General features: G+C 47.6%; 1 protein-coding gene and 1 long non-coding RNA gene across 5 annotated transcripts; both read right to left on the bottom strand.

The window, feature by feature from the left end:
* Positions 1-4,553: 4,553 nt before the first annotated feature.
* Positions 4,554-14,528, bottom strand: LOC143956873 (uncharacterized). The gene is made up of 2 exons (XR_013269984.1): positions 5,242-14,528; positions 4,554-5,200 (listed from the first exon to the last, which is right to left on the bottom strand). It is a non-coding gene; the product is annotated as an uncharacterized LOC143956873 (long non-coding RNA).
* Positions 14,529-14,549: 21 nt separating this feature from the next.
* Positions 14,550-53,643, bottom strand: MYORG (myogenesis regulating glycosidase). 4 transcript variants are annotated; one of them, XM_077467036.1, is made up of 2 exons: positions 53,566-53,643; positions 14,550-19,369 (listed from the first exon to the last, which is right to left on the bottom strand). In XM_077467036.1, the coding sequence occupies exon 2, from the start codon at positions 19,288-19,290 to the stop codon at positions 17,266-17,268; it is 2,025 nt and encodes a 674-aa protein (XP_077323162.1). In that variant the 5' UTR covers positions 19,291-19,369; positions 53,566-53,643; the 3' UTR covers positions 14,550-17,265. The 4 variants fall into 4 exon arrangements, with proteins under 4 accessions (XP_077323162.1, XP_077323164.1, XP_077323161.1 ...); XM_077467038.1 differs by lacking the exon at positions 53,566-53,643 and adding an exon at positions 42,796-42,812; XM_077467035.1 differs by lacking the exon at positions 53,566-53,643 and adding an exon at positions 32,559-32,713.
* Between the last annotated feature and the right edge of the window lie 7,305 nt (positions 53,644-60,948).

The raw sequence follows: 60,948 nt of genomic DNA, 5'->3' as shown, positions 1-60,948 counted from the left end.
CTCATGAACACTAGAACTCAGGAGGCACACAGGACGACACTGGGTACAGAGAGATTCTGATGAACACAAGAATACAGTAGGCACACAGGAGGACACTGGGGACATGGGGATACTCATGAACACTAGAACTCAGGAGGCACACAGGAGGACACTGGGGACATGGGGATACTCATGAACACTAGAACTCAGGAGGCACACAGGACGACACTGGGTACAGAGGGATTCTGATGAACACAAGAATACAGTAGGCACACAGGAGGACACTGGGGACATGGGGATACTCATGAACACTAGAACTCAGGAGGCACACAGGAGGACACTGGGTACACAGGGATACTCATGAACACTAGAATACAGTAGGCACATAGGAGGACACTGGGGACATGGAGATACTCATGAACACTAGAACTCAGGAGGCACACAGGAGGACACTGGGGACATGGGGATACTCATGAACACTAGAACTCAGGAGGCACACAGGAGGACACTGGGGACATGGGGATACTCATGAACACTAGAACTCAGGAGGCACACAGGACGACACTGGGTACAGAGGGATTCTGATGAACACAAGAATACAGTAGGCACACAGGAGGACACTGGGGACATGGGGATACTCATGAACACTAGAACTCAGGAGGCACACAGGACGACACTGGGTACACAGGGATTCTGATGAACACAAGAATACAGTAGGCACACAGGAGGACACTGGGGACATGGGGATACTCATGAACACTAGAACTCAGGAGGCACACAGGAGGACACTGGGTACAGAGGGATTCTGATGAACACAAGAATACAGTAGGCACACAGGAGGACACTGGGGACATGGGGATACTCATGAACACTAGAACTCAGGAGGCACACAGGAGGACACTGGGGACATGGGGATACTCATGAACACTAGAACTCAGGAGGCACACAGGACGACACTGGGTACAGAGGGATTCTGATGAACACAAGAATACAGTAGGCACACAGGAGGACACTGGGGACATGGGGATACTCATGAACACTAGAACTCAGGAGGCACACAGGAGGACACTGGGTACACAGGGATACTCATGAACACTAGAATACAGTAGGCACATAGGAGGACACTGGGGACATGGAGATACTCATGAACACTAGAACTCAGGAGGCACACAGGAGGACACTGGGGACATGGGGATACTCATGAACACTAGAACTCAGGAGGCACACAGGAGGACACTGGGGACATGGGGATACTCATGAACACTAGAACTCAGGAGGCACACAGGACGACACTGGGTACAGAGGGATTCTGATGAACACAAGAATACAGTAGGCACACAGGAGGACACTGGGGACATGGGGATACTCATGAACACTAGAACTCAGGAGGCACACAGGAGGACACTGGGTACACAGGGATACTCATGAACACTAGAATACAGTAGGCACATAGGAGGACACTGGGGACATGGAGATACTCATGAACACTAGAACTCAGGAGGCACACAGGAGGACACTGGGGACATGGGGATACTCATGAACACTAGAACTCAGGAGGCACACAGGAGGACACTGGGGACATGGGGATACTCATGAACACTAGAACTCAGGAGGCACACAGGACGACACTGGGTACAGAGGGATTCTGATGAACACAAGAATACAGTAGGCACACAGGAGGACACTGGGGACATGGGGATACTCATGAACACTAGAACTCAGGAGGCACACAGGACGACACTGGGTACACAGGGATTCTGATGAACACAAGAATACAGTAGGCACACAGGAGGACACTGGGGACATGGGGATACTCATGAACACTAGAACTCAGGAGGCACACAGGAGGACACTGGGTACAGAGGGATTCTGATGAACACAAGAATACAGTAGGCACACAGGAGGACACTGGGGACATGGGGATACTCATGAACACTAGAACTCAGGAGGCACACAGGAGGACACTGGGGACATGGGGATACTCATGAACACTAGAACTCAGGAGGCACACAGGACGACACTGGGTACAGAGGGATTCTGATGAACACAAGAATACAGTAGGCACACAGGAGGACACTGGGGACATGGGGATACTCATGAACACTAGAACTCAGGAGGCACACAGGAGGACACTGGGTACACAGGGATACTCATGAACACTAGAATACAGTAGGCACATAGGAGGACACTGGGGACATGGAGATACTCATGAACACTAGAACTCAGGAGGCACACAGGAGGACACTGGGGACATGGGGATACTCATGAACACTAGAACTCAGGAGGCACACAGGAGGACACTGGGGACATGGGGATACTCATGAACACTAGAACTCAGGAGGCACACAGGACGACACTGGGTACAGAGGGATTCTGATGAACACAAGAATACAGTAGGCACACAGGAGGACACTGGGGACATGGGGATACTCATGAACACTAGAACTCAGGAGGCACACAGGAGGACACTGGGTACACAGGGATACTCATGAACACTAGAATACAGTAGGCACATAGGAGGACACTGGGGACATGGAGATACTCATGAACACTAGAACTCAGGAGGCACACAGGAGGACACTGGGGACATGGGGATACTCATGAACACTAGAACTCAGGAGGCACACAGGAGGACACTGGGGACATGGGGATACTCATGAACACTAGAACTCAGGAGGCACACAGGACGACACTGGGTACAGAGGGATTCTGATGAACACAAGAATACAGTAGGCACACAGGAGGACACTGGGGACATGGGGATACTCATGAACACTAGAACTCAGGAGGCACACAGGACGACACTGGGTACACAGGGATTCTGATGAACACAAGAATACAGTAGGCACACAGGAGGACACTGGGGACATGGGGATACTCATGAACACTAGAACTCAGGAGGCACACAGGAGGACACTGGGTACAGAGGGATTCTGATGAACACAAGAATACAGTAGGCACACAGGAGGACACTGGGGACATGGGGATACTCATGAACACTAGAACTCAGGAGGCACACAGGAGGACACTGGGGACATGGGGATACTCATGAACACTAGAACTCAGGAGGCACACAGGAGGACACTGGGTACAGAGGGATTCTGATGAACACAAGAATACAGTAGGCACACAGGAGGACACTGGGGACATGGGGATACTCATGAACACTAGAACTCAGGAGGCACACAGGAGGACACTGGGGACATGGGGATACTCATGAACACTAGAACTCAGGAGGCACACAGGAGGACACTGGGGACATGGGGATACTCATGAACACTAGAACTCAGGAGGCACACAGGACGACACTGGGTACAGAGGGATTCTGATGAACACAAGAATACAGTAGGCACACAGGAGGACACTGGGGACATGGGGATACTCATGAACACTAGAACTCAGGAGGCACACAGGAGGACACTGGGGACATGGGGATACTCATGAACACTAGAACTCAGGAGGCACACAGGAGGACACTGGGGACATGGGGATACTCATGAACACTAGAACTCAGGAGGCACACAGGACGACACTGGGTACAGAGGGATTCTGATGAACACAAGAATACAGTAGGCACACAGGAGGACACTGGGGACATGGGGATACTCATGAACACTAGAACTCAGGAGGCACACAGGACGACACTGGGTACAGAGGGATTCTGATGAACACAAGAATACAGTAGGCACACAGGAGGACACTGGGGACATAGGGATACTCATGAACACTAGAACTCAGGAGGCACACAGGACGACACTGGGGACAGAGGGATTCTGATGAACACAAGAATACAGTAGGCACACAGGAGGACACTGGGGACATGGAGATTCTGGTGACCACTAGAACTCAGGAAGCACACAGGAAAGACAGAGATTCCGTTGAACACTAGAACTCAGGAGGCACACAGGAGGACACTGGGGACATGGGGATACTCATGAACACTAGAACTCAGGAGGCACACAGGACGACACTGGGTACAGAGGGATTCTGATGAACACAAGAATACAGTAGGCACATAGGAGGACACTGGGGACATGGAGATACTCATGAACACTAGAACTCAGGAGGCACACAGGACGACACTGGGGACAGAGGGATTCTGATGAACACAAGAATACAGTAGGCACATAGGAGGACACTGGGGACATGGAGATTCTGGTGACCACTAGAACTCAGGAAGCACACAGGAAAGACAGAGATTCCGTTGAACACTAGAACTCAGGAGGCACACAGGGAGACTAGGGGGTTTCTGGGACTTGGGAGGCATGAAGGAAATGTAAAGTGCAACAAGGATTTTTTTGTACCATACTTCATAGGGCTTTTTTTGCCTTCTTCTGCATCGACTGTGGGTAGAGTATTGTGTATATATTGAGGTTTTCTATTTTTTTTCTATTGCTTGAACGAGATAGACTTGGCATGTAGTGAAAGTGTAAATGCTTTATTAAAATATTTAATTAACTGAAGATGGGGGGGGGATGGTGTGGATCAGGGATGGCAAACTATAAGCAAATTAAACCTCGGCTTTAACTATAGACAAACTCATCCGTACACAAAAAGTTCACCCAAACACCACATTTAGAAATACACGTCTTTTATTTTGTATTCCAACATTCTCAATGACATGGATATACAGTTAAAGGCACATCACACAGACACATTGTAATGATAAATTCCCTTTTAAAAACAAAAATCAGACACATTAATACTTTGTTCGCTTTAATGCCTAGAGTTTTCCTTTGTGTGTCAGATCCTACGTCTTTATTTTAGTTTCCTCTATGGATAAACATTTGTAAACACGCCTTCTATTACACGCATCGCTCTAGATGTAGAAAATGGACAGGACAGAATTAGATGCGGTTATTTTCATCCCTCTTTCCAAAAATAATCTAAGCTATACCCATAATATCTGTATTAAAAATATATAAATCAGTAGAAAACATGTTTTTAGCTTATTATGTTCAACAAAATGAGATTTTTACTTTGGTTGTTCACATTCAAATGATGATTAGATGATGTGTCTTTTTTTTAACGTGGGGTGGGAACAGCAGCATCTGGATACGGCTCAACTACAATCACCATCATCATCAGTTTGTGTCGCCCACACAAGACCCCTATACAATTGTTTTCTGCTGGTGTCACCCATACAAGAGCCTTGTACCACTGTTGTCTGCTGGTGTCACCCATACAAGAGCCTTGTACCATCGTTGTCTGCTGGTGTCGCCTATGCAAGAGCCTTGTACCATCGTTGTCCGCTGGTGTCACCTATGCAAGAGCCCCGTACAATCATATCCTTATCAGGTAATTATGGGACCATAACCTGGGCTGGAGCTGCCAACATTATATTTATGTCAGGGTCAGTTCATCCAAAATGGACCTTTCAGTCATAGGGGTCTAGTCTACCGGGCTGGGCCTCCTGTCCATTTATATGTCTTAGGGGGCTTCAGCAGTGGGATCTCTATAGTTTCAGCTCACCTTAAAGTCTATCACAGCTCCAAGGTGATCCTCCTTGTTGTACTGGATTTTCCATAAATACATCATGACCACAGCTGACCTGGCAACTCAACATAGAGATCTCACCAATGGAGTTCCCAAGAGATAGAATCTGTAAAGTAGATTTCCCCAGCATCTGCCATACAATCAATTTCAGGTGGACCCTTTAAAAGGCAATCTCCAGGAAATATCTAAGGACAAGTGTAAGGTGTTGATTAATTCCATGTTGTCCTTTCCCAGATACAGCTCTCTAAAAACTCTAGAGAAGCCATTTTCAAACAAGGGTTCCGTAAAACCCTAGTGAGGTTTCCTAAAACCCTTCAGAGGTTGCCAGGGGATTCCCTGAGCTTAGCTGTAGACTGACCTATTATTTGATGGTGTCTTCACAGTTCTGGGGCCAATGCCACTTAGCAGAGTCATATGCATAACACCACTGATCTTGTTAACTACCTGTAAGCCCTTGTACACACGGTCGGAGATTCTGACAACCAAATCCGTCGGATTTTGTCCAACGAATCTTATCCGTCGGATCTTGTCCAAAACTGTTGCATACACACGGTTGGACAAAGTTGTCGAAAAATCCGATCTTTCAGAACGTGATGACATAATTTTGTTACAATGGGACTACGTTCAGGCTAGTAGCCAATAGCTTTGATGTAGGAATTTGATCTGAGCATGCGTGGCACTTTGTCCGATCGGAATTCTCTACACATGATCGGAGTATGTCCTATCGGACCAGTTTTTTTATCAGAAAATATTTCCAGCAAGTTGGAAAATTTGGTCCGACGGATATTCCGATGGAAACAGTCCGATGCAGACCACACACAGTCAGATTATCCGACAACACGGTCCGATAGGACACATTCCGACGGATTCTCCGACCGTGTGTACAAGGGCTAAGGGTGGCATTCCAACCACCACTCTTCCCACTGTCCACAGATGCAAGGGGAATTTTCCTAATTACCCCAGCTGTACTAATCTCAACTAGGGTCCCCCAAAAGCTAAAACAATTCAAGAGTTCCTCCGATTAAAATAGTTGAGAAAGGCTGCTCTAGAGCATGTAGGGCACAGTGATATCATTAGCTCAACGTTCCTTGTCTGTGTGCTCTTTACCTCCCGTTAATGCTATTTTGTGAACAGAAATGGCCATTGCAGGGACAGTTTGCAAATTGGCCTCGAATAAGGCAAGGAAAAGCTCCTCCAGCTCCTTCCTCTGAACACTGATTGTGTATGTTGAGATCAGGAACTAACACCTTCTGCTGGAACGAAGGCCTTGAGCAAAAGTAAGAAAAGTTGGATGGAGGCAGTCTGTATAAGTGCCTATTTACTGCCAACGTATTGCAACATTTGCCCATCTAATGCCAAAGTCAACTTCGGGGGGGGTTGGAGTAGAGAGTGCTCATTCAGGAAACACTGAGCCAATTGTACCAATAAGCTCTATAGGATGTCTTCAAAGAGCTGTATCTGGGAAAGGAAAGCACTGTCCTTTCTACAGATAAATCCTAAGGCATGTAGGTCCATACACTGCACAATATACTAAAGAGAAGCTTGAGCGGAGAGCAGATCGTTTATATATATCAGTTATTCCTATTTTCTGTACAATCAAAGCTAATCCCGCCCTAGTGCAAAAAACATAAAAATAGAATTCTAGAAAACACAACTACTGATTCAAAACATAAAAGGACACTGGGTAGACATCATGTATATTGGCCACTGTCAACCTCCAATACATGGAAGTTCTAAGCCTCGGGCCTCCACGTGTTCTAGAAACTTACTTCAGAATATTTAACAAAAAACAAAAAAAACGAATTAGGTTTGTTAATGGTTTTGTTTGTGTGGACATAGTTCCTCTTTGTCTGATCTATGATGGGTGGTCATTCACAGCCAGACGAATGCAAGTTATACAACAGATATGAGAATCACTCAAGGTAACGTGTAGTGTGTGACAAGTGAATCTGCACACGGAATAGCTTGGTATTGGATGTAGCGATAACATGCTGGAAGCGTTCAGTAAACACCAATTGTTCTCCATATTAAAAGAGAACTAACACTTCACTAAGAATGCTCCAGATGAAGTATGGTAAAGCTCTGTTCATCTACTGGTGGGTACAAAGACTAGAAGAGGCCACCCATCTGTTCTGGGGAGACACTGGCCCAATGGTGAAGGACAGCCAATGGAGACATTCTGCAGTCACATGTGCCCTGTCATTGGTCAGCCTTCACTGGAAAATGACAGCTGATATCCGATTACTCTTCCCCCCCCCCCCAAACTCATTATGAAAAAGTCAACATTTTCTACAATGGGAAATAATACAATGGGTTTTTATGCCACCTCTGTGCATTTTCTTTAGCTTCCATTTGACAGACCAGAAATCCTCTTCTATTTCTAGGGCATACAACTGAAAAAATATATCAGACACAGAAATAAATATTGTATCTAGTGGTGAAGGATGGTTTTTGCCATTTATATTATGCTAAATATGGCCAGTGGCAAGTGGGGCATCAATGACATCATGGAAAGAAGACTAAAGCCAGTCATAGCTGAAGCTTGATTCCCCTATCAAGACAGTCAGTGTTGATGGGCGAATCCCTCCCACAGAGCCATTGTGTTCTCCCAGAGAGGGGGGGTGGGGACCCATCCCCACTGGGAGAACACAGTGATTATTCCTAGCCGCTATAATAGCCACTGGCAATAATCACATGTAAAATCCGACAGGTTGGCTGTACCCAAGTTGATCAATCAACTTGGGTACATTTAGCCTGTCTATACATGGTTCCAATCTTGGCCAGTCCCTGCTAAACTGGCCTAGATTTGAACCATCTATAGGCCAGCTTTAGGGGATATTACTGGTTCAAAAAGGCAAGATAGCATTCCTGGATTAGGAGGATCTGGTGACCTCCTCCAGGGAGAATACGGCAAAATATAAACTGTTTGGCACAAATATTAATCACCTAATTAACACAATCCTCTGTGGTGTTACCCAGATGGTTCCTGGTGTGTTACTCTGAGAATTACTATGGGGCAAGTGCAATGTCTAGAGAGCAAAATCTCTTAAATTTAGGCTCTATTCGGTAAGGGACATCCTGAGGGACAATGCTGAAATTGCTCTCTAAGGGTATATTACTGAAGATCTAGGGGATAGTCTTCAGCAACATTCTAACACTGAAAATCCTTTAAAATATTCAAAATTGTATTGGTCACATAACATCAGAGTGGACCAAAACACTTCAGACTGGTCCTCGTTGTGTGATGCTGTGTGAAGGTTGTTTGTTGTGGAGACTAGCTATGACCAAGGACTGGTTCTGGTACAAAACAGTACAGACTGGTCCTCTTTGTGCTGCTCTTGTGTGAAGGTAGTTTGTTGTGAAGAACGACTATGACTTGGTCCAAAACCCTTTAGACGGTTCCTCTTTTTTCTGATCCCGTGAGAAGGTTGCTTGTTATGGGACCCAGCTACAACTAAGGACTTGTTCTGGTACAAAAAAACAGTACAGATGCGTTCTCCTAGTGCTGATCCTATGTATAGGATGTTTGTTGTGGGGACCAGCTATGACTGGGGGAACAGTCTGGCAAAGAACCTTCTCTGTGATCATCATATGTGAAGGTTGTTTGCTATAGCTGAGGACCTGCTCGGATACAAAACACTACAGACTGGTTCTTTTTGTGCTGATCCTACCTGAAGGTTGTTTGTTGGGGGACCAGCTACAACAAAGAACTTTATCTGGTACAAAACCCTTCAGACTGGTCTGCTCTGTGAAGATCCCAAGTGACAGTTGTTTGTTGGGGGACCAGCTATGACTAAAGGACTTTATCTGATAAAAACTCCTTTAGACTGGCCTTCCCTATGTGAAGGTTGTTTGCTGTGGGGACCAGCTACGACTAAGGACTTTATCTGTTAGAAAACCCTTGAGGCTGCTCTTCTCTACGATGATCCTATGTGAAGGTTGTTGGGGGACCAGCTACTGCAAAGGACTTTATCTGATACAAAACCCTTCAGACTGGTCTCCTCTGTGATGATCCTATGTGAAGGTTGTTGGGGGACCAGCTACTACGAAGGACTTTATCTGATACAAAACCCTTCAGACTGGTCTCCTCTGTGATGATCCTATGTGAAGGTTGTTTGCTGTGGGGACCAGCTACAACTAAGGACTTTATCTGTTAGAAAACCCTTGAGACTGCTCTTCTCTATGACGATCCTATGTGAAGGTTGTTGGGGGACCAGCTACTACTAAGGACTTTATCTGATACAAAACCCTTCAGACTGGTCTCCTCTGTGATGATCCTATGTGAAGGTTGTTTGTTGTGGTGGGACCAGCTATGACTAGGGACTTTAGCAGGTACACAATCCTTCAGACTGGACCTAAGCGACGGTTGTTTTTTGGGGGACCAGCTACGACTAAGGGCTTTATCTGGTACAAAACCCTTTAGACTGGTCTTCTGATGATCCTATGTAAAGTTTGCAAGACTCCCATATTAGTTGATGATGGTTCCTTCAACTTGTGACAGGCTCACTGAAGATGATTGTGTACTCAAAAGGTGAACCAAGTCATTTCATCGTTAAACCGGGCCTAGTTTTCCCCAATCTATAAAAGTCTGGCATCAAAAAGTGCAACAATTAAGTTAAATAAAGAGTCCCGTATATACAGTCCTGTATCTTGGCCCGCTGTCCTGCCAATGCAGTGTCCTGGGCCATGTTCTTAGATCCCAGCATCAACCTTATCTGAGATACTGCAATTGTGCAATAACTGCCCCTGACATCACCAAAGGGTTTACACATAATTATTTGCTTGTAATGCTACAAAAACAGCCAGAGACTGGAAACTTGCTACAGTAGATACTCATAGACAGGCGGCACATTACAGGAGATGGTTAGAGACTATGGACATACCACAGGCATGAATTTTGCAGAAGGTACTCAGAAACTGGGAATATGTTACAATAGACCAGTGGTCTCCAAACTATGGCCCTTTGCTTGCTTTTATCTGGACCTTGGGGCATTACCCCCCCCCCCCCACTATAATCAACAGTGGGGCATAGTTCCTGCCTCTCTATTCCTCCTACTGACACCAATGCTGTGGCACTAGTCCTCTCACCGACACCAAGGATGGGACACCATTCCTCCCAATGACACCAAGGATGGGGCATTATTCCTCCCACTGATACCATCGATGGGACACTATTCCTTCCACTGACACCGATAACTCCTGACTCCCGAATACACCAACCATGAGGCACTATTCCTCTCATTGACATGAAAAATGGGCAATTATTCCTCCTAATTACACCAATGATGGGGCACTATTCTTCCCACTGATACCATCGATGGGACACTATTCCTCATGGGACACCAATAACTCCTGATTCCCGAATACACCAATCATGGGGCACTATTCCTCTTACTGACATGAATGATGGGCCATTATCCCTCCTAATTACACCATTGACGGTGCACTATTCCTCCCACTGACACGACTGATGGGCCATTATTCCTCCCAGTTACACCAACAATGGCCCATTATTCCTCCCACCGACACCAATGATGGAACACTATTCCTCACACTGACACCAATAATGGGGCACCAAGCCTCCCCCTATTACCAAAGACGGGGCACTGTTTACTCCCACTGACACCAAGACATTTTCTACTCCTACTGGCCACAGTCCTGTCCTCCTAAAGTTTGAGGGACCATAAACTGGACCTTTAGAAAGTTTGGAGACCCCAGCAATAGATTGTTCTGCCACTGCCATTACAGTCCTTTTACAAGACTCACACCCTATAGCCTACTTAAAAATATATATATATTTTTCTCATCAAGATTCATTATAAAAATAAAAAAGGATTTTACCTTATTGGCCCTGCATAAGCACCTTGACAAGGAATACCCTGCTGGGGCCACACAATCTGTGCCAGTTGGGCGCTAGGGCCCTAGAACACCATGGACAGAAATATAACCTCCATTAAACCCCTGAGGACAATGAATATCTTTATTTTCCCCTTTATTGCATTTGTCAGGGAAAGGATCTGTCGGGTTCACTTATAAAAGGTTTGTGCAAACTGAACAAAGTTTTACTGTATGCTTTCCAATAGATTAACTCCTGTATCATCGGCTACATCTAGTGGCCAAGCTGCAGTATAGTTTCTCATTACAATATTTTCAGAAAACAACACCGCATTTTGACCACTAGATGGAGCTGATAAAACAGGATTTAAAGCGGAGGTCCACCCTAAAGTGGACCTTCCGCTCATCGGAACCCTCCCCCCCTCCGGCGCCACAATTGGCACCTTTCAGGGGGGAGGGGGGTGCAGATACCTGTACAGTACAGGTATCTGCACCCACTTCCGGGATAGCTCCCTGCGGAAAGGGGCGTAGATTACGCCCCTTTCTGCAAGTGCCCGCCCCTTTCCGCAAGTGCCCCGCTGCCTGCTGGGAAACACACAGATCCCAGAGGCAGCGGGGACTGTCCTTATTGCACAGCGCGGCTCGCGCATGCGCAGTAGGGAACCGGGAAATTAAGCCGAAAGGCTCCACTTCCTGATTCCCATACCCAAGATGGCGGCGGCAGCACTCGAAAGACGATCTAGAGATCGGCTTTGGGTGCCGACATCGCGGGCGCGCTGGACAGGTAAGTGTCACTATTTTAAAAGTCAGCAGCTGCAGTATTTGTAGCTGCTGGCTTTAAAAAAAAAAAAAAACAAAAAAAAACGCGGAGTCCCGGTGGACTCCCGCTTTAATCTATTCAAAAACATAATGGTGAACTTTTGTTCAGCCTGCACAAATGTTTCCGACATTCGTGCAGCGAATGGTTTAAGAATAGACCCCCTTTGTGTTCGGAAATTTAAGATGACGTATATGAACCATTAGAACGTTTATGTAAGAGGACTTGGCCATACACGTGGTGATTTGATAGCTACATTTTCTGTTGGACTGCTGAGTAACCAAACACTTCTTAAATTGTGGTTTGGACCACAAGGAGATGGATTGAGACTTGTTAGCAAATTGAAAAATTAGCCCTTGCTTACACAGAACAATGACTTTCTACCACCCCGCTGACCAATCAGACCTCAGCAATACATCCATAGTGCAAGGACAGCCCTGTGCTCTGTATTTTTTGGTGCTTGTCATGAACATTGCCACCTATGGAGTAACAAGGGACATACATGGCCTAGAGGCTTTGAAGCGTTAGAATGGGCCTCACCAGGGCTTTTTTTGTTTGTTTTTTCCAGCGGGAACATGGGGGGAATGCAGTACCAACACCTCCAGCACTGGATGTATGTAATGGCAAGGGGGTGCTGGGGTGTGCTGCAGGGTCTATTGATACTAGCTGCCAGGGGATCTATTGTTGCTGGAGGGGGATATATTTTGCAGGGGGAGGTCTATTGTTGCTGGAAGGGGGTCTAATGTTGCTGCCTGCAGAGGATTCTATCTTACCGCTTTCCTTGTTATCATTGACAAATTACTTAGCACCTAAAATGTTACTTGGTTCTGTATTCTCTAAAAGGGGCGGTACTGAGAGGTGGGTAGTTAGGTGGGTAGGGGGGGGTCGGAAACTAAGGGACGGTGCTCAAAAGTGGGTAGGGGAGCAGAAACGAGGGGTAACTCTGAAAAGGGTGGGGGGGGGGGATTCCTGCACTTACTCTCTGAGAAAAAAAAAAAGCCCTGGGCCTCACACTCATCGCCCTTTCTCACCAACAATTTCACAACAGTAGTAGGCACCTACACCGAGGATGTCCATCCCCGTACTCCTATCAAAAGATAGGAAAGAATTGCATTCCCGTAATCTATCAAAAGAAAAAAAACTTCCATGTGAGGTCATAGCTTATTTGACACCTAACTGACCTTGACCTCCAGACAACCATGCAAAAAAAAAAAAAAAAAAAATAATAATAATAATAATAACCTGTTCACGTCTTATACATGTGCGTTAATCTGTAAAACCCAACTTTCATTTTAAAATTAGCTAAAGACATTCCAGGGGCATCAAATCAAAGTTCATTCGTTCATTTGTTTTAAGACAGCAGACACGGCCTGAGTAGAAAATCCGATCCCCTGCCAGTATGGTGCAGAGAACCCTTGTGTAGAAGCAGTGGTCTCTCTGTAGAGGTCCATCACATTCCTGCTCAGTCAGAGCAAGAGCTCAGCAATTACTAAAACTCCTGCTTCCTCATTATCTATAGGTCTGACTCAATAGGGCGGGCGGAGATTTGGACCTCTGCAGAGATCCAGAAAAAGTGGTGGAGATTGGTTTGGGACTTTAACGAAGCCATGGCCTGGTAACAGCATGCATTTCCATCCCAGGGGACTTTAAATGAAACCATGGCCTGGTAAGGTCATGTGTTCAAAAGAAGGGGAGCAAGGGGGATGGGACTATACATGAAGCACCCCCAGGTAAATCACAGCTTGGCAATCAGAAACCCCTGCTCCCTTCTATTTATAGGTCGGATTTAAAAGGGGGGGGGGGGATTTTGGACCTCTGATCCAAGTGGTCTCTCTGCAGAAGTCCAACACACTCCCTGCTAAGTCAGAGCTAGAGCTCGACAATCACTAAAACGCCTGCTCTTTTCTGATTGAATATCTATAGGTTTGACTCAATGGGGGGGGGGGGGGATTTGTACCTCTGGTCCCAGTGGTCTCTCTGCAGAGGTCCAACACACTCCAATCTGAATCAGAGCTAGAGCTTGGCAATCAACAAAACTCCTGCTTCCTTCTATTCTATATTTCTTTAGGCCTGACTCAATTGCAGTCTCCAAAACTCCTGCTCCCTTCTACTTGAATATGTATAGGTCTGACTCAACGGGGGGGGGGGGGGGATTTTGGGCCTCTGGTCCAAATGATCTCTCTGCAGAAATCCAACACACCCTGTGCTGAGTCGCAGCTAGAGCTCGGCAATCACAAACGCTTGCTCCCTTCTATTTAATATGTATAAAGGAGGGAGGGATTTTTGGCCTCTGGTCCAAATGGTCTCTCTGCAGAGGTCCAATAGATACCCTGCCGAATCAGCTAAAACTCAACAATCACAAAGACTCCAGACTGATGAAAAAAAATTATATATATATATATATATATATATATATATATATATATATATATATATATATATATATATATATATATCTCAATAGAAGGGGTTTGGACCTTTGCAGGGAGACCACCGCTTCCACACAGAGAACAAGGTCCTTCCACGCAGTATGCTGGCAGGGGACAGGCTTTTCTACTCAGGGTCGGGCTGCTTTCTAACGGAAGCAAACTGATCGAATTTAAAGGTATATTTTTCACTCAAAATTCACACAACTTAAGACCCAGTAGAAAATTGTGAGAATCTTGGGTGTAATCATTGATGAAATAAAACCTTTTCTGCGGGTGCATCTATAAGGTCATTTGCTGATTTAAAATGAAAGTTAAATTGGGTTTTAAACCACTTTAATAAAAAAAAAAAAAAATATATATATATATATATATATATATATATATATATATATAATAAGGCACCCGCCTCCTGACACCTTTATATGGCAATGACTAAAATAATAAAATAAAAAAAAGGGGGGGTGGGGAATAGAACATTTCTTTTGTTCCCCTCCCTGGGTCTACAAATTTACTGATTATATCATCAGTCTTCAGGCAATGTCCTGGGATCATTAATTGCTTAAAAGTCTTTTTTTTTTTTTTTTTTGCGATAAAATAAAGCACAATAGCAAAACCTTCCATCTGCACCACTATCAAAAATACGCAACAAGACAATTTCTTCTTAATAAAGTTGTCTATGTCAGTTTAGGAAACAATTATGTTCATTATGAGCCAACTCCTATACTAAATGAAAAGTCTGATGCCACGTACACAGGATCGGAAATGCCACCAGCAAAAGACCGATGTACGCTTTTGGTCGGAAAATGCGACCGTGTATATGCTCCATCGAACTTTTGCTGGTGGCATTTCCGCCAGCAAAAGATTTTAGAGAAAGTTCTCAATTTTTCGGTCATAAAAAAAAGTTCCCGATCGTCTGTACCAATTTCCGAAGAGCAAAATTCCTACGCATGCTCAGAAACAATTTGACGCATGCTCAGAAACATTGAACTTAATCTTCTCGGCTCGTCGTAGTGTTCTACGTCACCGCTTTCTTGACGGTCGAAAGTTCCGAGAACTTTTGTTTTGTGTGACCGTGTGTATGCAAAGCCAAGCTTGAAGGGTATTCCGTCGGAAAAACCACCCAAGTTTTTTCTGACGGAAAATTCCGCTCGTGTGTACGGGGCATAACGCTCTAAACATAATCTTCCAAAATTGGAGCTACAACCAACCTTTAAGGTCTACCACCAACTAGGGACGGCTACTCAAAACATGACCTCTTCCGTAGTGTTCTGATACACCTCTGAACGACTGGAGAGCAAAACCAAAAATTTGCAACAGAAATTTTTTTACAATTCCCAAGTTTGAGGAGATGAATCGTAGCAAAAGGCAACGTTTCCTGTATAATCATAGGTTCTCTTGGCTGCCCAGGCCAACAACCTTGCCAGCGTGGCAGATGGATTATCGTGGAGCAGTACGGCACCTCCTCGGAAAGTGGCGCCTGGTGAGCACCAACATTAATAATAAAACAAAAAAAGAAAACAGCGTATATATAAAAAAATAGATTCCCTTTTTCACATCAAGGATTTTCTGAACTTGGCAGGACAGATAAAGTGCATCATAATTACTGTCCTCTTAAATCAATCTAAGGCAAGCAAAATAACACTGGACTTTAACCCTTTATCAATGTGCCCAGCAGACCAGACTGGTTAAAAAAAAATGAGAACAATGCTTGTATTCCATGTAGTTTAGTTTCCGAAGTCTGAAGGAGATTGTAACCTTTTCTATGATTAGAGTTTTCTTTCCTTGGCCATGAACACAATTTGTGAAGACAAAGATATGGTGACACCAGGGCCCAGTAGTGTTAGTTGACGGAAAGTATTTCAATATTACTAGGATTAGAGTCTTCCTTCCCTGGCCACAAACCCAATTTGTGAAGGCAAAGATATGGTGACACTGGGGCCCAGTAGTGTTAGTTGACGGAAAGTCTTTCAATATTACTAGGATTAGATTCTTCCTTCCCTGGCCACAAACCCAATTTGTGAAGGCAAAGATATGGTTACACCAGGGCCCAGTAGTGTTAGTTGACGGAAAGTATTTCAATATTACTAGGATTAGAGTCTTCCTTCCCTGGCCACAAACCCAATTTGTGAAGGCAAAGATATGGTGACACTGGGGCCCAGTAGTGTTAGTTGACGGAAAGTCTTTCAATATTACTAGGATTAGATTCTTCCTTCCCTGGCCATAAACACAATTTGCGAAGGCAAAGATATGGTGACACCATGGCCCAGTAGTGTTAGTTGATGGAAAGTCTTGCAATATTACTAGGATTAGAGTCTTCCTTTCCTGGCCACAGATGCAATTTGTGAAGACAAAGATATGGTGACACCATGGCCCAGTAGTGTTAGTTGACGGAAAGTCTTTCAATATTACTAGGATTAGAGTCTTCCTTCCCTGGCCATAAACGCAATTTGTAAAGGCAAAGATATGGTGACACCATGGCCCAGTAGTGTTACATGATGGAAAGTCTTGCAATATTACTAGGATTAGAGTCTTCCTTCCCTGGCTATAAATGCAATTTTAGAAGAGATATAGTGACACCATGGCCCAATGGCGTTAGTTGCGGAAAGGCTTTCAATATCACATTAGTAGCCATTTGCTTGTACAATGATATGCTGGTGCTATGGCTAAGTGAGATGCTGAATTTTCTTTTACTATTACCTCCGATTATATTTAAGACACCCAAGTGAAATAGGCCACTTCGTCCAAGTCTACAGGATAATCCGTCAGAAGTATGGGTGTCCTTTGATAGAGCTCTCCCTTGTAACTACGCCACTTGCCGATGGGAAGGTAGACGTCGCGCTCCTGCTTTCCCGGCTCCAGAACAGGAGCCACCATTAAGGTGTCTCCAATCAGAAACTGGGAATCGATTTTGTGGGCTCTTTCGTCATTTGGAGCAATCCACCAGATGGGTCGTATGATGGGGTCGCCAGTGTCGGTCACTTCCCCAGCAAGCTCTAGCAAAAGGGGGGCCACCAGAGATTCGTGGATTCTGGTGAACTTCTGGGCAATTTCAATCACTTCCTTATCAAAGAACCAAGGAGGCACGGAGAACTGCATTGAGGGCATGAAAGCAGATAACTCCAACCACCGGATATAAAGCTCTTTCATATCTTTAGAAAAATTGCCGTAGACATTTCCACCAATCATATCCGGAAGGATGAAAGGATATCCAAGCATGCTTATGGTAAGGACAGTAGGTATGAGAGATTTTAACCCAAGCTCGTAACCCCAAACAGAATCTCGATCGATGATCCTGAAGAAACACGATATGTTTTGAGACTGGTACCCAACCCTGAGCTCAGCAAGGTCATAAAACTGGTCAGCCATCTCAGTGTACCGCCTGCTGAACATGTTGGGATCCGCCAAAGGTTGAAAGGTGCTGAACTGTTTTGGGAGATAGCTGGTTTCCCCAGCATCAAACTTGAATGATGAAATTCCGTACTTTGTTCTCAGTTGTCTGAGGTTGTTCTGAAACCATTCCTTTGTGCTGGGGTTTGTGAAATCAAGTATAGCTCCAATCCCATTCCACCACTTAACCATGGCGGGCAACTGACCTGTAGGCTCCTTCACAAACAGTCCCCTCTCTATGGCAACTCCAAAGTTGGAGGAGTTATAGTTGATGAAAGGATGAATCCAAAGGGTCACTTTGAACCCATCTTCCTTTAACTTCTTAAACATAGCCGTTGCATTTGGAAACTTCACCGGATCGAAATCAAAATCACCGTAATACTTGGAGTACATATCGTCTATCTCTATGTGGCTATAATTAAAGTTGTATTTCTTTATGTTCTCAGTGAAGTTAAGCAGCTTCTCCTGATCGATGCTGGTTTTATACAGTGCCCATGTTGACCATATCGGATACTTGAAGGCACTTTCTGAAGGTATCCGACTGGGCTTATTGAAGTACCTCCTCACCATGTACTTGTGGATGGAGGTCACGTCTGACCCCACGCAAACTCGGTAGCTGAGTTCAGGGAATGGCGGTTTATCTGGAGGGGGTTTGTAAGGGGAATTGGTATACCTCGCTTCAAAAAAGAAAACCTTCTCTGTGCTATTCCACCCAAGGTGGAAAGGGACGGAGGCATTAATTTTAATGGCCGTCGCATTGGACGACAGCCAGTAACTTTCCAAGATTCCGCCAAAGCTATCTTTAAAGCTATAAACATCACCAGTAATAAACGGTTTGGGTTCTTGGTATCCGGATAATTTAATTGGCCAGTTTTGTGTACGCATCTCAGCACCTCCGTACCAGTAGGCATCATCCCAATACATGGTGTGCTGGACTGTCGTATCGGCAACAAACTCCTCCCAGCGCACCCGGTAACACATGACAGTGTCTTTATCCTTGTGGACCGTCTGAACAAAGAATTTTAAGGGTCCCTTTTCTGACCTGGAACAGGACAATATCGCCCCCTCTTTTGTGCAAGAATCTAAATCCAGAACTCCAGACTGAAAAGCCATTCTGAACACCACCCTTCCCTGGTGGTTTTGTATGATGAACCCATCCTTTTTTAGATACAGCAGCTCCGTCTTCAGCCGATCAGCTTTCCGGAGAGAGATGGAGTAATAGCACCAAGACACTATTGCACAGATGACCAGGACGATACCCAGAAGGACAGCACCAATGAGAGGCTTCTGCTCCTTAGAAACCTTCTGTTTGACTGGCATAATGTTTTCGGGCAAGAAGGTATACATGATGGCGGATGAAGGTCACAGATGATTATTCCTTGAAAATGGGCAGATCACTCTCAGTTCAGTTTGGACTCCTTCATGTCTAGAAACAGAACAAAAAAAAAGTTAATTTGGAAAAGCTGGGTTTAGCCAATTTCACCTTAATTTGTATGTGTGTGAGCTCTGCATAAGGATCAACCACTGTGGACATACAGTATGTAGTGTTACCATCTGGAGCTATAGTATCTCCACTATGATAGCCCTACTGACCATCTGCATTTCATCTGAAGTCTTTGTCCTCTCTTTTCATCCATCATGGAATGGAAATTTATAGACTGGTCTCTGACTGAAGTGTTAACAACCACTATATGGGGAGCACATTGGCGAGATGGTCTCCAGGTTCTTCCAGTTGGCCATGAGCAGCTATATAGTGGAAACTGAGACAAGCAGCTATATCTACAGCCAAAATGTGTCAGGATAAATGGTCTTAACAGTCAACAACTTTTTAAAAATTGTCCAGCCTGTTTTTCCAACCCAGATATTCCCATCAGAAAGCACAGCCAGCATCTGACTTCATTTTTCGAACTGCAGTTAAAGCCAAAGCCTTGGTGCAGGACCGCCCGCCCGAGCCTGTGATAGTGAAAGGGCAGCAGAACACAGATTTATTTTCCTCCCAGAGCTGAGGTTTCACAGTGCTTAAAGCAAAAAAAAATTTCCCATGCAGTGGCACGCCACGGGTCAACTGCTCATTTTTGTCTAGGCGATTTGAAAACAAACATATCTAATCCTCCTACCTAAACCGGTCCCTGTGGCTCCTGCCCCCCCCCCCCCCCAATCCACCCCGGTGTAGTGATCTTGTGCGATAGACCTGCTCTGGACATGTGGATGTCAGGAAAAGTGCACTGCTGGGTCATGAGGGAGCACAGATTTCCTTAGTAGATGAATATCACCAATGTTGGAATATATATACGCCCCAAGATATCCATCTACAAAAGGACATCAATGGAATTTCCCACTAAAAGTATAACAAAAACCTCCAAGTAGATGGCTATCACCAATTTTGAATAATATACACCAAGCCCCTAGATATCCATCTAAAAAAGGACACCAATGGAGTTTCCCATTAAAAGTATAAAAAAGACCTCCAAGTCCAAGTAGATGGATATCACCAATGTTGGATAATATAAAACAAGCCCCAAGATATCCATCTACAAAAGGACACCAATGGAGTTTCCCACTAAAAGTATAACAAAGACCTCCAAGTCCAAGTAGATGGATATCACCAATGTTGGATAATATAAAACAAGCCCCAAGATATCCATCTACAAAAGGATACCAATGGAGTTTCCCACTAAAAGTATAACACAGACCTCCAAGCCTCCAAGTCCAAGTAGATGGATATCACCAATGTTGGATAATATAAACCAAGACCCAAGATATCCATCTACAAAAGGACACCAATGGAGTTTCCCACTAAAAGTATAAAAAAGACCTCCAAGTCCAAGTAGATGGGTATCACCAATGTTGGATAATATAAAACAAGGCCCAAGATATCCATCTACAAATGGACACCAATGGAGTTTCCCACCAAAAGTATAACAAAGACCTCCAAGTCCAAGTAGATGGCTATCACCAATTTTGAATAATATAAACCAAGCCCCTAGATATCCATCTACAAAAGGACACCAATGGAGTTTCCCACTAAAAGTATAAAAAAGACCTCCAAGTAGATGGGTATCACCAATGTTGGATAATATAAAACAAGGCCCAAGATATCCATCTACAAATGGACACCAATGGAGTTTCCCACTAAAAGTATAACAAAGACCTCCAAGTCCAAGTTGATGGGTATCACCAATGTTGGATAATATAAAACAAGGCCCAAGATATCCATCTACAAATGGACACCAATGGAGTTTCCCACTAAAAGTATAAAAAAGACCTCCAAGTCCAAGTAGATGGGTATCACCAATGTTGGATAATATAAACCAAGACCCAAGATATCCATCTACAAATGGACACCAATGGAGTTTCCCACTAAAAGTATAAAAAAGACCTCCAAGTCCAAGTAGATGGGTATCACCAATGTTGGATAATATAAAACAAGGCCCAAGATATCCATCTACAAATGGACACCAATGGAGTTTCCCACTAAAAGTATAACAAAGACCTCCAAGTCCAAGTAGATGGGTATCACCAATGTTGGATAATATAAACCAAGACCCAAGATATCCATCTACAAAAGGACACCAATGGAGTTCCCCACTAAAAGTATAAAAAAGACCTCCAAGTCCAAGTAGATGGGTATCACCAATGTTGGATAATATAAAACAAGGCCCAAGATATCCATCTACAAATGGACACCAATGGAGTTTCCCACTAAAAGTATAACAAAGACCTCCAAGTCCAAGTAGATGGGTATCACCAATGTTGAATAAAATAAAACAAGGCTCAAGATATCCATCTACAAATGGACACCAATGGAGTTTCCCACTAAAAGTATAACATACAGTGGTGTGAAAAAGTGTTTGCCCCCTTCCTCATTTCCTGTTCCTTTGCATGTTTGTCACACTTAAGTGTTTCGGAACATCAAACCAATTTAAACAATAGTCAAGGACAACACAAGTAAACACAAAATGCAATTTGTAAATGAAGGTGTTTATTATTAAAGGTGAAAAAAAAATCCAAACCATCATGGCCCTGTGTGAAAAAGTGATTGCCCCCTAAACCTAATAACTGGTTGGGCCACCCTTAGCAGCAACAACTGCAACCAAGCGTTTTTTGCGATAACGTGCAATGAGGCTTTTACAGCGTCCTGGAGGAATTTTGGCCCACTCATCTTTGCAGAATTGTCCTAATTCAGTTACATTAGAGGGTTTTCGAGCATGAACGGCCTTTTTAAGGTCATACCACAACATCTCAATAGGATTCAGGTCAGGACTTTGGCTAGGCCACTCCAAAGTCTTCATTTTGTTTTTCTTCAGCCATTCGGTGGTGGACTTGCTGGTGTGTTTAGGATCATTGTCCTGCTGCAGAACCCAAGTTCGTTTCAGCTTGAGTACACGAACAGATGGTCGGACATTCTCCTTCAGGATCTCTTGGTAGACAGCAGAATTCATAGTTCCTTTTATCACGGCAAGTCTTCCAGGTCCTGAAGCAGCAAAACAGCCCATCACACTACCACCACCATATTTTACTGTTGGTATAATGTTCTTTTTATGAAATGCAGTGTTCCTTCTACGCCAGATATACTTGGACACACACCTTCCAAAGAGTTCCACTTTTGTCTCATCGGTCCACAGAATGTTGTCCCAAAAGTCTTGGGGATCATCAAGATGTGTTGTGGAGAAATTGAGACGAGCTTTGATGTTCTTTTTGCTCAGCAGTGGTTTTCTCCTTGGAACTCTGCCATGCAGGCCATTTTTGCCCAGCCTTTTCCTGATGGTGGAGGCATGAACGCTGACCTTAACTGAGGCAAGTGAGGCCTGCAGTTCCTTGGACGTTGTTGTGGGGTCTTTTGTGACCTCTTGGATGAGTCGTCGCTGCGCTCTTGGGGTAATTTTGGGCGGCCGGCCACTCCTGGGAAGGTTCACCACTGTTCCATGTCTTCGCCATTTGTGGATAATGGCTCTCACTGTGGTTCGCTGGAATCCCAAAGCTTTGGAAATGGCTTTATAACCCTTTCCAGACTGATAGATCTCAATTACTTTCTTTCTCAATTGTTCCTGAATTTCTTTGGGTCTCGGCATGATGTGTAGCTTTTAAGGATCTTCTGGTGGACCTTACTGTGTCAAGCAGCTCCTATTTAAGTGATGCCTTGATTGTGAACAGGTGTGGCAATAATCAGGCCTGGGTGTGGCTAGAGAAATTGAACTCAGGTGTGGACAACCACAGTTATAGTATGTTTTAACAAGGGGGGCAATCACTTTTTCACACAGGGCCATGATGGTTTGGATTTTTTTTCACCTTTAATAATAAACACCTTCATTTACAAATTGCATTTTGTGTTTACTTGTGTTGTCCTTGACTATTGTTTAAATTGGTTTGATGTTCCGAAACACTTAAGTGTGACAAACATGCAAAGGAACAGGAAATGAGGAAGGGGGCAAACACCACTGTAGACTTCCAAGTCCAAGTAGATGGATATTGCCAATGTTGTATAATATAAACCAAGCCTCAAGATATCCATCTACTTAAACTTGGAGGTTTTTGTTATAGTTTTAGTGGGAAACTCCACTGGTGTCCTTTGTGCTCCGGCAGTTTGGACCATTTCGGGTTGTTGGCGAATGGGCTCATCTCCTCCAGAAATGAATTTCCTGCCAGATCTTTGACTGTGATTGGAGGACAAAGGCTGCAGATGAAATGTAGATTGCCAGTAGGACGACCGTAGCGGAGGTGGAGGCCGCCATATGGCACTCCGCTACCCAGGAAGAGCGTCAGCTGCCTCATAATCACTTCATGAGAAGTTCAAACACAAGCTGAATAGCAGAGCAAACATCACTTATATTTATATTTATACAAGCAAAAGGATCATTTGTAGAACACATAGAATATGAAACAATAAACATACAACCATCAATGCATGCATAATCATCATAGGAAGATAAATGTGATTAACCCCTTCCCACCCGGCCTATTGTAATATGACGGAGAAGCGGGAGCTCTGACGCAATCTGTCACTCGCTATGTGTCCACCGGAAATGGCCGATAGCAGATCATTGTACTGGGCCCCCGCTGCCGGTACCAATGCGATCCCTGTGGCCAATCACAGCAGATCATATGATAATTGTACACAATGAATGGCTTTGATTGTGTATTATCGTGATGAGCTCTGTGATTGGTTACAGTGATCACATGGTACAGACAGGGCCAATCACAGCCCATCTGTACCATGTGATTAGCTGTGGCCAATCACAGCTAAATCACAATAGTAAACACGGAATGAGCAGTTTTCATTCAGAAAAAAAAAAAAGGTTGCTTATTAACTGTAAAATTCACAGTTATAAGCAATCACTGTGTAAAAAAATAAAATAAAATCCTGATCATCTCCCCAGATCAGTACAGTGCTACTATGGTAACACCGTATTGCTCTGGTCACTGCATGTAAAAAAAAAAAAAAAATAAAAAATAAAAGGAGAAAAATAAAAAATTATTATTATTTATTTTATTTTACAAGTTAGTGTCTCCGATTACTACACCACCACTTATATGAGGACGATGTACTGCACTGGTGACAGTATGTAAAAAATTGAAAATTTGGAAAAAAAATTATTTCTTAATTTTCGAAAAAATTGTGACAAGAAAAAAAAAAAAAAAAAAAAAAAAAAAAAAAAAACTAGCCATGCCTCCTACTAAATACTTTGGACTGTCCCCTTTCCAAAAGGGTTTTTCGGGGCATATTTTTACTCTCCTGGCATTTTCGGGGCCTCAAGAAATGAGATCAGCCATCAGGATTTATCAGTTTTCAGATATACTGTATATCCCATAGTTTGTGGACTTTTCGACAGACTAAATATTACACATTGATAAATTAAATAAATGATATCAATCCCTATGTAGGCACCCTGATCGATTTATACACATTGATTTGGGTTATTTACACAAATGAATTGTAGAAGAATACATGTTGGCCTAAATTTATGAAGACATTTTTTTTTTATTTGTAAAATGTTGCAACAGAAACTAAAAAGGAAAACACTTTATTTTTTATTTTTCCAAATTTTTCGGGTTTTTCTTGGTTTATTTAGCAAAAAATAAGAAAACCCCAGTGGCGATTAAATACCACCAAAAGAAAGCCCTATTTGTGTGAACATAATTATAAAAAGGTCATATGGGTACAGCGCGGCATGACCGCGCAATTGTCATTCAAAGTGTGACAGCGCTGAAAATTGGCCCCGAGTAGGAAGTGCCCGGTATTAAAGTGGTTAATAAACAAAGTCCAATAAAACTTATATCACCAACTTATTGGTGCCCATGTAATATTTTGATATTCCACTCTTTATTAGTATTGCGGGTCAAAGAAAAAGTACCAAGCGATCCGGTTCTTCCAAGTGACTATTTATGAGTGAAGACAACAACCAGCGTTCCACTAAACGAGTAGCAGAGGCTCTAACCAGACTCATGTGACCACCATATAATACATGGTCAAACTGCGCTTAAAAAGGGTTAAATAATCCCGGTTCCAATGATACGTCGGCGCGCTAACATCCTGGGAAATGCTCAAAGGTTTTCCGTAAGATAACACTAAGAGGAAGAAACAGCTCGCATAGGGTAATATAGATGCGCGTTTCGTCCCAGTGGACGTCATCAGGGGGAGTGGTGACGTTTACTATGACAAAACGCATTGGACGTACTCAAATACACCAACATTATGGTTACGGATCACAGGTCACTGTTAATTTCATCTGACCACAATGAGGGAGGGTGTGCACACCCACTGTACGAGTTGGTTCGGCCAAGATTCCCCCTCTACATATGCAAGGACCACCCACTTGCAGCCCTGATCCCAGCAATTAAGGTCTTTCTTTGCACATGTGCAGTGACTCAAATACAGTTGATGCTGTGATCCCTGGACAGAACTGACAGAACTAAGGCCAAGATGTGGGACTGTGCTGGGCAAATCCATGGTGGAGCAGCACTGTCAAACAGGCACAGGACTACAGAACATCTCTCCTCCTCCTCCTCCACCACAGTTGGGGAGGCGTTATGTAGTTTTAAAAGAGAGAACCAGGATAGCAGAGAATTAACAAGTTTCAAAAGGTCCACATTTCTGTACTTGCATAAAATATAAAACTGAAAAAAATAAACAAACAAATGCAGTCACTAAAATTGAAAGCTGAACTCCGGGCACAAAAACGTATATAAATCTATTCTTCAGTAGCCACAGAGGATAAAAATCCACTTTGTGCGCATAAAAAAAAAAAAGGTCTTTGCAAACTCAGATATTACATTGTAAAAGCAGCAGTGACATCACTGTGCTATGCATAGCCTCTGCAGAGTGCAGAACTATGGGAGGGGCCCAGCAGGCTCCACCCTCTACAAGGAAACTATAGGAGGGGGTGAAGACAAGAATAGTCACCCAGCACAAGAAGAGAGAACAGAGCTCTGGAAGGGACCTGGCCCCACCTACTACAGAAAACTACAGGGAGGGGGCAGAGACAACAAGAGAGGATATAACTGTGGGAGGGACCCAGCAGGCTCCACCCACTTCGGAAAACTAGCAGGGGGCGGAGTCAAGACCAGTCACCCTGCAGCTCCAGCCACTGCAGAAAACTATAGCAGGGGCGGAGTCAAGACCAGTCACCCTGCACAAGGAGAGAAAGAAAAGCTGTGGGAGTGGCCCAACAGGCTCCACCCACTGCAGAAAACTATAGCAGGGGACGGAGTCAAGACCAGTCATCCTGCACAAGAAGAGAAAGCAAAGCCGTGGGGGTGGCCCAACAGGCTCCACCCACTGCGGAAAACTATAGCGGGGGCGGAGTCAAGACCAGTCATCCTGCACAAGGAGAGAAAGAAAAGCTGTGGGAGTGGCCCAACAGGCTCCAACCACTGCAAAAGTGGTAGCAGGGGGCGGAGTCAAGACCAGTCATCCTGCACAAGAAGAGAAAGCAAAGCTGTGGGGGTGGCCCAACAGGCTCCACCCACTGCAGAAAACTATAGCGGGGGCGGAGTCAAGACCAGTCATCCTGCACGAGAAAGAAAAGCTGTGGGAGTGGCCCAACAGGCTCCACCCACTGCAAAAACCGACATGAGGGGCGGAGCCAAAACCAGTTACCTTGCACAAAGAGAGCAGAGCTGTGGGAGGGACCCAGCAGGCTCCACCTACTACAGAAAACTACAGGAGGGGCGGAGACAAGACCAGTCACCCTGCACAACAAGAGAGCGTAGAGCTGTGGGAGGGACACATAAGGCTCCAACTACTGTAGAAAACTAAAGGAGGGGGCAGGGTCAAGACCAGTCACCCTGCACAAGGAGAGAAAGCAGAGCTGTGGGAGGGACTCAGCAGGCTCCTCCCACTGCATACAAGCTACAGGAAGGGGCGGATACAAGACCAGTCACCCTGCACAAGAAGAAAGGACATAACTGTGGGGGGGACCCAGCAGGCTCCACCCACTGCAGAAAACTACAGGAAGGGGTGGAGACAAGACCAGTCCCCCTGCACATAGAAAGATGGGCCCAGCAGACTCCACCCACTGCATAAAAATTACAGGAAGGGGCGGGGGCAAGACCAGTCACCCTGCAGAAAAAAGGAGAGGGCCATCAGACTCCACCCACTGCAGAAGACTACAGGAAGGGGCGGGGACAAGACCAGTAACCCTGCAGAAAAAAGGAGGGGCCTATCAGACTCCACCCACTGCAGAAGACTACAGAAAGGGGCGGGGACAAGACCAGTCACCCTGCAGAAAAAAGGAGGGACCCAGCAGACTCCACCCACTGCAGAAAACTACAGGAAGAGGCGGAGGCAAGACCAGTCACCGTGCACAACGAGAGAGAGCAGAGCTGTGGGAGGAACCCAGAAAGCTCCACCTAGTACAGAAAACTACAGGAGGGGGCGGAGACAAGACCAGTCACCCTGCACAAGGAGAGAGAGCAGATCTGTAGGGGGAGCCCAACAGGCACCACCCACTGCAGAAAACTATAGCAGGGGGCAGAGTCAAGACCAGTCACCCTGCACAAGGAGAGAAAGAAAAGCTGTGGGAGTGGCCCAACAGGCTCCACCCACTGCAGAAAACTATAGCAGGGGGCAGAGTCAAGACCAGTCACCCTGCACAAGGAGAGAAAGAAAAGCTGTGGGAGTGGCCCAACAGGCTCCACCCACTGCAGAAAACTACAGGGGGCGGAGCCAAAACCAGTTACCTTGCACAAAGAGTAGAGCTTTGGGAGGGACCCAGCAGGCTCCACCTACTACAGAAAACTACAGGAGAAGGCGGAGACAAGACCAGTCACCCTGCACAACAAGAGAGAGCAGAGCTGTGGGGAGGGACACACCAGGCTCCACCTACTATAGAAAACTATAGGAGGGGGCGGAGTTAAGACCAGTCACCCTGCACAAGGAGAGAAAGCAGAGCTGTGGAAGGGACTCAGCAGGCTCCTCCCACTGCATAAAAGCTACAGGAAGGGGCGGATACAAGACCAGTCACCTTGCACAAGAAAAAAGGACATAACTGTGGGGGGGGACCCACTACAGAAAACTACAGGAAGGGGTGGAGACAAGACCAGTCCCCCTGCACATAGAAAAAGGGGCACAGCAGACTCCACCCACTGCACAAAAAACGACAGGAAGGGGCAGGGCAAGACCAGTCACCCTGCAGGAAAAAAAGGAGGGGCCCAGCAGACTTCACTAACTGCAGAAGACTACAGGAAGGGGCAGGGACAAGACCAGTCACCCTGCAGAAAAAAGGAGGGGCCCAGCAGACTCCACCCACTGCAGAAGACTACAGGAAGGGGTGGGGACAAGACCAGTTACCCTGCAGAAAAAAGGAGGGGCCCAGCAGACTCCACCCACTGCAGAAGACTACAGAAAGGGGTGGGGACAAGACCAGTCACCCTGCAGAAAAAAGGAGGGGCCCAGCAGACTCCACCCACTGCAGAAGACTACAGGAAGGGGTGGGGACAAGACCAGTCACCCTGCAGAAAAAAGAAGGGGCCCAGCAGACTCCACCCACTGCAGAAGACTACAGGAAGGGGTGGGGACAAGACCAGTCACCCTGCAGAAAAAAGGAGGGGCCCAGCAGACTCCACCCACTGCAGAAAAGTACAGGAAGGGGACGGAGACAAGACCAGACACCATGCACAAGGAGCGAGAGCAGCAGTGAGCGGTCTTTATTACAGGAGGTCTCAGAGATGTGGAAGAAATACACAAAGATCTCCGAGATTCCAGAAGAAGACACACGACCGATGGATTTGGATGATATTTACTTATCTCTGGGTCCTAAATATTGTCCTTGGAGTGTAGTCACCCTTTAATTCCGGCTGTCAGCAGATGACCAGAACAAATGGTGACTACAATGAAGCTTTGATACAGAATAACGGGAATGATAATCACATTTAGCGTGTCAGTAAAATCAACTTACAGTAAAACCAGTCCGTCTCTCCCGGCTCGGAGGTAACGTCTGTAGAAGAGCGAGGGTAGCGGTCACACGGTTGGCGCTGGGCGCAGTCCCAGGAAAACATTGGGTACGTCTGCCAGGAAAGTCATCTGATTCTCAGCGCTCCTACAATGTGCCAGGGACAGACTATTTATACTGACAAGGGGGAGGGGAGGGGGTGTCCTCACCCTCGGAGTCTCCTCCGAAGCTTCGGATACAGAGAGCTCGGTGTCTCCGTGCAGAGACTGAGCACGCTCAGAACTTTCTACTGAGGATACATCAGGGATGGATTCCACACATAAGACACCCGGAGGAGAAGATTGCTTTTCAGAAAAGTGACAGTTACTTTCTGCAGAGACCAATCAGATTAGAAAATGGCAGTCACATGACTAGGATAGGGATACCTGTCCAGGAGTTCTATACTTCTATTTATGTGAGCATCAAGAGCAATTGGCTCGCATTCACATCTGCGTATTTTCGAACGCCACAAGTTTTCGGAAACACGCGGCAAGCAGGCATTAAAAAAGGTATGCGTTTCCAAACGCGTGGCCGCCTGCACAGAAAATGCGCGACTTAAAATTGTAACCTGCGTTTTTTTTTTTTTGTGCGGGTTCCCCCGCATTCGGAAAAAACGCGCAGATGGAAATGTACCCTAAATGGCAGCGTGAGCGCAAAGAGTTTCAAAAAGTGTGGAAACCGCACGTCGCGCTTGCGTTGCGTTTGCATCTGCACGTTTCAGAACATGCGACAACTCGCACATAAAAACGCACTCTTTGCTGTGCGGTTTCGAAAAATGTGATGAAACGTGCGAGTCGTGCTTGTGTTAGCATTTGGTCTGCATTCGCACCTGCGCGTTTCTCGAGAGCGCAGAAAACGCGTTTTGCTGTGCGTTTTCAAAAACGCACGGAGATGAGCCTCAAGCTTGCATTACCATTAATGCTGCGTCCTCATCTGCGCATTTCCAAACTGATGGCAGCGAGCACAGAGAACGCACACTTTGCGCTGCAATGTGCGCCACTTCTTATCTGCGCATTTGTGAACGCACTGCAACAAAACACACTACTTTGCTGTGCGTTTTTCGAAAACTCGCAGCAATGCACATCACACTTCAATTACCGTGTAGACTGCAGTCAGATTTGTGCATTTCCAAAGGTGAGCAGGTGAGCAGGGGCGCCACCCCACCCCCTAATCCATGCATCCGGCCCCCTGATCTACATACAGGGTGCTAGACACATGGATTCCAATGCACTGTTTTTTTTTTTTAAGAACGTGAATAGAGCCAGAGGCTTCAAAAAAAGGGTAGGCTCGGGGTGCACCCGTTTTCTGATTGGCTGAAAGGAGACGCTACCCTATTGGCCAAGAGAGGAGGAGGGAGGAGAAGCACAGCGAGGAGATCGCCGGGATGCCGAGGAGGAAGGGGAAACCGGCTGCCCGTCGCCCAGAGGGAAGAGCTGCCTGTGTGCTGCTTGCCATCGCCAACCCCCCCTCCCCCCCAAGAAAATATACCGCCGGCCGTCCCACTGCATATGACACTTCACAACTGGGGCATTTATTGCTCGTAGGGCAGCACATGCAAGTGTCTGGGGCTGTCTTCTGTGTGACGCACGTAAAAAAACGGGCACAAACACGTGAGCGGAACACGCGTTTCCGCTACTCTCAGGTGTGAGTGAAATGTGCTTGTGAGGAAATTTTTAGGCACCAAGAATGACCAGGGAGGAGAGGGGAGGGGTAAAAACGAAGGCACTGCTCCTTTAAAGTCGCACAGAAGATGCTACTTTCACAAGTGTGAACCAGGGATAAAGCACTGAAGACTCACATTAGTTACATTTCAATGAGCAGAGGACAATAGGTGCTTACCTAAAGACATAGTCCACCTTCTTCAACAAATAAATACCACCACATTGATTTATTTTTAAAAAATTGCAATTTTTTCTTTTTTTTTGCATTGGATCCGGCAAAGCATTGTACCACAATCAGTGGATCACAGGTGCAAAAAGAGATCCAAACCAAAGATTACACCAACCCAAACCACGGATCGCACCGACTCAAATGTTGGATCAAACCGACCCGAGCCAACAACTCACAGCGCCCCGAGCCAACAACTCACAGCGCCCCGAGCCAACAACTCACAGCGCCCCGAGCCACAACAACTCACAGCGCCCCGAGCCACAACAACTCACAGCGACCCGAGCCACAACAACTCACAGCGACCCGAGCCACAACAACTCACAGCGACCCGAGCCACAACAACTCACAGCGACCCGAGCCACAACAACTCACAGCGACCCGAGCCACAACAACTCACAGCGCCCCGAGCCAACAACTCACACACCGACCCGAGCCAACAACTCACACACCGACCCGAGCCAACAACTCACACACCGACCCGAGCCAACAGATCACACACCGACCCGAGCCAACAGATCACACACCGACCCGAGCCAACAGATCACACACCGACCCGAGCCAACAGATCACACACTGACCCGAGCCAACAGATCACACACCGTCCCGAGCCACAGATCACACACCGACCCGAGCCACAGATCACACACCGACCCGAGCCACAGATCACACACCGAACCAAGCCACAGATCACACTCCGACCCAAGCCACAGATCACACACCGACCCGAGCCACAGATCACACTCCGACCCAAGCCACAAAGCCACAAATCACACACCGACCCAAGCCACAAATCACACACCGACCCAAGCCACAAATCACACACCGACCCAAGCCACAAATCACACACCGACCCAAGCCACAAATCACACACCGACCCAAGCCACAAATCACACACCGACCCAAGCCACAAATCACACACCGACCCAAGCCACAAATCACACACCGACCCAAGCCACAAATCACACACCGACCCAAGCCACAAATCACACACCGACCCAAGCCACAAATCACACACCGACCCAAGCCACAAATCACACACCGACCCAAGCCACAGATCACACCGACCCAAGCCACAGATCACACCGACCCAAGCCACAGATCACACCGACCCAAGCCACAGATCACACCGACCCAAGCCACAGATCACACCGACCCAAGCCACAGATCACATTGACCCAAACCACAGATTACACCGACCCAAACCTTGGATCATGCCCACTCAAACCTTGGCTCACGCCAACCCAAACCACAGACAGTCACCTGAGCCGGGGACATGAGGACAGAAACGTTACTTACATCTGTTCCAGGAATAATTAGCAATTCCAGTAATGAAATCCGCCAGTGAGCAGAGATGAGCCGACAATGTACAGAGGACACAAACATCTCTGTATGCGAAGAGCACAAGATACAGATCACATGACCGCCTGTCCTAGGGCAAAGTCCTTATCACCGGAGACATCCAGGGAGGAGGAGGATAGAGATATACAGAACACACCACCCACTGAGAGGCAAAGATCTGCTCAGCATATATAGGACACATATTATGTAACCAGCAAGCAAGCTGTCTGAAGATTACATCTCATCTATCATATGGCTCCCTTCCATGTTTCCTTACCAACCATGTGTTTTGCCAGACCACCACATCGCATGATGATGGACACTGGTGCAGGGCAAGGTCATCCACATGGTACTATTCTGGGCATTGGAAAGGAGTCAGATTATCTCCACAGCATGATGGTGGGCATTGGCGCAGAGCTAGATTATCCCCATGTCATGATGGTGGGCATTGGCACAGAGCTAGATCATCCCTGTGGCATGATGGTGGGCATTGGCACAGAGCTAGATCATCCCTGTGGCATGATGGTGGGAATTGGCACAGAGCCAGATCATCCACATGGTACAATAGAGGGCACTGGTGAAGAGACAAATGAACAATCGGTAGGAAAAGTAGGCAATGGTGTAGAGCCAGACCACCACATGTTGTGATGGTGGGCACTAGCTTTAAAGGTCAGATTATCTATATAGTATGAAGGTCAGCAATGACACTGAGCTAGATCACCACAAGATAACGATGCGCACCGGGCAGAGTTTGATCACCATGTGGTACAATGGTGGGTACTGGCACAGAGCCAGATCACCATATGGTATGGAGATATCCACCAGTGTAGAGCTAGATCACCACATGGTTTTATGGGCAATGGCACCAAGTCAGATCACCATGTTGTACACTGATGGGCACTGGCACAGAGCTAGATCATTCATATGGTATGATAGTGGGCACTGGTGCAGGACCAGATCATCCACACAGTACAATGGTGGGAACTGGCTAAGAGCCAGATCACCACATGGTACGAGGGCGAGCACTGATGCAGTCTTAGATCATCACATGGTACGATGGTGGGCACTGACGCAAAGCCATATCATCGCATGGCATGGTGGGCACTGGCACAGAGCCACATCATCATATGGTACAATGATGGGTACCAGCACAAAGTCAGGTTATTGCATGGTACGATTGTGAGCACTGATGCAGGACCAGATCATCACATTGTATGATGGTAGGCACTAGCAAAAAGTCAGATCACATGGTACAATGGTGGGCACTAATGCAGGACTAGATTATCACATGGTACGATGGTGGGAACTGGCATAGAGCCAGATCATCACATGGCACGATGGTGGGCACTGGCATAAAGCCAAATCACCACATGGCATGATGGTGGGCACTGGCACAAAGCCAGATCACCACATGGCACAATGGTGGGCACTGGCACAGATATATGAAGAATGGTGCAGTGCCAATTATAAAATCAAATTCATAAACAAAGTTCATATATGAACCAAATGAAAGATTAGTGGAGTAGTTTGAACGACATATACAGGTGAATAAAAACGATGTACCAAACTAAATGGGTAAATCAAAAAGAGAGCAAAGTCCACAGATGAACCAGACGAGTGAAGTATCACAGATGTGAAAAAAAATGCCACCATCCCCCAAAACACACTGCCACTTACCCTCAGGTAGATAGTGGTAAGCATTGGTATCATTCAATGACAGCTCTCAGTGGCAAGGGGACATGCCCAGCAGTTCCCCCTCAACACCCAATACTCAGTTAAAAGAGAAAAAGAACCCCTCAAAGTGTAGGCATCACATAATTTATTGATAACATCCAAAAAGGCTGCACTCACATTTTCAGAGATAAACTAGCACTGAAATAAAATGTCCAGCATTTCCAACCCACAAAATGGCCGCTGCGTCCGACTCCCAGCTATGAATTTTGTCATGAAGGGGCGCAGAGCCAGATCATCACATGGCACAGTGGGTACTGGCACGGAGCCAGACCATCACATGGCAGGATGGGGGGCACCAGCACAAAGCCAGCTCATTACATGGTATGATAGTGGGCACCGATACAGAGCCAGGTCATCACATGTTAAGATAGTAGGCATCGGCACAAAGCCAGAACATCACACCGCACAATAGTGGGCACTGACACAGAGCCAGGTCATCACGTGGTAAGGTAGTGGGCACCGGCACAAAGCCAGATCACATGGCACGATGGTGGGCACCAGCACAAAGCCAGATCACATGGCACGATGGTGGGCACCAGCACAAAGCCAGATCACATGGCACGATGGTGGGCACCAGCACAAAGCCAGATCACATGGCACGATGGTGGGCACCAGCACAAAGCCAGATCATTTGGCACGATGGTGGGCACCAGCACAAAGCCAGACCATCACATGGTATGATAGTGGGCATCAGCACAAAGCCAGATCATCACCTGGTATGATAGTGGGCACCAGCACAAAGCTAGATCACCACAAGGCACAATAGTGGGCACTGGCACAGAGCCAGGTCACCACATGGTAAGATAGTGGGCATTGGCACAAAGCCCGATCATCATATGGTACGATGGAAGGCACCAGCACAAAGCCAGCTCATCACATGGTATGATAGTGGGCACCAGCACAAAGCCAGATCATCACATGGCACGATGGTGGGTACCAGCACAAAGCCAGATCATCACATGGTACGATGGTGGGTACCAGCACAAAGCCAGATCATCACATGGTATGATGGAGGGCACCAGCACAAAGCCAGATCATCACATGGCACAATAGTGGGCACCAGCACAAAGCCAGATCATCACATGGCACAATAGTGGGCACCAGCACAAAGCCAGATCATCACATGGTATGATGGAGGGCACCAGCACAAAGTCAGATCATCACATGGTATGATGGAGGGCACCAGCACAAAGCCAGATCATCACATGGTATGATGGAGGGCACCAGCACAAAGCCAGATCATCACATGGTACGATGGAAGGCACCAGCACAAAGCCAGCTCATCACATGGTATGATAGTGGGCACCAGCACAAAGCCAGATCATCACATGGCACGATGGTGGGTACCAGCACAAAGCCAGATCATCACATGGTACGATGGTGGGTACCAGCACAAAGCCAGATCATCACAAGGTATGATGGAGGGCACCAGCACAAAGCCAGATCATCACATGGCACAATAGTGGGCACCAGCACAAAGCCAGATCATCACATGGCACAATAGTGGGCACCAGCACAAAGCCAGATCATCACATGGTATGATGGAGGGCACCAGCACAAAGCCAGATTATCACATGGTGTGATGGAGGGCACCAGCACAAAGCCAGATCATCACATGGTGTGATGGAGGGCACCAGCACAAAGCCAGACCATCACATGGCATGATGGTGGGCACCAGCACAAAGCCAGACCATCACATGGCATGATGGTGGGCACCAGCACAAAGCCAGATCATCACATGGCACAATAGTGGGCACCAGCATAAAGCCAGATCATCACATGGCACGATGGTGGGCACCAGCACAGAGCCAGATCATCACATGGCACGATGGTGGGCACCAGCACAGAGCCAGATCATCACATGGCTTAGCTCTACATGGCCCTGATACTGCACAGATGACACCAGTGCTCCTACCACTATGACCCGATCACACCACAGTACTGAGGTAACACAGGTTAATGCACACATTACTGCAATGCATGTTACTATGTGTGTGTGAGGTGGTGCCAGTCCTTGTGAAAGAACCCCAAATCAGCGGAATGGACGTGACTTCCTCAGTGCAAAGCACAAAAACCAACAACATGATAAACATTACTTGTAGTCAGAGTCCTCATACGGAAATACGACGACCCTAACTACCAAAGCCTGAGGTGTATCTTGGCCTGGCTGGACAGTATGCCTAAAAGAGGGCATACCCTGAATGAATGTATGAAATGTAAATGAAATGATGAAAGCAATGGGGGAATGGGTGGGTGGGAACCCAGAAATGAGCCGACGAAGGCTCTGATGGAGGAGGAGGGATTTAAAGCCCTCAGACTCCTCCTACAAATTCAGGCTAGCCTGCGGCCAGCCTTCCAACTTGTAGTCAGAGTCCTCATACGGAAATACGACGACCCTAACTACCAAAGCCTGAGGTGTGCCTTGGCCTGGCTGGACAGTATGCCTAAAAGAGGGCAAAAAGATACAAAGTAGGTGTGATGTGAAAGCTACAAAGAAGGCCCGTAACAATCGTTTAGTCCGGAAAATGCGAATGCCCAGCTGACTACAGAAAAGGGGGGTCACGTGTGTAGCTGCTGACATGGAGGATCTCCAGCACCCCATGAACCTGACGTAAAGAAAGGACCCCCTGCGAGACCTACAAAAATTGCCCAGGAACCAGATGAATAACAGAAGAGGGGTTAGGATTCCAGCCTGGTTTGGCAAGTAACCTGGATGTGAGAACAACTGTTAGTAGTGAGAGGATGGAGAAAGCGCAGATCCACGGAATGATGCAGAGAAGGCCAACTTACTTACCCGACACTCAGGCTAAGGTACAGAAATATGACCACAAACCCCTAGCTTACCCATCTATACCAATGATGGGGAAGCTGTAAGTAGTAAGAGAGAAACTGCCTAGAGCACTAACTGGGAACTGCCAAGGGAAGGAGACAGGAAGTCTGAAACACCACGAGAACCTGGCCGGTAACTGGTAGCCGTGCCAAAGAGAACATCCCCGACTTCCCTCCCTTGATGGTTAGAGAGGGTGAGCCGCAAAAATGAACAGCTTGACAGGAGTTTGTAGGTCCTGAAAACTGGTCCCCTGATGAAAACTACATGGAATTGGGAGATGAGGCCAAATTGCCGATGCAATACCCAGCGAAAGCCATAAACATGAACCTATGAGACCATCCCGCCTTGTGAGAAGCCCACTGCAAAATCTGGATAAGAACCGTTGGCCAGATTGATTACCTGAGATGACACTGCCCCCAGTTCTACAAGACACTGAAAGAAATTCCAACATCACCTGAAGGCGCACTGAGAAGAACAGGAGCCGCAGCTGAAACCTCAGTGCAAGCCTAACGGGCTATGAACCCCACCATCCCGACTAACAAATAAGAGAGCATACAGAAACTGCATGAACTGGGTTGAAGAATCCTGCACGAAACATGCGCTGCACTGGTGGATGGAAGAGGTTGAACAGAGTTGGGAATAACCCCCTGAATACTGCCCCCCCCAGCTGAGGCTGGGAAAGGGGTACCCTGGTGATAATTGAGCTAAGAGTTTGGTCCCACCCCTAAAAATGGGGTGCTACCAAGCACTGAACCCCCATACGACGGAGAAGGGATGAATGTGCACCGGCCTCCTCCGCAACCCACCCCAAACCCTGAACCAAGAAAACACAACAAGCGAAAAGAGAACAGACAACCAACACACGAAACAATACCCCTACGTACCTGACAAGTATGAGGATGTAAGTGCAGAAATGACAAGACCAACAGCGCGTGAATGTGAACCTAAAGCTGACACAACCCTAGTGTATGTAGCGAGTGAGCCCGAGCAACCTGCAGCGCCAAAACAGGTAATTAAAAACGAACACTCAGGGCTGAGGTACCCACAGACCGTGGTGGGTAGTAGTAAAAGGTATGGTGAACGTGCACGTATGACGTATGGTATACGGGCAAAAAGATTGTGGGACGACAATCAATTAAAAACGTAACCTCAGCCCGTATGCGTCCGTAGACGTGACGGACCCTGGATGTGAGCCCTAACTCACAGACATACTACGAACATCAAGCTATGACATGAAAGTTACAAACAAAAGCTATGACAGAACAACAGAGACAGATAGCAAACAAACCCTCCGGGCTGGTGAACCCACAGACCGTGGTGGGTGGACATACAAGAGTGAAGAAATAAGCATGCAACGTATGACGTACAGTATACGGGCGAGAAGATTGTGGGACGACAATCAATTAATAACGAAACCTCAGCCCGTATGGGTCCGTAGACGTGACAGACCCTGGATGAGAGCCCCAGCTAACATACACTACGAACGACAATAATGCTACGAATGGAAAAGCTATGACAGAACAACAGAGACAGATAGCAAACAACCTTCAGGGCTAGTGTACCCATAGAGCATGGTGGGTAGACGTACAAGTGTGATGAAATAAGCATGCAACGTATGACGTATGGTATGCGGGCGAGAAGATTGCGGAACGGCAAACAATTGAAACCTCAGCCTGTATGGTCCGTAGACGTGACAGACCAGGAAATGAGCCCTGGCTAACAGAAAAGCTACGTACAAAACGCCATGACAGAAAGCAGACAGGTAGCAACAACCCTCCGGCCTAGTGTACCCACAAAACATGGTGTGTAGATGTGCAAAGAAATGAGCGTGCACCGTACGATGTGTGTTATACGGGAGAGAAAATAAAGGGACGACAAACAAAATGAAACAAACCTCCGCCCGTGCGGATCTGACAGAAATGCCTGGACAGCAAACGCTATGACGGGAATGCAGGACAGCAAACGCTATGACGGGAATGCAGGACAGCAAACGCTATGACGGGAATGCAGGACAGCAAACGCTATGACGGGAATGCAGGACAGCAAACGCTATGACGGGAATGCAGGACAGCAAACGCTATGACGGGAATGCAGGACAACAAAACGCTATGACGGAATGCTGGACGGAAACGCTAAGCTGGAAATGCAGGACAGAAACGCTATTCCTGAAAAAACCTGGACCGAATGATATGACAGAAAAGCTGGACCAAACGAAAAGCTGGACCGAACGATATGATAGAAACACTGGACCGAACAACTGACAGAAAGCTGGACCGAACGATATGACGGAAACCCCTGGACAGAACGTGATGACAGAAGAACGCAGAGACAGAAACCTGGGGCTGAGTGCCGTGATAAACCCCGTGACTGAAATGGGTGCCTGGACGTGCAGGGGGGTACGAGAGTGCGGGGAGGTGAACAGGTGGGTGAGTGCCCCCCCATGAAAACTGGGAAGCGTGTGGGCATCCCCTCCATGGAGCATGGCGAGAGTTTCTGGGAGGTGAACTGGCTGGCAAGCAACAAGTGGACAGAAAAAACGCTGAGACAGAAAACGCTGGACAGAAAATACTGACAGAACTGTTGAACTGAAAATGCTGTGACCGAAAATGCTGGACAAAAAACACTTACAACCGAAACCTGGACAGAACGCAGGCTGTGATCGACACATAGGCCAAATAAGCAAATTCACAAGAGACAGCAGCAACCCTGGCAGACCTGCTGTAATGGTGATTGCCCACCCACGGACTGACATCCTCTGTTACAGCAGCAGAGATGTCAGTGACAGTTCACCCCCAGAGCACCGTCGCGCCCCCCCCCCCCCTCTGGTGGAGCCAGAGGAGAGGAGCAGGAGGGGACAGAAAACTGACCTCCCCACGAGGTGTGCGGCACAGATGCCAATCCCCAACCCCCCCCCCCCCCAGAATCGGCGGGAGAACAGCAGGGGCAAGCAGAGTGCATAGGGAGAGAGGAGCTGCGGGGCAACCAATCCCCTCCCACACACTGGGAGAAACGGCGGGTGCCCCGCACATGAGGGGGAGCCGGCGGCGGCCGATCACCTCCCCCCACCAAGAGGATTGGTGGGCGCTCTGCACATGCGAGGGGAGAGGGGGAGCTGGCGGCGGCCGATCAGCTCCCCCTCCCCCCCCCATCAAAAGGATCGAGCCTGATCTACCCTGATAAGACAGGGGACATATCTGTATATATACACATACATGTACATACACATGAGACAGTACGGTCCTGGCAATCCTCCCCTATATTGGACATGTCAGGGGTCACATTGTACAATACATATATGAGACGGATCAGTCCCAGCAACACTCCCCTATATTGAGACCCAGTAATCGATGTGCAGTATGCCCCCTCTATATAGGAAAATGACAGCAGCCGAACCCCCCCCCCAGAAACCAGGAGAAGCGGGCGGGAGGCCCCCACAAGGAGCAAGACCCCCCCCCAAGGACAGGGGAGCTGGCGGGCAGCCAAACCCCCCCTCCACCCGGCGGAACAGCGGGAGAAGTGGGCGGCCCCCACGTGGAGCCAGACCCCCCCCCCAGGACAGGGGAGCCGGCGTGCAGCCGAACCTCCCCCCCTCCAGCTGGCGGAACAGCGGGAGAAGTGAGCGGCCCCCACGTAGAGCCAGACTCCCCCAGGACAGGGAAGCCGGCGGGCAGCCGAATCCCCCCCCCTCCCGGCGGAACAGCGGGAGAAGCGGGCAGACGGCGTGGCCCCCTCCTGGAGCCAGATCAGTGCGGCAGAGAGAGCTGATGGGCGGCCGAACCCTCCCCTCCCCCTCCCGGTGGAACAGCGGGAGAAGCAGGCGGCCCCACGTGGAGCCAGATTCCCCCCCCCCCCCCCACCACAGTGGAGCTAACCAGCAGTCAAAACCCCCCTCTCCCGGCGGAACAGCGGGAGAAGTGGACGGACACCCCAGGACAGGAGAGCCGGCCAGCAGCTGAATCCCCCCCTCTCCCGGCGGAACAGCGGGAGAAGTGGACGGGCACCCCAGGACAGGAGAGCCGGCCAGCAGCCGAATCCCCCCCTCTCCCGGCGGAACAGCGGGAGAAGCGGGCGGACGGCGCGGCCCCCTCGTAGAGCCAAGCTGATGGTGGCTGAATCCCCTCGTGTGAACGACAGGCAGGAAGGCCCCCTCGTGGAATGGGTTGATGCGGATGGGCAGACTCCAGCAGTGCCTCCACCCAGAAATGAGCCGACGAAGGCTCTGATGGAGGAGGAGGGATTTAAAGCCCTCAGACTCCTCCTACAAATTCAGGCTAGCCTGCGGCCAGCCTTCCAACATAACACAGCGCTGTGATTGGTTCCCGGAGAGGAGCCCGCAGGACTTTACTGGTTTTACTTCTCCTAGAAAAAGCAGAACATGGGAAAGAGCCGACTTCCCATACGATGACATGACCGTCCAGTCTATACATTGTATCCGTGTCATCACATGACCGTCCAGCCTGTACATTGTATCCGTGTCATCACATGACCGTCCAGTCTGTACATCGTATCCGTGTCATCACATGACCGTCCAGTCTATACATTGTATCCGTGTCATCACATGACCGTCCAGTCTATACATTGTATCCGTGTCATCACATGACCGTCCAGTCTATACATTGTATCCGTGTCATCACATGACCGTCCAGTCTGTACATCGTATCCGTGTCATCACATGACCGTCCATCCTATACATTGTATCCGTGTCATTACATGACCGTCCAGTCTGTACATCGTATCCGTGTCATCACATGACCGTCCATCCTATACATTGTATCTGTGTCATCACATGACCGTCCAGTCTGTACATCGTATCCGTGTCATCACATGACCGTCCATCCTATACATTGTATCCGTGTCATCACATGACCGTCCAGTCTATACATTGTATCCGTGTCATCACATGACCGTCCAGTCTATACATTGTATCCGTGTCATCACATGACCGTCCAGTCTATACATCGTATCCGTGTCATCACATGACCGTCCAGTCTGTACATCGTATCCGTGTCATCACATGACCGTCCATTCTATACATTGTATCCGTGTCATCACATGACCGTCCAGCCTGTACATTGTATCCGTGTCATCACATGACCGTCCAGCCTGTACATTGTATCTGTGTCATCACATGACCGTCCAGTCTATACATTGTATCCGTGTCATCACATGACCGTCCAGTCTATACATTGTATCCGTGTCATCACATGACCGCCCAGTCTATACATTGTATCCGTGTCATCACATGACCGTCCAGCCTATACATTGTATCCGTGTCATCACATGACCGTCAAGCCTATACATTGTATCATCTCTACATGTGTCTGTGATCAATGTATACAGATCTATATGGAGGAATCTTGTATACAATGTATGTCTGTGTATGGAGATTGTATACAATGTATCTGTGTATGGAGATTGTATACAATGTATGTCTGTGTATGGAGATTGTATACAATGTATGTCTGTGTATGGAGATTGTATACAATGTATCTGTGTATGGATTACATAGTTGGTAAGGATGAATAAAAAGACACCAGTCCATCCAGTTCAACCTGTGTGTTGTGTATGGAGATTGTATACAATGTATCTGTTGATCACACACAGCCCCCTGCCCCCCCACATATCACTGACCTGTGTCTGGGGCTCCCCCCTTACAACAGTGTCGCCAATAGAGTCCCCCTTACATCACTGTCCCCAACAGACTCCCCCTTACATCATTGTCCCCAACAGAGTCCCCCTTACATCAGTGTCCCCAACAGAGTCCCCCTTATATCACTGTCCCCGAGTCCATCAATGTCCCCAACAGAGTCCCCCCTAACATACCCATCACTAACAGAGTCCCCCTTACATGACTGTCCCTAACAGAGTCCCCCCTAACATACCCATCACTAACAGAGTCCCCCTTACATCACTGTCCCCAACAGACTCCCCCTTACATCATTGTCCCCAACAGAGTCCCCCCTTACATCAGTGTCCCCAACAGACTCCCCCTTACATCATTGTCCCCAACAGAGTCCCCCCTTACATCATTGTCCCCAACAGAGTCCCCCCTTACATCAGTGTCCCCAACAGAGTCCCCCTTATATCAGTGTCCCTAACAGAGTCCCCCTTATATCACTGTCCCTAACAGAGTTCCTCCTAACATACCCGTCCCTAACAGAGTCCCCTTTACATCACTGTCCCCAACAGAGTCCCCCTTACATCACTGTCCCCAACAGAGTCCCCCTTACATCACTGTCCCCAACAGACTCCCCCTTACATCAGTGTCCCCAATAGAGTCCCCAGTCTATACATTGTATCCGTGTCATCACATGACCGTCCAGCCTGTACATTGTGTCCGTGTCATCACATGACCGTCCAGCCTATACATTGTATCCGTGTCATCACATGACCGTCCAGTCTGTACATTGTATCCGTGTCATCACATGACCGTCCAGTCTGTACATTGTATCCGTGTCATCACATGACCGTCCAGTCTGTACATTGTATCCGTGTCATCACATGACCGTCCAGTCTGTACAATGTATCCGTGTCATCACATGACCGTCCAGTCTATACATTGTATCCGTGTCATCACATGACCGTCCAGTCTGTACATCGTATCCGTGTCATCACATGACCGTCCATCCTATACATTGTATCCGTGTCATCGCATGACTGTACAGTCTATACATTGTATCCGTGTCATCACATGACCGTTCAGTCTGTACATCGTATCCGTGTCATCACATGACCGTCCATCCTATACATTGTATCCGTGTCATCACATGACTGTACAGTCTATACATTGTATCCGTGTCATCACATGACCGTCCAGTCTATACATTGTATCCGTGTCATCACATGACCGTCCAGTCTGTACATCGTATCCGTGTCATCACATGACCGTCCATCCTATACATTGTATCCGTGTCATCGCATGACCGTCCAGTCTATACATTGTATCCGTGTCATCACATGACCGTCCATCCTATACATTGTATCCGTGTCATCGCATGACCGTCCAGTCTATACATTGTATCCGTGTCATCACATGACCGTCCAGCCTGTACATTGTATCCGTGTCATCACATGACCGTCCAGCCTATACATTGTATCCGTGTCATCACATGACCGTCCAGTCTGTACATTGTATCCGTGTCATCACATGACCGTCCAGCCTGTACATTGTATCCGTGTCATCACATGACCGTCCAGTCTGTACATTGTATCCGTGTCATCACATGACCGTCCAGTCTGTACATTGTATCCGTGTCATCACATGACCGTCCAGTCTATACATTGTATCCGTGTCATCACATGACCGTCCAGTCTATACATTGTATCCGTGTCATCGCATGACCGTCCAGTCTGTACATCGTATCCGTGTCATCACATGACCGTCCATCCTATACATTGTATCCGTGTCATCACATGACTGTACAGTCTATACATTGTATCCGTGTCATCACATGACCGTCCAGTCTATACATTGTATCCGTGTCATCGCATGACCGTCCAGTCTATACATTGTATCCGTGTCATCACATGACCGTCCATCCTATACATTGTATCCGTGTCATCGCATGACCGTCCAGTCTATACATTGTATCCGTGTCATCACATGACCGTCCAGCCTGTACATTGTATCCGTGTCATCACATGACCGTCCAGCCTATACATTGTATCCGTGTCATCACATGACCGTCCAGTCTGTACATTGTATCCGTGTCATCACATGACCGTCCAGCCTGTACATTGTATCCGTGTCATCACATGACCGTCCAGTCTATACATTGTATCCGTGTCATCACATGACCGTCCAGTCTATACATTGTATCCGTGTCATCACATGACCGTCCAGTCTGTACATCGTATCCATGTCATCACATGACCGTCCATCCTATACATTGTATCCGTGTCATCGCATGACCGTCCAGTCTGTACATCGTATCCGTGTCATCACATGACCGTCCATCCTATACATTGTATCCGTGTCATCACATGACTGTACAGTCTATACATTGTATCCGTGTCATCACATGACCGTCCAGTCTGTACATCGTATCCGTGTCATCACATGACCGTCCATCCTATACATTGTATCCGTGTCATCGCATGACCGTCCAGTCTATACATTGTATCCGTGTCATCACATGACCGTCCATCCTATACATTGTATCCATGTCATCGCATGACCGTCCAGTCTATACATTGTATCCGTGTCATCACATGACCGTCCAGTCTATACATTGTATCCGTGTCATCGCATGACCGTCCAGTCTATACATTGTATCCGTCTCATCACATGACCGTCCAGTCTATACATTGTATCCGTCTCATCACATGACCGTCCATCCTATACATTGTATCCGTGTCATCACATGACCGTCCAGCCTATACATTGTATCCGTGTCATCACATGACCGTCCAGCCTATACATTGTATCCGTGTCATCACATGACCGTCCATCCTATACATTGTATCCGTGTCATCACATGACCGTCCATCCTATACATTGTATCCGTGTCATCACATGACTGTCCAGTCTATGCATTGTATCCGTGTCATCACATGACCGTCCATCCTATACATTATATCCGTGTCATCACATGACCGTCCAGTCTATACATTGTATCCGTGTCATCACATGACCGTCCAGCCTATACATTGTATCCGTGTCATCACATGACCGTCCAGCCTGTACATTGTATCCGTGTCATCACATGACCGTCCAGTCTGTACATCGTATCCGTGTCATCACATGACCGTCCATCCTATACATTGTATCCGTGTCATCACATGACCGTCCAGCCTGTACATTGTATCCGTGTCATCACATGACCGTCCAGTCTATACATTGTATCCGTGTCATCACATGACCGTCCAGTCTATACATTGTATCCGTGTCATCACATGACCGTCCAGCCTGTACATTGTATCCGTGTCATCACATGACCGTCCAGTCTATACATTGTATCCGTGTCATCACATGACCGTCAAGCCTATACATTGTATCATCTCTACATGTGTCTGTGATCAATGTATACAGATCTATATGGAGGAATCTTGTATACAATGTATGTCTGTGTATGGAGATTGTATACAATGTATGTCTGTGTATGGAGATTGTATACAATGTATCTGTCTGTGTATGGATTACATAGTTGGTAAGGATGAATAAAAAGACACCAGTCCATCCAGTTCAACCTGTGTGCTGTGTATGGAGATTGTATACAATGTATCTGTTGATCACACACAGCCCCCTCCCCCCACATATCACTGACCTGTGTCTGGGGCTCCCCCCTTACAACAGTGTCGCCAACAGAGTTCCCCCTTACATCACTGTCCCCAACAGACTCCCCCCTTACATCATTGTCCCCAACAGAGTCCCCCTTATATCACTGTCCCCGAGTCCATCAATGTCCCCAACAGAGGCCCCTCTTACATCACTGTCCCCAACAGAGTCCACCCTAACATACCCATCACTAACAGAGTCCCCCTTACATTACTGTCCCTAACAGAGTCCCCCTTACATCACTGTCCCCAACAGACTCCCCCTTACATCATTGTCCCCAACAGAGTCCCCCTTACATCACTGTCCCCAACAGACTCCCCCTTACATCATTGTCCCCAACAGACTCCCCCTTACATCATTGTCCCCAACAGACTCCCCCTTACATCATTGTCCCCAACAGAGTCCCCCTTACATCATTGTCCCCAACAGAGTCCCCCTTACATCATTGTCCCCAACAGACTCCCCCTTACATCATTGTCCCCAACAGAGTCCCCCCTTACATCAGTGTCCCCAACAGAGTCCCCCTTATATCAGTGTCCCCAACAGAGTCCCCCTTACATCAGTGTCCCCAACAGAGTCCCCCTTATATCACTGTCCCTAACAGAGTCCCTCCTAACATACCCGTCCCTAACAGAGTCCCCTTTACATCACTGTCCCCAACAGAGTCCCCCTTACATCACTGTCCCCAACAGACTCCCCCTTACATCAGTGTCCCCAATAGAGTCCCCAGTCTATACATTGTATCCGTGTCATCACATGACCGTCCAGCCTGTACATTGTATCCGTGTCATCACATGACCGTCCAGCCTATACATTGTATCCGTGTCATCACATGACCGTCCAGTCTGTACATTGTATCCGTGTCATCACATGACCGTCCAGCCTGTACATTGTATCCGTGTCATCACATGACCGTCCAGCCTGTACATTGTATCCGTGTCATCACATGACCGTCCAGTCTGTACATTGTATCCGTGTCATCACATGACCGTCCAGTCTGTACATTGTATCCGTGTCATCACATGACCGTCCAGTCTATACATTGTATCCGTGTCATCACATGACCGTCCAGTCTATACATTGTATCCGTGTCATCGCATGACCGTCCAGTCTGTACATCGTATCCGTGTCATCACATGACCGTCCATCCTATACATTGTATCCGTGTCATCACATGACTGTACAGTCTATACATTGTATCCGTGTCATCACATGACCGTCCAGTCTATACATTGTATCCGTGTCATCGCATGACCGTCCAGTCTATACATTGTATCCGTGTCATCACATGACCGTCCATCCTATACATTGTATCCGTGTCATCGCATGACCGTCCAGTCTATACATTGTATCCGTGTCATCACATGACCGTCCAGCCTGTACATTGTATCCGTGTCATCACATGACCGTCCAGCCTATACATTGTATCCGTGTCATCACATGACCGTCCAGTCTGTACATTGTATCCGTGTCATCACATGACCGTCCAGCCTGTACATTGTATCCGTGTCATCACATGACCGTCCAGTCTATACATTGTATCCGTGTCATCACATGACCGTCCAGTCTATACATTGTATCCGTGTCATCACATGACCGTCCAGTCTGTACATCGTATCCATGTCATCACATGACCGTCCATCCTATACATTGTATCCGTGTCATCGCATGACCGTCCAGTCTGTACATCGTATCCGTGTCATCACATGACCGTCCATCCTATACATTGTATCCGTGTCATCACATGACTGTACAGTCTATACATTGTATCCGTGTCATCACATGACCGTCCAGTCTGTACATCGTATCCGTGTCATCACATGACCGTCCATCCTATACATTGTATCCGTGTCATCGCATGACCGTCCAGTCTATACATTGTATCCGTGTCATCACATGACCGTCCATCCTATACATTGTATCCATGTCATCGCATGACCGTCCAGTCTATACATTGTATCCGTGTCATCACATGACCGTCCAGTCTATACATTGTATCCGTGTCATCGCATGACCGTCCAGTCTATACATTGTATCCGTCTCATCACATGACCGTCCAGTCTATACATTGTATCCGTCTCATCACATGACCGTCCATCCTATACATTGTATCCGTGTCATCACATGACCGTCCAGCCTATACATTGTATCCGTGTCATCACATGACCGTCCAGCCTATACATTGTATCCGTGTCATCACATGACCGTCCATCCTATACATTGTATCCGTGTCATCACATGACCGTCCATCCTATACATTGTATCCGTGTCATCACATGACTGTCCAGTCTATGCATTGTATCCGTGTCATCACATGACCGTCCATCCTATACATTATATCCGTGTCATCACATGACCGTCCAGTCTATACATTGTATCCGTGTCATCACATGACCGTCCAGCCTATACATTGTATCCGTGTCATCACATGACCGTCCAGCCTGTACATTGTATCCGTGTCATCACATGACCGTCCAGTCTGTACATCGTATCCGTGTCATCACATGACCGTCCATCCTATACATTGTATCCGTGTCATCACATGACCGTCCAGCCTGTACATTGTATCCGTGTCATCACATGACCGTCCAGTCTATACATTGTATCCGTGTCATCACATGACCGTCCAGTCTATACATTGTATCCGTGTCATCACATGACCGTCCAGCCTGTACATTGTATCCGTGTCATCACATGACCGTCCAGTCTATACATTGTATCCGTGTCATCACATGACCGTCAAGCCTATACATTGTATCATCTCTACATGTGTCTGTGATCAATGTATACAGATCTATATGGAGGAATCTTGTATACAATGTATGTCTGTGTATGGAGATTGTATACAATGTATGTCTGTGTATGGAGATTGTATACAATGTATCTGTCTGTGTATGGATTACATAGTTGGTAAGGATGAATAAAAAGACACCAGTCCATCCAGTTCAACCTGTGTGCTGTGTATGGAGATTGTATACAATGTATCTGTTGATCACACACAGCCCCCTCCCCCCACATATCACTGACCTGTGTCTGGGGCTCCCCCCTTACAACAGTGTCGCCAACAGAGTTCCCCCTTACATCACTGTCCCCAACAGACTCCCCCCTTACATCATTGTCCCCAACAGAGTCCCCCTTATATCACTGTCCCCGAGTCCATCAATGTCCCCAACAGAGGCCCCTCTTACATCACTGTCCCCAACAGAGTCCACCCTAACATACCCATCACTAACAGAGTCCCCCTTACATTACTGTCCCTAACAGAGTCCCCCTTACATCACTGTCCCCAACAGACTCCCCCTTACATCATTGTCCCCAACAGAGTCCCCCTTACATCACTGTCCCCAACAGACTCCCCCTTACATCATTGTCCCCAACAGACTCCCCCTTACATCATTGTCCCCAACAGACTCCCCCTTACATCATTGTCCCCAACAGAGTCCCCCTTACATCATTGTCCCCAACAGAGTCCCCCTTACATCATTGTCCCCAACAGACTCCCCCTTACATCATTGTCCCCAACAGAGTCCCCCCTTACATCAGTGTCCCCAACAGAGTCCCCCTTATATCAGTGTCCCCAACAGAGTCCCCCTTACATCAGTGTCCCCAACAGAGTCCCCCTTATATCACTGTCCCTAACAGAGTCCCTCCTAACATACCCGTCCCTAACAGAGTCCCCTTTACATCACTGTCCCCAACAGAGTCCCCCTTACATCACTGTCCCCAACAGACTCCCCCTTACATCAGTGTCCCCAATAGAGTCCCCAGTCTATACATTGTATCCGTGTCATCACATGACCGTCCAGCCTGTACATTGTATCCGTGTCATCACATGACCGTCCAGCCTATACATTGTATCCGTGTCATCACATGACCGTCCAGTCTGTACATTGTATCCGTGTCATCACATGACCGTCCAGCCTGTACATTGTATCCGTGTCATCACATGACCGTCCAGCCTGTACATTGTATCCGTGTCATCACATGACCGTCCAGTCTGTACATTGTATCCGTGTCATCACATGACCGTCCATCCTATACATTGTATCCGTGTCATCACATGACCGTCCAGTCTGTACATTGTATCCGTGTCATCACATGACCGTCCAGCCTATACATTGTATCCGTGTCATCACATGACCATCCAGTCTATACATCGTATCCGTGTCATCACATGACCGTCCAGTCTATACATTGTATCTGTGTCATCACATGACCGTCCATCCTATACATTGTATCCGTGTCATCACATGACCGTCCATCCTATACATTGTATCCGTGTCATCGCATGACCGTCCAGTCTATACATTGTATCCGTGTCATCACATGACCGTCCATCCTATACATTGTATCCGTGTCATCACATGACCGTCCATCCTATACATTGTATCCGTGTCATCACATGACCGTCCAGTCTGTACATTGTATCCGTGTCATCACATGACCGTCCAGTCTGTACATTGTATCCGTGTCATCACATGACCGTCCAGTCTATACATTGTATCCGTGTCATCACATGACCGTCCAGTCTATACATTGTATCCGTGTCATCACATGACCGTCCAGCCTATACATTGTATCCGTGTCATCACATGACCGTCCAGTCTGTACATTGTATCCGTGTCATCACATGACCGTCCAGCCTATACATTGTATCCGTGTCATCACATGACCGTCCAGTCTATACATCGTATCCGTGTCATCACATGACCGTCCAGTCTATACATCGTATCCGTGTCATCACATGACCGTCCAGTCTATACATTGTATCCGTGTCATCACATGACCGTCCATCCTATACATTGTATCCGTGTCATCACATGACCGTCCATCCTATACATTGTATCCGTGTCATCGCATGACCGTCCAGTCTATACATTGTATCCGTGTCATCGCATGACCGTCCAGTCTATACATTGTATCCGTGTCATCACATGACCGTCCATCCTATACATTGTATCCGTGTCATCGCATGACCGTCCAGTCTATACATTGTATCCGTGTCATCACATGACCGTCCAGTCTGTACATCGTATCCGTGTCATCACATGACCGTCCATCCTATACATTGTATCCGTGTCATCGCATGACCGTCCAGTCTATACATTGTATCCGTGTCATCACATGACCGTCCATCCTATACATTGTATCCGTGTCATCACATGACCGTCCATCCTATACATTGTATCCGTGTCATCACATGACCGTCCAGTCTGTACATTGTATCCGTGTCATCACATGACCGTCCAGTCTGTACATTGTATCCGTGTCATCACATGACCGTCCAGTCTATACATTGTATCCGTGTCATCACATGACCGTCCAGCCTATACATTGTATCCGTGTCATCACATGACCGTCCAGCCTATACATTGTATCCGTGTCATCACATGACCGTCCAGTCTGTACATTGTATCCGTGTCATCACATGACCGTCCAGCCTATACATTGTATCCGTGTCATCACATGACCGTCCAGTCTATACATCGTATCCGTGTCATCACATGACCGTCCAGTCTATACATCGTATCCGTGTCATCACATGACCGTCCAGTCTATACATTGTATCCGTGTCATCACATGACCGTCCATCCTATACATTGTATCCGTGTCATCACATGACCGTCCATCCTATACATTGTATCCGTGTCATCGCATGACCGTCCAGTCTATACATTGTATCCGTGTCATCGCATGACCGTCCAGTCTATACATTGTATCCGTGTCATCACATGACCGTCCATCCTATACATTGTATCCGTGTCATCGCATGACCGTCCAGTCTATACATTGTATCCGTGTCATCACATGACCGTCCAGTCTGTACATCGTATCCGTGTCATCACATGACCGTCCATCCTATACATTGTATCCGTGTCATCGCATGACCGTCCAGTCTATACATTGTATCCGTGTCATCACATGACCGTCCATCCTATACATTGTATCCGTGTCATCACATGACCGTCCATCCTATACATTGTATCCGTGTCATCACATGACCGTCCAGTCTGTACATCGTATCCGTGTCATCACATGACCGTCCATCCTATACATTGTATCCGTGTCATCGCATGACCGTCCAGTCTATACATTGTATCCGTGTCATCACATGACCGTCCAGTCTATGCATTGTATCCGTGTCATCACATGACCGTCCATCCTATACATTGTATCCGTGTCATCACATGACCGTCCAGTCTATACATTGTATCCGTGTCATCACATGACCGTCCAGCCTGTACATTGTATCCGTGTCATCACATGACCGTCCAGTCTGTACATTGTATCCGTGTCATCACATGACCGTCCAGTCTGTACATTGTATCCGTGTCATCACATGACCGTCCAGTCTATACATTGTATCCGTGTCATCACATGACCGTCCATCCTATACATTGTATCCGTGTCATCACATGACCGTCCAGTCTATACATTGTATCCGTGTCATCACATGACCGTCCAGCTTGTACATTGTATCCGTGTCATCACATGACTGTCCAGTCTGTACATTGTATCATCTCTACATGTGTCTGTGATCAATGTATACAGATCTATATGGAGGAATCTTGTATACAATGTATGTCTGTGTATGGAGATTGTATACAATGTATGTCTGTGTATGGAGATTGTATACAATGTATGTCTGTGTATGGAGATTGTATACAATGTATGTCTGTGTATGGAGATTGTATACAATGTATCTGTGTATGGATTACATAGTTGGTAAGGATGAATAAAAAGACACCAGTCCATCCAGTTCAACCTGTGTGTGGGTGTGTGTACACTGATCTTGTACACAGTATGTCTGTAAACGGATCATGTATACAATGTATCTGTCTGTGTATGGAGATTGTACACAATGTATGTCTGTGTATGGAGATTGTATACAATGTATCTGTGTATGGAGATTGTATACAATGTATTGCTGTGTATGGAGATTGTATACAATGTATATGTCTGTGTATGGAGATTGTATACAATGTATGTCTGTGTATGGAGATTGTATACAATGTATCTGTCTGTGTATGGAGATTGTATACAATGTATGTCTGTGTATGGAGATTGTATACAATGTATCTGTTGATAACACACAGCCCCCTCCCCCCACACATATCACTGACCTGTGTCTGGGGCTCCCAGGGGCCACACTCTGCAGCCTCTGTGCTCCTCTCTGCAGCCTGAGATCCGGGAAGTTCCTCTCCGCTGCTGATTGGCTGGGGGGGGTCGGGGAGCCTGGAGCATTGTGGGAAATGTAGTTCTCTGTAGTCACATGTCTACACACAGCTTCTCCCCCATACAGAGAGCTCTGCCCTGAATACCTACCGGAGGACTACAACCCCCAGCATCCCACCTGGTAACCCGGAGTCTGCGGAGCATGCTGGGAGTTGTAGTTCCCCTGCACTGCTCTTATGACGCCTCACATCTGAGTTCATGGAATGGATAGAATTGTTGGAATGATTAGATGTCTGTAATAAGTCACAATATTTCCGGTAAGATTGTTACTTTGTAGAGGATGATCTCTGATTACAATGTATCTTATATGTAACCAATCGTTTCCTTTCTGGGGGGCGGGGCTGCATTATTATAAATCATTTCCATCTCTATATAAATAATGGGGGGTGGGGCTTCATTACAGATAGGTGGGGGGAGGGACAGATCCATAAATCGGGGTCACTCTAGGAGCAATCACGGAAAGATTTGTGGGTGTCACCCTTTATTTTTATATTAGTGATAAAGATTTTCAACCCCCCACCTAAAACTAAAAAAAAGAAATGTCTGGTGTTGGGTTTATATATTCAGCCCCCCCCCCCCCTCAGTGTTTTTCTTCCTCCTGAAGAGTTCCTCTTCTTTGCTCTATGACATCACAGGGGCTCTCAGGGTGACAACACTTTGGGGAATTCATTGCGGGGTACATAGCGTTGTCACCCTGCTGGAGGAAGGATGTGGACTGGCAGGATCCCCGGGGATTTCTTTTATGACGGAAGGAGCTTTTCACTGATGACCTGAAGGATTTACCATGAGGATTTTTATAGCCAAATTGTGGCTCAGCATGTGAAATGACTATAAGGAGCCCGATCCGCTCTATATAATACAAACCAGCCGGCTGCAATACTCACCTCCTACCTGGTGCTGGCCTCAGCAGACGCACCCACCCAGCAATACAGCACCATTCAACCATTTCCTGTGTGGCCAGGATGTCAAAGCTCCATTCCCCTTTACATAACTGTGCCCAACAGAGTCCCCTCTTACATAACTGTCCCCAACAGAGTCCCCCCTTACATAACTGTCCCCAACAGAGTCCCCCCTTACATCAGTGTCCCCAACAGAGTCCCCCCTTACATCACTGTCCCCAATAGAGTCCCCTCTTACATCAGTGTCCCCAACAGAGTCCCCCCTTACATAACTGTCCCCAACAGAGTCCCCCCTTACATAAATGTCCCCAACAGAGTCCCCCCTTACATAACTGTCCCCAACAGAGTCCCCCCTTACATCAGTGTCCCCAACAGAGTCCCCCCTTACATCACTGTCCCCAATAGAGTCCCCCTTACATCAGTGTCCCCAACAAAGTCCCCCCTTACATCAGTGTCCCCAACAGAGTCCCCCCTTACATAAATGTCCCCAACAGAGTCCCCCCTACATCAGTGTCCCCAACAAAGTCCCCCCTTACATCAGTGTCCCCAACAAAGTCCCCCCTTACATCAGTGTCCCCAACAAAGTCCCCCCTTACATCAGTGTCCCCAACAAAGTCCCCCCTTACATCAGTGTCCCCAACAGAGTCCCCCCTTACATCAGTGTCCCCAACAGAATCCCCCCTTACATCAGTGTCCCCAACAGAGTTCCCCCTTACATAACTGTCCCCAATAGAGTCCCCCTTACATCACTGTCTCCAACAGAGTCCCCCTTACATCACTGTCCCCAACAGACTCCCCCCTTACATCATTGTCCCCAACAGAGTCCCCCTTATATCACTCTCCCCAACAGAGTCCATCAATGTCCCCAACAGAGTCCCCCCTTACATCAGTGTCCCCAAAGTTCCTCCTTACATCATTGTCCCCAACAGAGTCCCCCCTTACATCAGTGTCCCCAACAAAGTCCCCCCTTACATCAGTGTCCCCAACAGAGTCCCCCCTTACATCAGTGTCCCCAACAGAGTCCCCTCTTACATCAGTGTCCCCAACAGAGTTCCCCCTTACATAACTGTCCCCAATAAAGTCCCCCTTACATCACTGTCTCCAACAGAGTCCCCCTTACATCACTGTCCCCAACAGACTCCCCCTTACATCATTGTCCCCAACAGAGTCCCCCTTACATCAGTGTCCGAAACAGAGTCCCCCTTATATCACTCTCCCCAACAGAGTCCATCAATGTCCCCAGCAGAGTCCCCCTTACATCAGTGTCCCCAATAAAGTCCCCCTTACATCACTGTCTCCAACAGAGTCCCCCTTACATCACTGTCCCCAACAGACTCCCCCTTACATCATTGTCCCCAACAGAGTCCCCCTTACATCAGTGTCCGAAACAGAGTCCCCCTTATATCACTCTCCCCAACAGAGTCCATCAATGTCCCCAGCAGAGTCCCCCTTATATCACTGTCCCTAACAGAGTCCCTCCTAACATACCAGTCCCTAACAGAGTCCCCTTTACATTACTGTCCCCAACAGAATCCCCCTTACATCACTGTCCCCAACAGAGTCCCCCTTACATCAGTGTCCCCAATAGAGTCCCCCTTATATCACTGTCCCCAACAGAGTCACCCCTTACATCACTGTCCCCAACAGAGTCCATCATTGTCCCCAAAAGAGGCCCCTCTTACATCACTCTCCCAACAGAGTCCCCCCTTACATCAGTGTCCCCAACAAAGTTCCCCCTTATATCACTGTCCCCAACAGACTCCCCCCTTACATCACTGTCCCTAACAGAGTCCCCCCTAACATACCCATCACTAACAGAGTCCCCCTTACATTACTGTCTCTAACAGAGTCCCCCTTACATCACCCCACCAACAGACCCCCCCTTACATCACTGTCCCCAACAGAGTCCCCCTGACATCAGTGTCCCCAACAGAGTCCCCCTTATATCACTGTCCCCAACAGAGTCACCCCTTACATCACTGTCCCCAACAGAGTCCATCAATGTCCCCAACAGAGGCCCCTCTTACATCACTGTCCCCAACAGAGTCCCCCCTTACATCAGTGTCCCCAACAGACTCCCCCCTTACATCACTGTTCCTCACAGAGCCCCCCCTAACATACCCGTCCCTAACAGAGTCCCCCCCAACATACCCGTCCCTAACAGAGTCCCCCTTACATTACTGTCCCTAACAGAGTCCCCCTTACATCACTGTCCCCAACAGACTCCCCCTTACATCACTGTCCCCAACAGACTCCCCCCTTACATCACTGTCCCCAACAGACTCCCCCCTCACATCATTGTCCCCAACAGACTCCCCCCTTACATCATTGTCCCCAACAGAGTCCCCCCCTTACATCATTGTCCCCAACAGAGTCCCCCCTTACATCAATGTCCTCAACAGAGTCCCCCCCTTACATCATTGTCCCCAACAGAGTCCCCCCTTACATCAATGTCCCCAACAGAGTCCCCCCCTTACATCATTGTCCCCAACAGAGTCCCCCCTTACATCATTGTCCCCAACAGAGTCCCCCCCTTACATCATTGTCCCCAACAGAGTCCCCCCTTACATCAATGTCCTCAACAGAGTCCCCCTTTTATCACTGTCCCCAACAGAGTCCATCAATGTCCCCAACAAAGTCCCCTCTTAAATCACTGTCCCCAATAGAGTCCATCCTATGTACATTAGCTGTTGGGGGATGGGGGAAGCCAAGACTATGCACATTAGCTTTTGGGGGATGGGGAAGCACCCACTACACACAATCAAATTAGCTGTTGGGGGATGGGGGAAGCAGAGACTATGCACATTAGCTGTTGGGGGATGGGGGAAGCAGAGACTGTGCACATTAGCTGTTGGGGGATGGGGGAAGCAGAGACTATGCACATTAGCTGTTGGGGGATGGGGGAAGCAGAGACTATGCACATTAGCTGTTGGGGGATGGGGGAAGCAGAGACTATGCACATTAGCTGTTGGGGGGTGGGGGGACAGAGACTATGCACATTAGCTGTTGGGGGATGGGGGAAGCAGAGACTATGCACATTAGCTGTTGGGGGATGGGGGAAGCAGAGACTATGCACATTAGCTGTTGGGGGGTGGGGGGACAGAGACTATGCACATTAGCTGTTGGGGGATGGGGTAAGCAGAGACTGTGCACATTAGCTGTTGGGGGATGGGGGAAGCAGAGACTATGCACATTAGCTGTTGGGGGATGGGGGAAGCAGAGACTGTGCACATTAGCTGTTGGGGGATGGGGGAAGCAGAGACTGTGCACATTAGCTGTTGGGGGATGGGGGAAGCAGAGACTGTGCACATTAGCTGTTGGGGGATGGGGGAAGCAGAGACTATGCACATTAGCTGTTGGGGGATGGGGGAAGCAGAGACTATGCACATTAGCTGTTGGGGGATGGGGGAAGCAGAGACTGTGCACATTAGCTGTTGGGGGATGGGGGAAGCAGAGACTGTGCACATTAGCTGTTGGGGGATGGGGGAAGCAGAGACTATGCACATTAGCTGTTGGGGGATGGGGGAAGCAGAGACTATGCACATTAGCTGTTGGGGGGTGGGGGGACAGAGACTATGCACATTAGCTGTTGGGGGATGGGGGAAGCAGAGACTATGCACATTAGCTGTTGGGGGATGGGGGAAGCAGAGACTATGCACATTAGCTGTTGGGGGGTGGGGGGACAGAGACTATGCACATTAGCTGTTGGGGGATGGGGTAAGCAGAGACTGTGCACATTAGCTGTTGGGGGATGGGGGAAGCAGAGACTATGCACATTAGCTGTTGGGGGATGGGGGAAGCAGAGACTGTGCACATTAGCTGTTGGGGGATGGGGGAAGCAGAGACTGTGCACATTAGCTGTTGGGGGATGGGGGAAGCAGAGACTGTGCACATTAGCTGTTGGGGGATGGGGGAAGCAGAGACTATGCACATTAGCTGTTGGGGGATGGGGGAAGCAGAGACTATGCACATTAGCTGTTGGGGGATGGGGGAAGCAGAGACTGTGCACATTAGCTGTTGGGGGATGGGGGAAGCAGAGACTGTGCACATTAGCTGTTGGGGGATGGGGGAAGCAGAGACTGTGCACATTAGCTGTTGGGGGATGGGGGAAGCAGAGACTATGCACATTAGCTGTTGGGGGATGGGGGAAGCAGAGACTATTCACATTAGCTGTTGGGGGATGGGGGAAGCCAAGAATATGCACTTTAGCTGGGGGTCAGATAAAATCTTATGGGGGGCCGTATGTGACCCTTAGGCCATTGTTTGGACACCTCTGTCATGAGGGCTGCCACCTCCTCCCTTTAAACCTGAACACATATTTATTACACGGGTTCTGTGGCTGATGAAGGTGGTAATTAAACTCACTTGGTGCCAAAGCTGCATTAAATTAGCCTCAGAACCCGTGTCATTTCAAAGGTGTTCGGGATTAAAGGGATGAGGGGCGACTCTCTGTCATAGAGGAGAACGTCTTCAGTGCAGATTTTCTATTGCTGGACGGACTGTGAAGAGCCGCCATTGATCAGCCTCTTGCTCATGGAGTCCTCTCCTTGTTTTGTTTCAGACTACCATTCTACTGATATACGGGCTGCCCTCGTATACCTTCACTGGCTTCATGCTTGCTCCCAGGTCAGTGAGACTACCATTCTACTGATATATGGGCTGCCCTCGCATACCTTCACTGGCTTCATGCTTGCTCCCAGGTCAGTGAGACTACCATTCTACTGATATACGGGCTGCCCTCGTATACCTTCACTGGCTTCATGCTTGCTCCCAGGTCAGTGAGACTACCATTCTACTGATATACGGGCTGCCCTCGTATACCTTCACTGGCTTCATGCTTGCTCCCAGGTCAGTGAGACTACCATTCTACTGATATACGGGCTGCCCTCGCATACCTTCACTGGCTTCATGCTTGCTCCCAGGTCATTGAGACTACCATTCTACTGATATACGGGCTGCCCTCGTATACCTTCACTGGCTTCATGCTTGCTCCCAGGTCAGTGAGACTACCATTCTACTGATATACGGGCTGCCCTCGTATACCTTCACTGGCTTCATGCTTGCTCCCAGGTCAGTGAGACTACCATTCTACTGATATACGGGCTGCCCTCGCATACCTCCACTGGCTTCATGCTTGCTCCCAGGTCATTGAGACTACCATTCTACTGATATACAGGCTGCCCTTGCATACCTTCACTGGCTTCACGCTTGCTCCCAGGTCAGTGAGACTACCATTCTACTGATATACAGGCTGCCCTCGCATACCTTCACTGGCTTCATGCTTGCTCCCAGGTCAGTGAGACTACCATTCTACTGATATAGAGGCTGCCCTCGCATACCTTCACTGGCTTCACGCTTGCTCCCAGGTCAGTGAGACTACCATTCTACTGATATACGGGCTGCCCTCGCATACCTTCCCTGGCTTCATGCTTGCTCCCAGGTCATTGAGACTACCATTCTACTGATATACGGGCTGCCCTCGCATACCTTCACCGGCTTCATGCTTGCTCCCAGGTCAGTGAGACTACCATTCTACTGATATAGAGGCTGCCCTCGCATACCTTCACTGGCTTCACGCTTGCTCCCAGGTCAGTGAGACTACCATTCTACTGATATACGGGCTGCCCTCGCATACCTTCCCTGGCTTCATGCTTGCTCCCAGGTCAGTGAGACTACCATTCTACTGATATACAGGCTGCCCTTGCATACCTTCACTGGCTTCATGCTTGCTCCCAGGTCAGTGAGACTACCATTCTACTGATATACGGGCTGCCCTCGCATACCTTCACTGGCTTCATGCCTGCTCCCAGGTCACTGACAGGTTCTCCTTAGGTTATGAATACAGCGGAAGTAGACAATGCCAACAGTTCCCTTGGTACTGGTTTAATTTGACAGACATTGAGGGCCCATTCACACTAACGCCTTCCACCGTGGGGTGTCCATGCACCCCTCCCTCCACACAAGGCAGGAGGTGTCACTCTGTCACAGGAAGGTGACACCATCACTGGGCTTTGTAATGGGCGGAGGGGGTGGGAAGAATTGGGAAGAGATCGCCGAGAGATAAAAGACTACTACAGCTATAAGGCTGCAACTACGCTGAAAACGTAAACCATATTCCATAGCTGTGGGGTCACCAGGGAAGCCCAATGTCACTGTAGTAGTTGGAGCTTCCCCACGATTAAGCTTCAAGGGGCGAAACACGGTGGGGCGAGGGGGGGGGCGTGTCCTGGCTGAGGCTGCCATTCATTTTCACTTCATGCACATGGGTCTGCTTCATGATGTGCGGCTTATGGAACCTTCTTCTTTTTCACATTGGCTCCCTGTATTTTTTCTCAGTGAATGCGAGGCGTTCTCTGATTGGATGCGGTGGAG

The sequence above is a fragment of the Lithobates pipiens genome, unplaced genomic scaffold, assembly GCF_037356315.1.
Source record: "Lithobates pipiens isolate NorthernLeopardFrog02 unplaced genomic scaffold, aLitPip1_a1.2 Scaffold_44, whole genome shotgun sequence".
NCBI lineage: Eukaryota > Metazoa > Chordata > Amphibia > Anura > Ranidae > Lithobates > Lithobates pipiens.
The sequence above is the reverse complement of the archived record's forward strand: the minus strand, read 5'-3'. Positions and strand labels throughout refer to the sequence as shown.

What these genes read in the sequence shown, in the direction of transcription:
- MYORG (XM_077467036.1), bottom strand. Translation starts at nt 19,290, where the DNA reads ATGTATACCTTCTTGCCCGAAAACATTATGCCAGTCAAACAGAAGGTT.